Genomic DNA, 71652 nt, shown 5'->3' on the forward strand with positions numbered 1-71652 from the left:
CTTAACTTTCAATGAAAATTGGAATAAGCCCCTCTTCTAAACTTTGGTCCAACTTAGTCCCCTAACTTTAGACCAATGTGAATTTAGTCATTTTAACCTAATTTTGTTAAATTTATTTAATGTTTGAAATGCGTTTCAACTAGGGACTAAATTAGGTCAAAGTTTCGGAGAGGGACTATAAGTCATGAATAACAAAACATGGGTTAACATGTATATAAATAGTAAATTTGGTCTTAAATTTTAGAGAGAGACTATGAGACACAGTTGTACCACGTGTCAAAATGACACTCAATTTTGGTCCCTATATTTGTTTTTAGTTTCAATTTAGTTTCAATTTGTAAAAAGGAAGTAATATTGTCCCTCCTTAAATTACACTTAATTTACTTTTTTATAAATCTTATGGTGATATTCTTACTAAAATTAACGTTTTTATTAAATATTTCTATAAATATTTTAAATTAACTTTAAATTCTATACAAAACATTAGACTTTGGTTTTGTTTTGAACTTGAAATTTCGTTTATAAACTTATGAGTGACAAGTTATTTGATTTTTAATCTCCACTAAGTTTGTATAATAAGATACACTTGATGCCTTTATATATGATGACAAAATTGTTAATTTTTGAAATTAAGTTTGGGGTTTAACTTTGTTTAATAATAAAACTAAAAAAAAAATTTGTTTAAAAATATTTTTACAAATATTTAATAAAAAAGTCAATTTTATTAAGAATATCATCATAAGATTTATTAAAAAATTAAATTGAGTGTCAATTTAAGGCAGGACAATATTACTTCATTCTTTACAAAAATTGGAACTAAATTGAAACTAAAAACAAATACAAGATCAAATTGAGTCGTTTTGAGACGTGACACAACTATGGGATGACACGTATAAAAAAATTAAAAAAAATTAAAAAATTAAATCTATAACAACATATAAAGGGGATTCCTCTTTTTGTGTCCACATTTCAAAATATCAAGTTTATCCTTTAAATATAATAATTTATTAAAATTTTAAAAATTGACTGTTACTTTTACAAGTTTTTTATAAAATCTTCTGATTATTTTCCTTTATTTTTAATAAATATAAGTTTAGTTTATATATTAACTTAATAACATTACAATATTATCACCTACTAATATAATATCACACATATTTAAAAATGCATACATGCATACGCTTGTGTTTACACTAGTAACAAATAAAAAAAATTCATAAAAATCAAAAATTGGCATGGTGTTGACTTTAATACCGTTTGGTCAAAATTAACGGTAAAAACCAAATTAAATTATTTTTAAGAGAATGAAAACCATATTGAGACAAAGAACAAATTTGAAGACCAAACTGATATTGCTTGAACGGATCATGATAGTAATTTAACCTTAAAAAAAAAAAAACTATTCTTATAAAAAAAGAGACAACAAAAATATTACCTAACATTTTTGAAAGGTGAGAGTGTCGTTCATGACCATTGGGTTTAGCTAGCGGCGGTGTCACAGTTGTGGGTTACCTCCGCCACCGTGTTCATTCTTTGGTTGCCCCGTCTTGCTTCTTCCACTCTCACTCTTCCCTTCACCCAAACGCACCGTTTCAAACTTCCCCCTCGATCGCATCTCCCTCATCAGTTAACACCCACCCTAACCCTAATTCTTCGTTCCCACCAAAATGTGGTTCGCAACATCCTCCCCTTCCTTCGTTCTCTTCCTTCCAACCACTATCCCTTCTCTTCCCCATTCCCTCCGCCCCCTCTCCTCCCTCCATCGCCGCCCCCTCGCCGCCTCCCTCTCTTGGGCCCCTCCGTCCCCCGACCAGTCCGATGACTTCCGCGGTTGGGCCCTCCCGGAGGCCCCTGCTCAAACCGACAACAAAGGTAGGTTAAGTTACGTTAGGTTCTCTTTCTACGTTTCATGTGATGCGAACTTGTGTTGCGTGCAGTTGCAGTGTTTCCTTCTTATGCAGTTGTGGGCGTCGGTACTTCACTCGCTCTTCTACTCGCTGTTTTTGCTGTTTCCAGGAAAGGTAGCTTGCGCTCTCGTTTAACCTTCGGCTTCGGGATGTATCGTTTTTCGTCTCAGTTTTTTTTTTTTTCTGTTCCCCTTTTTACGAATGTGATGTGCGGTTAGGTTTTGATTTTCGACTCGCGAGGCCGTTGCAAGGGATGTGCGGTGACGTGGAGACTCGGCGTTGTCTAAACGACACCCCGGACTTTGATGTTTCTGGTGGGAGCAAGTCAACGGTGTCCGAGGCCCGCACGGAGGACGTGTCTGATACCCTTACGGAAACTGGTAAATATGGTAATGTTTGGTTTTCTATTTTGTGTTTAATCGTAGTGTTTAGGATTTTTGGTGATTTATGGTCCGAATTCGAATTAGTCTTTGAAATTATGAACTCCGATTTGGTTTTGAAATTACGAAAGTATCATACTAATTATGGAAATTATCAAACTATTAGAAACGGAATGATTAAAATGATCAACGGTAGGTAATTTGATAAACTTTTTTTTTGTGTGTAAATCGGGATATCTTGTTTTTAAGGTTGGAGTTTATGGGCATGGATTGATTTGTTTTTGAAATTACACAAACGTCACTGTAGTTTCTGAAATTACCAAACTAGTTACATCATTTTGGTCCTTGACATTACAACCATAATGACTATAACTGACAACGATTGATATCTCAGGACTAAAACTGAATGGTACATGCAGACTCAGGGACTAATTTGGTGTATTAGCTGAATGTTTCTATAACCATTTCCTTTTTTTTTTTTCTTGTCATATCAGTAGCTGTAGAAAAACCTGAACGAGTTGTGATCGCGGTTTCTGTGGATTCTACCCAAGAAGAAGCATTGTCAGTCTTAAAGTCACTGAAGGTTTGTTTTCAGAAGCAAGCAAGGTTTTCAAAAATGAATTAGAGACCAGTAGTATCTGCCCATGTGGTGTTAAACTGTTGATGGTCTGTAGAACTTTAATTTCAATATCACCTTTTCTTGGATCACTGTTAATGGGAAACCTAGATACATTTGACTTATGACGTTAGCTCTCTACCTTATTCAGTTCAATCTACTTAGCACTTAGGAAAAAATGCTCCATCATTTGCTTTAATTTTAAGTTTGTCTAACAGCATAAACCACAGATAAAGCTGTCAAGAACCTAGATCAAGTAACAGAGAAATGATAATGTGGATAAATGATTATGATGATAAAAGTTTATTTATTTTGCCTCTTGGAATTGGAAATTGTACATTTACTCTGTTACATTATGTTTTGGCGTACTTAATTTCTGCTGGTTTTGTGGAATTCATTCTTGTTTGGTGCCTAACATGTGTGTTCTGTTGTGTAATGCGGCACTGAAACAATGTGCTATTTTTTATGCTTTGGTTGAGTTTTATTAGGCTTGAATTTGTGTTTTTTTTTATGACATGTCTAGATAATTGAAGATGATGCGGAAGCCAATGAACTGTGTACCAGAAGAGAATTTGCTAGATGGCTAGTTAAATTGAATTCATCCTTGGAAAGGTTAGTAGTTCCTGATTCATCATGCATGCAAATTTGCAGTCAGAAATAATCTAAAATTTGTAGCTCTGCCTGGGTTCCATTCCATTGGAAACGGATTTCCCTGTCTTCCAGGAATCCTAAACACAGGATTGCTCCTATAGTATCACTTTCTGGGTCTGTAGTCACTGCATTTGATGATATTGGTGTTGATGACCAGGACTTTAGATCCATACAAGGTAAAATGTTGCAACTTTACTTCAACCCATAATGTTTCACTTATGTGCAGAAATTTGAATGTTTGCTTTTCCATTTGAGAAAAAAAAGTTTTAGCTGAAGCCGGTGTGATCCCCAGCAAATTATCTTGGAACAACAGTTTCAATTATAGTGGATCTGGCAGTCTTGAAAACATGCACTTTTTTCCTGATAGGTATATTTGTCCTCTATCCTTCAATGCTGCAGAATCAAATTTTGTTTTACTGAATTGAATATGTGCACTGCAGATTCATCTCACGACAAGATCTAATAGACTGGAGAGCTCAGTTGGAGTATGATCTTTTTACTGGGCTAACTGACCAGGTATGCTGTTTTCAAAAGTTTGGTATTTGGATAGTTTTGAATGAATGTTAATGATTAAAACTTCACCTTGTGGTAGCACTGATACCTTCTTTTTTACAGTCCAGATATCAATTAAAAAAGCAGGTTATATGGATGTGAAGCAGGTCACTTCTCCAGTAGTTTATGTGGACATGTTGGCAGGGGATAGGAGTATACTTAGAACAGTGTTTGGTATCACCTCTCGGGCTTTTCCACCATGCTTTGACATTTATTTTTGTTTTGTTGATCACATCGGGTTTCTTTACATGTTTCTAACTGCAATGTCTTGTTTTCAAGGACGTAAAACTTCTATAGTTTGAGATATGATAATGAGAAATATTTCATTTAATTAATTTAGGTAATGGGGTAGGGGAACAAATTAAAACAGGTTACGTTGGTTATTCTATGTTTAAATGATGAAGAAAAGCTGAGAAGCATAATGAAATTAGAAACAAAATCAGACTCTATATTCAGTACCTGCTACCTGTTTTATGCTTGCACCTTGACCAGTAGGCCAAATTAATGCATGAATAGTAAAGTTGTTATATATTTTATTTAAGTCTCAGATTATCACCATGTTTCTAAGAGTGCCATGATGAAGAATGATCATAGGAGGAATCTGCTGTGAACTTATTGTTAACAGGACAGAGCAAGCGATTTCAGCCAAACAAGCCTTCCACAATAGCACAAGCGGCAGTGGCTCTGACAAGTGGTAGGATGAAGGCAGCAATATCGGCTGAACTGTTGAGAATAGAAGCCGAACATTCTGCCAGGCAGGCTGAGGCAGAAGAAATCAGATCTGAGTTGCTCAGTCGAGGAAACATGCAGAGGTTTTGGGATGAGAAGCTTAATGATGAGAAAAACCGTGGTTTAGATGTAGAGAAGCTTTATCATATGGAAGTAAAGAATTTGGAAGAAGAGGAGATCAATCAAGATAAGTTATATACTGAGTATTTGAAAGAAAAGTCAGCTATGGATTGTCAGAAGCAGTTGCTTCTTAGCTTGAAGAAAGAAGTTGATGAGATATCAGAAAAAGTTGCATCTGAGAGAGTCATATATGTGGATGAAAGGCTTGTAGTACAAAATTTGCTCAAAGATTTAGAATTCAAGCTTGAAGAATTGCTTGACACCAAATCTACTCTGGAAGCTGAAAAAGAAGCTCTTCAGATTCTTAGGTAATTTCTGACTTAGACTTATAAGCGTCAAACACAGGTATCTATTTTTATTTATGACTTTCCAAATGACAATTTCAAAATTTGGAGGATTCTAAAACCAGGTTTGGGAGTTAAACATTCGGCATGTTAACCCATTTGTTTGATATCACTTGATTTAGTGTCAACACATGTATCCATTGTGATCTATGGCTTTCCAAATGACAGCTTCAAACTTTAGCGGCTTCTATAACCTGAAGAGGGGGAAGGTTTGGGAATAAGTTACTTGGTGTCAACACATTGCTGTGTGATAAACGCGTTCCTTGTAGCTCAATGGTTAGAATGTTTTCTTTTGTGAAAGTCAATGTGGAACCCAGTAATTTGAAGCTAAATATTTGAAAATTTAATTTACTATGTTTCTGTTTGAACCATATATTTTAAGATTTATTGATGGTTCTCAGTCACGATTTAGGAGGACATTTAGGTCTAAACTTATTCAATTTATGGGGTTGTGTATGACGTCTATACGTCCCTGCCTTGATCATATCTTAGGAATTCCACTTAAGTGACCCGTGATTTTCTTTTTAAGTCGGTAACCATAGATGGCATTGTGCCGCGTAGGTTAGCTACCCATGGGTCAATTCCATCATGTTCTTATGAGAGCCAAAAAGTGCTGTTTAATTATTTCTTTGGAAGTTTTATTTAATTCTACCTGCGCATCTCAATTGTTTGCTTTTGGTTCAATCATGTTCCTGGTGGGTATTTCTCTTAAGTAATTCTTGTCTTTGGTTCCATTTATATGCATTATCTAGCATAAAAGGTTCTGGAGTATTGCTAATGGCGAAGATTTTGAAGGGAACTAGTTATCTTTCTGGGAAAAAATTAGTCATCTAGTAGTACTTGGTTGGTCCTCTGGTGTTAGAAGCATGGCCTGCAGCGTTTAGAAAATAAATGATTTGACGCACAAACTAGTAAAATTACTTTCACCTGGTGAACCTGCTAGTAAAATTACAAACTAGTAAAATCTTGATTGTATTTGGAATGAGGTGAGTCTGATGAATAATTCAAATGTTGCAGATCTTGGGTGGAGGACGAGGCAAGGAGAAGCCAAGCTCGGGCAGCTGTTCTCGAGGAGGTAGGGCGAAGATGGAAATGGGGTGACCAAGCTTGATTGGGGACACGTCCTACAAAATGTAAATTAACATATCTACATATACACTAATAGCATAAATCCTTTAGGCTACCATGCTCTGTATGGTATTATGGTCTCTTGTGAGAGAGGAAAGGGTTAAGGTTGATGACGAGCTTCATTCTTCGGTGTTATGTACACATTCAAAAAGGAAAATTGTTGATGTGAGTTGTTTTAATTCCCGTGGTCCTGAAAGATTTTCCATCCCTCTCATGAGTCGGATTGGGAGGGAGGGGGATCACAGCCAGTCTTGTTATCTACTCAAAATTTTGTGTGGATCCTGATTAGCTAGCTATTTTTATGTTTTTGAAGCTTTAAGTGGAATAACTCCATAATGTCGGTCATCTATATAGGAGATACCATTCCAGTGGACTGAGTGTGCTTTCAATTTATGTTTTTGTCATAATAATGTGATGAAATAGACGAAACCATGATCTGTTCTATGGTTAACCTTAAATTAGAATGAGATATATATGACAACTTTTATACGTTTTATATTGTTGGAAGACTTCTATCAATTTGACTGTGCTTGGTTTTACTCAATTTTTGTGTATCTTATACGGAGATTGTGCCATAGGAAACAATACTAATCAAGATTCTAATTTTTAGTATATCATAGTAATTAGACTTGTATGAGATCTGCAGATAGTTAATTTTAAATCATTAATAAACCAATTCAGTTTGAAATCTTGTCTAATATGTGTTTTTCTAGTTTGATTATTATTCAGTATTAATAGTCAACTAAAAATGGATTGTTATTTTTATCATTGTGAGTGGTTATAGAAGTCTAAGATAACATGTTCCTTACAGTATGAATTACTTTCAATTCATTCAATTTCTCATTTTACATGATTTTTAATGCATACTATTTCCCATATTTTACATCATTTGTTTGGACGTTGCTCTTCAATGAACTTCTCTCAATTTGATGTAAAACATTGTGTTCTTAATACCTCAGTACAAAATCTTTTTACTGACCTTCACGTTTTACTTTCAGTAAGAATATTTGATGTCTAATGTTGATATTTTTGTAAAGTTATTCTTAGCTACATTGGTTTATGGTTTTGTTGATAACTTCTGTTAAATAAAAAAATTAACGAAAATACACGGGCTAACAATGTCACTGTGTAACAGAAAAGCGAAGAAAACGTACACACAGTTGACAGCATTGTAGCAGAAGTGATTGACGATCTGAAACTCAGTCTTTAGTGACATGAGGTCAAACTCTGGGTCTTACGAGATGAGTTGAAGACACCATTCCAGAATCCTCAAAAAAATATAATGATCATTTCAACCTAGTCTCTTCCATGCGTGTAGCTGAATCTCGTCCATCCCATGACAATCAATCCATAAACAAAGATGACTCAATGACCCTGCAATGCAAATCCAGCATAATGCAGAGCATTTGTATGTGATGATGATACTTCTATTCATTTTTACAATATTTTATTTTAGTTTTTTTAGTGTATTTGAGATTAAATCACTTTTTTAATAAGAATTTTATTTAATATAGATTATCTAAATTTCAACTAAAATCATTAATTAAAATAACTAATTAGTCTTAATAATATATTATACGCTCTTATGATAGTATATATGTTGAATTTTGATGATAATTGATTTATATGTTTGAACGTATATATGTCCTGTGAACGATCTAATATGTGTATCGTACTGTTAAAGAAAATTTGAAACTTTTATAGTGATAGATAATTTAGTGGACTTTTGAATGCACTTATCGTTTATTTGAATTGAATGATTTTATTTAAGAAATATGCAAAATTCAATTATGGGAAAGAATAATTTGATCAATTGTAATTTGTAATCATATATGTGATATAATTTGATTTGTTTCCTTTAGAAAAAAAAGATGAAATATGTTTTTTAATATAATATAAAAAATTTCATATAGTTGTTTAATGTCAAAAAGATGAAGATACATGTATGATGATGTGGATTATGCAAAATTAAATGTTAGGTGATTTAGAGGTGTAGAAATTATATTCAAAAGGGTCACATTAAGAGATATAATAACTTTAGAGACACACCACACTCTATAATCCCATTATTGTTTTTTCTATTTTCTTATTTGCAATTTTTGTTCTCTTCCTCATGAAAGATTAAACCTTTTTGGATTGATTCTTTAGTGATTTCATAGTCAAAGGCTTTATACAATTCAAGTTTATTCTTTATTTTCGATAATAGAGTGTCCCTATATTGTATGTCTTTTCGAGTTCTAGTTGATGATCTTGAGATTGTTTTTGATCACTTGTTAATGATTTAATCTTGTTCTTTAATGGGACTTTTCAATTTTCTTAATTCTAACATTGCGTTGATTAACTCTAATGATGTCATTTCAATGGACTTGAGGTTAAAACATCGGTGCTATATGTGAGGATGAGAAAAAGGTCAAAGATGGAATGAGAAAGTGATTTTAAAGATGATTCATCATTCCTTTAGCCCTCAATGGGGATGAATAAGAAAGTAGTTCCAAAGATGAACTTCATTTTCCTTAAATCTCAACTAAGGAACTTATTTCATTATGTTCAATGGTCTCATATAGCTTAAGTCAAAACCAAAGATAATTTAGAGACGTTTTTTCAACTTTATTCTTAGATGCACCATTTAAGGACAAAACCATAACATAATTAAGAGTTTTAAAGTAGCTAATACCTCATATACATAATTGATTCCCTAATCATGTTATATAAACCAATTTGAAGTCATAATAATAAAGTTTGTAAAAAAAATTGGTACACAAAAATGATGAAGAAAAGATTACTATAATTATAGTTGTTAATTTCGCTTAACCCACAGGTTTAGACCTTGAACCATGTTGGTTGGAGTCAAAAAAACCCACAATTACAAAAATTCCCAAATTAAAAAAAGCCCACAAAAGTCCTGTGGGTTAAGACCAATTCAAGAACTTCCTTTCTAAACATGAGAAATATATTATTAAGTCCTTTCTCGATAATCGACCTTGACCCATCCATCAAATCCCTTTATAGTAGTCAACCCTGCCCATGCCGACCTCACTCGACCGTCAACTTAGGTTGGCTTGTCTCGACCGATGATTAGCTATCGGCTCGGGTCAGCTTGTCTTAGTTGTCAGCTAAAGTCAGCCTATCTCAATCTTCAACCTGGGCCAACCAATTTCGATTGTGGGGGCATGCTTATCAATCTCGGTCGTCGACACGGGTAGGCACGTCTCGGTCGTTGGTGCAAGTTGACCGGTCTTGGTTGTCCGCCTGGCCCGACCCTTCTTAATTATGGGTCGAGCTAACCATTCTCGATTGTAGGCCCAGACCAACTTGTCTCTATCGTGGGCCAGAGCTGGCCTATCTTGACCGTTGGGCTAGGTCAATCCATCTCGGTTGTCGACCCTTCTCGGTCGACTGCCCGACCCGATCCTTATCGATCGTGGGCCCGAGCTGACATGTATCGACAATTGGCACGCATAGGTTCATATTGGCCGTTGGCACGGTCTTACCTGTCTCAACCGTCGAAGCGGGCCGACCCGTCTGGGTCATGTGCTTGGGTTGTCCCTTCTCAACTATGAGCCTAGGCTGGCTCGTCTCGGTCGTGGGCTAGGGCCAACCCGTCTTGGCTATCGGCTGGGGTTTGCCTGTCTCGATCGTCGGCCTCTGTTGGCCTGTCTCAATCATGGGCTCAGGTTGACCTGTCTCGACCATTAGCATGAGGCTGGCCTATATTGGTCATCGACCCGACCCGACCCGACCCGACCCTTCTCGACCGTGGGCTCGTGGAAGTCCGTATCGACCGTGGGTTTAAACAAATCTGTCTTGTCCGTGGGCCTAGGCTGACCTAACCCAGCTTGGTCGTCCAATCTTGACCTTCGATTTGGATCGATCCAAGATAACTCAACTTAATCTTTGACTCAAACTCAAAATATTGTTTTCAAGAATTAGTTAAAGTATTTTAGTTGGTTAAACCCATCTTGCCCTTGACCCTAACCCACTTGAGAGGAAGCTTTAGGGGTTGGGATTTTTTTTTGCCCCCTCGTTTGGGAGTCCCCTCTAAGGGAGGCTTAACAAATAGTTGTTAGGACTCACCCATGAACCATTAGCCAAATTAACACCTCTAACTATAATTACACTTAAAAGCAATTTGGATAAAGATCAACTATAAAGATTTTAGTGTAGATAAGAATTATAAAATGCAACAGAATATTAATAAATTTAAATGGATATAGAAACGTAAAAGCAAAAGAAGAAATTATTTTGAAAACATTAAAAACATGCATATGAAATATAAAAAAATTATCGTAGAGGAATAATAGTAATATCTTTTTGCCATTTCCCTTTTTCGCTTTTAAATACTATGAACACATGGTATTTTATCATATCTAAAAAGATTACATTTAATATTTATACAGACGACTTTCCATGATTTTTTTTTACGTAACACTTGCGCTATACTGTATTGAAGGTTTACTCTTCAACCATATAGAAAAAGACATATTCATTAGTTTGTAGCTTCTTTCACATGCCCTTTTCAATTAAGTTAATTGTATAAACAAACATATAACTTCTCCAAATTTACTAATAAATAACTTTTGGACATTCTTAATCATACATGGAAAATGATATTCTCATTCATCTTCAAATTTTCATTAGATTTTGGTATTGAAATAAATAAATAGTTAAATGCAGGATAAGTTATATAAATAAAATTATTAAAAGCTTTAGAATCTCAGGATTTATTATATAGAAACAAATCAATAATAACATTACACAACTCCTGAATAGAAAATATTAACCCGGAATAACAAACACTTTCCAATAGACATGTCATTTAATTAATTTAAAGCAGATTCCAACCTAAATTTTGTCTTTATTAAGAAGTAGATTTTAAAATTATTTCAACTTTCCAAAATCAACTTCTTAAAGTTTACACCCATTTTATTTTAATATTTTGTGTAGTTTTTAGAAATTAAATTCTTGTCTCTCTCTTTGGTGCATCAAGGCTTGTGGAACATAATATAAATTCTAAAGTGAAATTTCTAGTTTTGTAATCGATGCATCGTGTACGTAAGAATCTTTATACCAAAGGAACGAGGAACACAATGCAATCTTGTGGCCTATGTTTGGTTTTGGATGGTATTTTGGCCACAAATGGTTGTAGAACCAACCAAATTAATGTACACGATTATGACATTTTTCTTCCCTTCCATGTGTGCTTCTTCTATTGTATATTATGTATTGGTTCTCGTTCCATAAATTTCTTCTGTAAACATTTTCAGAGGATAAGAAAAATAAAACAAAATTGTTTTAATTTATGTATAAATATAGAATAAATTTTAATAAATGATATGAATTAGTTTATATATTTAATTTTATAAATTTTTTTATTTTTTCTTTTAAAATTAATTATGAAAAAACTTGTTACAACAGACTTATATTCTACATATACTACGCATTATTCTTTGTGAAGATCGTCTCTTATGATGGCAGCTATACGATCATTGCCTTATGTTTGTTATAGTTTTTATTTTTATTTTATGTATTGAATTTAAATTATTAAATTATGCTCTTTTTTATATTATTTTTAGTTAATTTGTTAATATTTTTACATAGTTATATATATTATTTGAGAATTTTCATCACTCATTAAAAAATATAGGGAAACATAGTTTAAATTAAAGAAAACACTAAGAGAATTATAAAAATTAAACTTCATACAATAATATTTTGAAAAAAATAATAGTAATAAGACCCACTTATATAAGGCCCACTATTTGTTTCTGCCCTAATTTCTAAAGGGTTGCCCTAAATCAGTTGGGCCTAACCCACTATTTGTTTATGCCCTAATTTCTAAAGGGCTGCCCCAAATCAGTTGGGCCTAGGGCTGGCTCATAGAGAGCCAAAGACCCTAATCTGCCCTAACACCCTTATTCCTCTCACTTTTAGAAAATCAGTCTCCCTCATTTCCTCCTAGAGCAGTTGCAACTCTTTGCTAGGGTTTTGGACCCCGTTTGTTCTCAAGTTCATTCAACCATTTTCTGCTCCACGTAAGTTGTCCCTTAACTCATACTCTTTCTTCTTCAGTTGGCCTTCGTAGTTCCTATTGGAGGTTCACAGTAATAACCTCGTTTCCATTCCGTGTCACTGTTCGCAGCTCTTAAAACTGCTCTCAAAGTTGTTGTACTCGTGGGCTTAAGTGTCGAAGTCCCTTATTAGCTTATTTCCAAGTAAGGGAAGTTAGGGTTCACTTGTTTAGTTCGTTTTCTGCTTGCTTTGCTGCTATAGTATGATTTTATGGTTTGTATGCTACTGTGAGTTGATGAAAATGCCTTTTGAGTCGTTGGGATTGCGTCTGTGTGACTGTTGCACGAGAGAACAATGGTGAGCATTGTTTTCTCGCCCAAGCGAGCGTGTCTCGCCTAGGTGAGATTAACAGAGGCTCGCCCAGGCCTTTTGCGCGAGTTGTCGCTCAAGCAACCAACCCTGGTTTTGAGCAAGGGAATGTCTCACTCAGGCGAGGGGGTCTCGAGGTATCTTATCTTAATATCCCCATGTGATCAAGAACTCACAATTATAATTAAATGATCTCACGTAAGAGAGTTACAATAACACTCATATAGTTCACTTCACATAATGAAGGATTTACAATGGTTTTGTTCAACCCAATATCACTCTCTAAAAAAAATGTATATGACGATATAAGTGCACAAACTATTCTCTCTTTCTCTTTTCTCTTTTCTCTTCAAGATTGGATTTGACAGAGTTTCAACATGTTTGATTCTTTTCTTTTTCTCTCTTGTGTCTTGTCTTCTTCATCTAGATCTTGATGTATAGTTATGCTTATGCCATTTGACCACTAATGCAAAATATCTTCATATATTCAAATATCTTTGTCGTTCTTTACTTTGGAAGTTCTTGATAATCAATTAGAGTGTATTTCTTCCTGTGAATTATCAATTCTTTCCTTTTTAGCCATTCAACAATTTGAATTTTAAATATTGTAATGTTATGGATGTAATCATCAAAATATACTCTTACAATCTTCAATTTGTAGAGTCTATTTCTTGTCTCGTGATTGATTAATATTCATATGACAATATTTAGAGTTATCCATCAGAGAGGAATTCAAAATATGTCCTTATATGAATAATTTAATATTCAATTCAGATTTCTGGATTTTTTCAAATATATCTTCAATTATTATTTGTTCCCATAATCAAATCTTCTGTTAGAATATCTTCAAATAATGTTGAGACTTGTTGTGCAATTCTCTTTCTCAACATGACCATCAATTCCAATGTTCAAATTCTTTTGATCAATTTGCAATTGATCTTCATCACCTTGTGATTGGATGGATTTCTTTTGCATCATTTTGAACTTGATTTGTTTGACCAATCTGATACTCATTTTATACTTTGACACTTTACTCGTCTAGTCATCTTTCAATTAGGTCGTCTAATGGAAGTACTCGTTTAATAGGTGTTTCAACATTTTACTTCATGAGTTGACTTTGACTCGTCTAATAGATACTTGTCTAGTATCTTTTGTGTGCTTTTATATTGACTTGTATGATGTTTCATATTGAATTGTTCTAGTACTTTTTGCCTGTCTAGAATGTTTCTTTTCTTTACTCGTCTAATATTTGCTTTAACTCATCATTTGTTTATAAATATTTATTATTGGGATACGCAATTTTTTTAAAACAAAAAATTTTCAAGGTTGTAAATGGTTGCATTAAGAAATAAAAAAATATCTATCTTCTTTTTATTTTTATATTGATTTAGTTATAAATAATTGTAAGTTAAAAGTTATCACTAATTTATGAATATTATAAAAAAGTTATTTGCAAGCTAAATTTTAAAACACTAATAATAAATATACATTATATATGTATATGTGTAAGATCCACTTTAATTTTGTCCTAAAATTTAAGGGCCTCTCTTAGTCAGTTGGGCCTAAGGCTGGCCCATAGGGCATCCCAAAACCCCTAAAACAGCCTAACCCTCTCATGTTCTACCCACTTTGCAAAATCAGCCATCTTACTCCTCTTTTCCCCTCAAATAGTGCTCTGTTAGGGCTCGAAGCTCATTCAGATTCAAGTCAGCTCAACCTCATTCCATGCTCCTGAAGTTGTTGGGTTCGTTGCCGTAGGTGCCTGTGCTTTCCACTAGCATCTGTCCAGGTGAGGGAAGCTAGGATATTTCATACTTTTATAAATAATGTGTCTTTTTGTTTCTGTTGGGTGCTCTTGATAATTTGATGTGCTTTTGATGGTGTGAAAATAATCAGTGTATTGTTTCTGGATGGGCTTTTGGCTTTGCATGCGTGAGAGCAGGTGAGATCTGCTATGCTCGCCTAAGCGAGCTGTTTCTTGCCCAAACGGGAAGCTCTCGCCTAAGCGAGAATGGTAGTAACTCGCCCCTTTTTAGTTTCGAGTGCTCGCCTGAGCGAAGGCCTCTCGCTTGAGCGAGATGAGCTAGCTTGAGCGAGAACTCGAAGTACTCTTTGTTTTCAATCTCGCTTAAGTGAAAGTTTTTTCGCTTGAGCGAGACACCCTGTTGCCTGAGCGAGAGCTCCTTAGCTTGAGCGAGATTGACAATTGTTAAATGCTTGTATGCTCCCATGATTGATTTGTTTACTCTTTTAAAGCATGAAATATGATGCCAACGTTTTATACAATGTGCTTGTGTTTTCTTAAATTTTTGCTGTTTGAGATTTCGTGTTTTTACATGTTGAAACCATTAAAAAGTTGTCAGTTTAGCTTAAGCGAGGGATTTTAGCTTAAGCGAGATCAGTCTCGCTTAAGCGAGAATTTCTAGCTTAAGCGAGATCAGTCTAACTTAAGCGACAATTGCTGCAAAATTTTAATTTCTTACTTTAACTTGAACTTGTGGATTGATTCAATTACTTTTAAAAACATGAATTGGAAGAATGGGTATGAGTAGAATGGTTTATGGTCTGTGATTGATAAGTTTAACATGACCTTGGCATGTGACTTGTATGAGATGGTTGGTAATCAAAGTGGCATGGTGTCGGTATGAATTACACTTCTATATTCATGAATTGGGAAGGATGATTTGGAATGGATTCAACATGGAACATGTATGAAGATGGATTATAAAGGTTGGCATGAGATTTATAAGCATGATAAATATTACTGTTTGTTTGAATATGTATAGTATGTGGTCAGTACGTAATTCCTTGGAATCTCTAGGTGAGATTTCATGGTCATGCTTCAGTGGTGGGACGTAATTCCCTGGCCCCTGTTAGTAGGTGTCCATGGTGGTGCCCCATCTATATAATTTAGTAAGGATTCAAGGTAAGGATTGCATCCTAAGACTCTAAGGAGTCAGTTAGTCTCACTTAGAGCGGACTGACTCTTGTGGTGAGAGTAGCAGGAGGCTTGAAACTCATTAAGGGCTAACCTTGTGTGTGGGGGATTGATTCATTGTAACACTTGTAACACATAGCTCGGGGGTGAGCAGAGGTATCCACCACAAGTGCAAGCATCCGCTGAATCCGACCAAATTATATATATCAAGATGAGTCGAATCGAGTCTTAGTGTATTGATTGTAAGGTCATAACATGCTTGGATGATGTATGTATATTGGACTGTGAAAGTATATCTGATTGCATGATAAAACTAATTTTGGCTCTAGCTTACCCTTGCTTGTTTGATTGCCTTGTATGTTGTCCTTCTACCTTTGCGATGATCATCAATTTATTGATGGGAGCAGATGCGAGAGGTACTCGAGATCAACAGGGAAGAGATGATTCCGCTGCATAGTCTAACACTGGACTTCATGTTTTATTTGGGCTTTTCTTTAGGGCTAAGGCTCGTGTATTGTATTACCCTTAAGGCTTTATTTCGAATACCGGCTATCTCTTACTCCTTTTGGGTTGTAGGCTTTGTAGTGAGCTTTAGTATTTCCTTTTAAGTACCTTGGATAACTGTAAGGAGTGACTTTATACTCTGCAACTTAGCTCTTTATATTATCCGGTGTAAGATTTCATTAAATTATGTTATTATTTAAATGGGATGTTACAATATGTATCATCTTAATTTGATTACGAATTTTATTTCATAAAATTTGGCCCCTTTTATTTAATGTAAATGCGGGAAGAACCCATGCGAAAGATGAAGAAGGAATAGTACATGAAATTTATAAATTAGTTAGCCAAATATAATAAAAAATTAGTATAAAGGTAAAATGCAGAAGGTGTCGAGACAAATATCAATTTCACGCGCTGAACGGAGAATAAAATTTAAAGAAGATAGATGTAGGAAATTCAATTAATGAATCCAATTTCGTTAAATAAATGGAAGAAATATAAAACAAGATCTCTCCATTCACTTAAAAAAATATAAACATAGTAGAATTGATTCCGTGTGAAGTTTTATTCCCTTTAAGAAACAACTAAGAGGGAGATAAAACATATACATAAAAGAAATTTGTAAGGCCCCCATTTTATTTCTGCCCTAAAGTTAGTGGGCTGCCCTTGTAAGTGGGCCTAAGGCCGGCCCAACGTATAAAGTCCTTAGGTCTGCCCTAAACCTAACGTACCTTACCATTTTCAGAAAAACTTTGTCCTTGCCTTGAGCTGCAGCCGTCACCCCCTCCGCTAGGGTTTCGTTCGACTGTCACGTAAGCTAAAGGGACTTCTACTCCATGTAAGTGTCTCTCCCAGCCGTGCCAATTCTCTTTCGCTATCTTGTTCGTATTTTCGGTTAAAAGCCTCCGTTGACTCAGTTTCCCTGGTTCTATTTCGTTGTCCTGCCAGTTCTGCGAGCCATCCTTGAGTTGTTGCACCCCGAGGTCCCGTGTCGAAGCTCCGTTAGCCCTCTTCCAGGTACGGGAAGTTAGGGTTTTTAGTTTTAAGTCATCCTTCGTGTATGAGTTGGGTGTTGATTTTATGGTGTGATATTTGGTTTTGATGCGTGAGAGTATATTGCATGAATTGTTTGGGTGGAGAACATGGCTGCTGCAGGTGAAACAATGGCGAGACCTGTTAATCTCGCTTAGGCGGGCCAGTCTCGCTTAGGCGAGATAAACAAGGGTTCGCCTAGACCAGCTTATGCGAGTGGTCGCCCAGGTGACCCGCTTTTTATTTTGAGCGACACGCCCTCCAGTTCAGGCACCCCATCAGCATCAGGGGAGAGACAGAGGCAACAGGCCTCAGGCGACGGAGTCTATGCCATGACCGGAGCTGAGGCTGCAGGTTTAGGTAACCTTGTTATGGGTTATTGTGTGCTTTCTGGGATGAGATGTTGTGTGCTATATGATTCTGGAGCGACACACTCTTTTGTGTCAAATGCATGTGTGGAACGGTTGGGTCTGTCGGTGCGCGAGTTGCAGTGTGAGCTTGCGGTGTCTACTCCGGCGTCGGGTTTGGTCAGGACATCGTCCTTATGTGCTAGGTGCCCAGTGGAGGTAGAGGGACGCAAGTACAGGGTGAACTTAATTTGCCTGCCTCTACAGGATCTGGAGGTGATCTTAGGGATGGATTGGCTCTCTGCCAATCGCATTCTGATAGATTGTCGGGAGAAGAAGTTGTTGTTTCCCGACTTAGAGGAACTTGAGTTGGTGTCCCCACAGGGAGTGGTGAGGGAGATTCAGAGTGGTGCGCAGTGCTTCATAATCTTCGCTCGTATGAAGGTAGGAGAGGGAGAGAGAACATGAGATATACCGATAGTGCATGAGTTTACAGACGTATTTCCGGATGAGGTACCTGGGTTGCCTCCCAGTAGAGAGGTGAAGTTCTCTATTGATCTAGTCCTAGGAACAGGCCCGATCTCGATGGCCCCGTATTGCATGGCTCCGGCAGAGTTGGTAGAGCTCAAGAAATAGATAGAAGATCTAATGGAGAAACAGTTCATCCGACCCAGCACTTCGCCTTGGGGAGCACCAGTGTTGTTGGTAAAGAAGAAGGACGTGAGTTCACGTCTGTGTGTGGACTACAGGCAACTGAACAAGATGACGATCAAGAATAAGTATCCGCTCCCGAGAATCGACGACTTAATGGATCAGCTACATGGGTCATCGATATTCTCGAAGATAGATCTGAGATCGGGTTACCACCAGATTTTAGTGAAGGTTGATGATGTGCAGAAGACGGCCTTCAGATCCAGATATGGCCACTATGAGTATGTGGTTATGCCGTTTGGCATGACCAACACTCCGGCGGTGTTCATGGACTACATGAACAGGATCTTCCGACCTTTCCTAGATAAGTTTGTCGTGGTCTTCATAGACGACATCCTTATCTACTCCAAGACGTAGGAGGAACATGCAGAACACCTGAGGTTGGTGCTTGGTGTTTTGAGAGAGAAGCAGCTGTATGCCAAGTTGTCTAAGTGCGAGTTCTGGATGGGTGAGGTTCAGTTTTTGGGGCATGTGATATCCGCCCAGGGGATTGCAGTGGACCCGGCAAAGGTCGAGGCAGTGGTTAAGTGGGAAAGTCCTAAGTCGACCACAAAGATCAGGAGCTTTGTGGGGTTAACGGGCTACTATAGGAGATTCATAGAGGAATTCTCCAAGATAGTGGTGCCTCTGACTTTACTTACCCGGAAAGACCAACCCTTCACTTGGACGGACAAGTGTGAGGAGAGCTTTCAAGAGCTAAAGAGGAGATTGACGAGTGCTCCTATATTGGTAATTTCGGATGTGGGGAAACCGTTTGAAGTCTACTGTGACGCGTCTCATCTCGGACTAGGTTGTGTCTTGATGCAAGAAAAGAAGGTAGTGGCATATGCTTCGAGACAACTTAAGGTACATGAGCGCAACTATCCCACTCATGACCTTGAGTTGGCAGCGATAGTATTTGCCTTAAAGATCTGGAGGCACTATCTTTATGGTGCTTAGTTCCGAGTGTTCAGCGATCATAAGAGCCTCAAGTACTTGTTTGACCAGAAGGAGCTTAACATGAGGCAGAGGAGGTGGATGGAATTCCTAAAGGACTATGACTTCGAGCTCCTATATCACCCAGGGAAGGCAAATGTGGTGGCAGATGCTCTGAGTAGGAAGATGGTGCATACGGCACATCTCATGATAAAAGAGGTAGAACTATTGGAGAAATTCCGAGACATGAGGATACAGGTGGAGTTGGGGTCCGAGTCCATTAGGTGTAGTACCCTTACTATATCTAGTGACTTCTTGGACTCGATCAGAGAGAGGCAGTTGTTGGATGCTGGTCTGAACAGAGTTAGAGAACAGCTTGGATCAGATGAGGCTAGAGACTTTGCTTTGGGTGATGATGGTATATTGTGATTTCAGGGTAGGGTATGCGTACCTGATGATGCAGAGGTGAGGAAGTTGATCCTTGAGGAAGGACACAAAAGTCGTCTTAGCCTGCATCCCGGCAAGACTAAGATGTACCAGGACCTCAAGGAAACTTTCTAGTGGCAGGGGATGAAGAAGGATGTGGCATAGTTCGTATCCGCCTGTCTGACTTGTCAGAAGGCGAAGGTGGAGCACCAGAGACCTAGTGGAATTCTACAGCCTTTGGAGATACCAGTGTGGAAATGGGATAGCATCTCCATGGACTTCGTGACTCATCTTCTGCGAACTTTTAGAGGACATGACACCATCTGGGTGATAGTGGATCGGTTGACCAAGAGTGCACACTTTTTGGCGATGAACTTAAGGATGTCCATGGCCAAGTTGGCCCAGCTGTACGTCAAGGAGATTGTAAGGTTGCATGGGGTACCCTCGAGCATAGTTTTCGACAGAGACCCGCGGTTCACATCCCGGTTTTGGCAGACGTTACAGAGTGCTATGGGTAGCAAGCTCACCATGAGTTCAGCTTATCACCCTCAGACCGATGGCCAGTCTGAGAGGACGATCCAGTCATTAGAGGATTTGTTGAGGACATGCATATTGGATCATCTAGGAGCTTGGGATGAGGTATTGCCTTTGATTGAGTTCACCTACAACAACAGTTTCCATGCGAGCATTGGCATGGCGCCGTACGAGGCTCTTTATGGCAGGAGGTGTAGGACTCCTCTCTATTGGTATCAGGATAGAGAGGCAGTGTTGGTTGGACCAGAGTTGTTAGAGCAGACCACCGAGAAGGTGAGGATGGTGAGAGATAGGATGTTGGCTTCTCAGAGTAGGCAGAAGGCTTATGCAGACCGTAGGAGGAGACCCTTGGAGTTTGCAGCTGGCGATCATGTATTCTTGAGGGTGACCCAAACCACGGGCGTGGGAAGGGCTCTCCGCTCAAGAAAGCTTTCGCCCAAATTCCTTGGCCTGTATCTGATCACGAGGAGGATTGGGCCAGTGGCTTATGAGATAGCTTTACCCCCACAGTTAGCAAACCTTCATCCAGTGTTTCATGTGTCACAGCTGAGGAAGTATGTATTTGATCCGGCCCACGTATTGGAAGCTGAGGATATACAGATCAGGGAGGATCTCACAGTGGAAGTACCACCCATAGCCCTTGAGGATAGCAAGGTTGACGAACGTCGTGGAAAGACCGTCAATCTTGTCAAAGTCATCTGGGATCGGAGGACGGGTGACTCGACTTGGGAATTAGAGGAGGACATGAGAAAATCACACCCACATCTGTTTACCTGGTGAGTCTTTATTTTCGAGGTCGAAAATTTTGTTGTTGGGGAGAATGTAAGGCCCCCATTTTATTTCTGCCCTAAAGTTAGTGGGTTGCTCTTGTAAGTGGGCCTAAGGCCGGCCCAACGTATAAAGTCCTTAGGTCTGCCCTAAACCTAACGTACCTTACCATTTTCAGAAAAACTTTGTCCTTGCCTTGAGCTGCAGCCGTCACCCCCTCCGCTAGGGTTTCGTTCGACTGTCACGTAAGCTAAAGGGACTTCTACTCCATGTAAGTGTCTTTCCCAGCCGTGCCAATTCTCTTTCGCTATCTTGTTTCGTATTTTCGGTTAAAAGCCTCCGTTGACTCAGTTTCCCTGGTTCTATTTTGCTGTCCTGCCAGTTCTGCGAGCCATCCTTGAGTTGTTGCACCCCGAGGTCCCGTGTCGAAGCTCCGTTAGCCCTCTTCTAGGTACGGGAAGTTAGGGTTTTTAGTTTTGAGTCATCCTTCTGAACCGTGTATGAGTTGGGTGTTGATTTTATGGTGTGATATTTCGTTTTGATGCGTGAGAGTATATTGCATGAATTGTTTGGGTGGAGAACAAGGCTGCTGCAAGTGAAACAGTGGCGAGACCTGTTAATCTCGCTCAGGCGGGCCAGTCTCGCCTAGGCAAGACAAACAGGGGCTCGCCTAGACCAGCTTACGCGAGTGGTCGCCCAGGCGACCCGCTTTTTATTTTGAGCGAGCGAGCATCTCGCCCAGGCGAGAGGGGTCTCGCCTAAGCGAGATCCTGCATTGCTTCCTGAAGCTCTTTTCAAGCCCTCGCCTAGGCGAAGGGGACTCGCTTGAGCGAGACTGTCTCGCCTGAGCGAGACCCTTCAGCATAAGCGAGGGATTGGGCGAGACAGTGTGGTGTGGGTTGTGTATTTACTCACTTATGATTGAAATTGTTTGGGTATGACTGCCATGATGAGATGCGTGTACAAGTGTATGGATATATGCCTAATGGTTTGCTATATATGCGTGACATGATTCATAAATGATGAATGATGGGTGTTGGGGGAAACTTGGCATGTGAAATGAATGCGTGGTTTGAAACTAAAGGAACATGGTATTGACATGAGATGAGACCCTAGACTCATGGGATGGTGATGATCAGATGTATGGATTCAAAATGTGATGCGTATGAGGAATAAATCTCATGGATGGGTATGGAATTGTAAACATGATTTTGATGTTCTCCTACTGCTGTTTTACGAATATTGGTCCGTGTCAGTGTGTAATTCCTTGGGGTCTCTATGTGAGACCTCCGGGGCTACGCTTCAGTGGTCGGGACGTAATCCCATGGCCCCTGTTAGTGGGTGTCCATGGTGGTGCCCCATCTGTATAACTAGGTAAGGATTCAAGGTAAGGTTGCATCCTAACACTCTGAGGAGCCAGTTAGTCTCACCTAGAGCGGACTGACTCCCGTGGTGAGGGTAGCAGGAGGCCTGAAATCCATTAAGGGCTAACCTTGTGGTGAGGGAAATTTGATTCATCGTAACACTTGTAACACATAGCTCAGGATCGAGCAGCTCAGGGTCGAGCAGAGGTATCCACCACAAGTGTAGGCATCCGCTGAATCCGACCAAGTTATACGTATCCGGATGAGTCGAGTCGAGTCGTAGTGTATTGAATGAAGAGTCATAACATGTTTGGTTGTTATAAGGATATGAGATGATGAAAATATATTTGACTGTATGATGAATATGTTGTTGGCTCTAGCTTACCTGTTTTGTTGCATGGTTGTGTTGTATGTGGCTGTTCTTTCTTGCGATGATCATCAACTTGGTTGATGGGAGCAGATGGGCGAGGTTCTCGTGGTCAACAAGGGAATGGCGATTCCGCTACTTAGCCATCTGGGCTAGATCTTATACTTCTTTCCTTCAGGCTTTCTTTAGGGCTATGACCCCTGTATTCGTGGTTATTAGATTGTAAACTTTTAGTTAAACCGTTATCCTGTTTTTGTTGGCATCGTGGTGTGCCTAGTTTTGTAGGGGTGATGTTGAGAACCCTAGGACTGCGTTGTTATACTATCTTACGTGTGGCGTTTCTTTTAATTGCGTTTATAAATTAAATGGGACGTTACAAAATTAAACTTCAGTATTTTATGAGTAATTTTAACAAAAAAAATACAAAATATTTGACAAATTTAATATTATTAATTAAATTAACTAAATTTCTTTGTATGACAAAAGGAATTTTATATATAAATTGTATTATTATCTTTTAATAAAATCATACTAAATATTAGTATTAGTTAAATTAATATATCATGACACATTTATCATTTATCATCACATAAAAATATTATTAATAAAAAATAAGGTTAAAATACTTTTTTGTTCCCAATTTTTGTCAACTTTTGTCAAATAGGTCCTAGTTTTGTTTTTGTGCTGAAATAGATTCCAAATTGTGTCAATTTGATTCAATTAGGTCCTAATTGGGTAATGCCATTTAAATTGGTAACGTTTCACTGTACAATTGACATTTTTGTGCTACGTGTTGTATTAGTAAACCTATGTGACACTGTTTTAAGTTTAATAAGATGTTTAATCAGTTTTTTTTTAAAATAAATGAAAAGGAAAATTAATAAAAATAGAATGTTTAAAATGTTTAAACCTACATGGTAGCGTTGCACTATACATGTTTAATTAGCATTGTTTTAAATTAAATGAACAGGAAATAAAAATAAAAAGTTTTAGGGTTTGTTCTTTATAAAAATCGAACAGGCCATGTTCTTGCTCGTGTTTGGAACGTTAAGTTTGAATGCAGTAAGCTATGTCTCAGACCTAATCTTCTTCTTCATATTGTAATAACTATGTTCAGCATAGTGCTACCTCGTCTGAAGGTGGGGGGCGTAGGGTTTTGGGGTTAAGACCCATTTGTGATTGTGGAGAAGTTGTAATTCTCAAGACAACAATAACTCTAAAAAATGTGGGTAGAAAGTTCTATGGTTGTGCTAACTACAAGGTAAGATTGATTTAATTGTTATTCTTCTATGTATGTCTGATTTAATGAATCTTCTAATTGTTGTTCGTTTTAATGTTTTTCTGTTCAATAAATAATGAATACTAAGAAAAATATTAATTAATAGCTTCTGTTGATCGGACATAAATGCACATGCCCCACAAACTTCAGGTCCACCGAGATCACCCACTAGGATTTCCAAAAACCACTTCCAAGTCTCTTTGTTCTCTACTTCCACAATGGCATATGCTAGAGGGAGCATTTGGTCGTTAACATCCCGCGCGACTGTAGTAAGCAACTCTCCCCATATTTCCCTTTTAGAAAGCAACCATCTAACCCAATAAAGGGGAGACAAACCACAAAAGAATCTTTGCATGCCTTGAAACATGTGTAAAACCTAATAAATACTGATCTGCCTTGCATATCATCCACTTTCACTTTGATTGGGCTACCAGGATTGCATCTCATAATTTCGTATGCATAGTCATGTATTCTTCTAAAATGTTCTTTAAATGACCCTTCCACTTGGTCTAAAGCTAATGACTTTGCCCTACGAGCCATCGTGACTGAGATACTTGTATTCCACTTCCTCAACCCCTTCTCCCGCATATCCTTAATCTTGAATTTAGGATTTTCCCTTAAAGATTTTTCTATGTTCTTACTAAGACATTTTGCGCTCATAATCTTTAGTTTGAACTCCCTAGAACAACTATGCCTATCAACCACTTTCCTTAACTGTCATGTCTTGCGTAAAGGGAAATATGCAGCATATGTGGACCATTCACATTTTCCTTCTGCCCCCACACATCTTACTCTTACTCTTTGTTTATCATTTTTAACCCATTTAATATTTCTACCAGAATGAAATACATAAGAAATTATAGCTTGTTACAAGTGTTCCTTATGTATGAAAATTATGCCTACATCCCACTTATAGTCAGCCATGGAATTTGGCATGACAACTGTCCCAAACGTACCATAATTGCCCCCCTTCATCCTTTGATATGTCATTACCACTTTCTTCAAGGTTAAACAGCTCATCTGACTGCCATTCATCTCCTGTTGTCTCCTTATCATAAGCTTTATAACTATGAACTTCCTCTTCCTCACTATCTTCCTCTTCCTCGCTTTCTTCCTCCCTCAGTCTGTTCCTCTTCCTCAGACTCTTGCTCATTTTGCACTTGACATTGCACCTCCACACTCCCTTCAAACAAATTTTGATCACCATTGTCAAAACTAATCTGGACATCAACAAGTCCCTCAACATCTACTTTTGCTGACCTTTCACATCCCCTAACAGATTTTGGATCAGGCAAATTATCATATTGGTGTACTTCATCCCCCACCTTATGCTTAACTTCATCTTGAACCCCTTCCTCATCTCTCACATCAGTTTGGTTAACTTCAGGCAAATGATTCCTCATGTGAGATTGCATTTCACATTCACTTAAACCATCACCTCCCCTCTCAACTTCAACCTCAGTCACGTAAAGCAACCTCAACCTCAACCTAAGATTCACGTCTATTATCCTCCACTTCACAAATCACATCACCTACATGACCATCTACCTCCTTATGAACCTTGTCCACCTCATCCTAAACCTTGTTGTCATTATCATTGATATGACTACTCTCTCCACTCTCTAAGTCATCCCCACACTCATCACCCACTTTAGCTTCCAAATTATTTTCCACAACTTCTGCTTCAAAGATACCATGCACAACAAACATGTGAACTTGACCAAAGTGCCTGGCAACGTGCATCATGTTTATTGCACCTTTGTCATTAACCAACATGTACATGGCATTGTCAATTGCATACCATAATTCCTTGACATTAACATAGCTCATTTCCCTTACTTCCCCTGTGACCTCAAAATAACTCCACCTATTTGGGTCACAGGCCTAAATAGTGGTTTCCCCTCCTATGTAATTAACTGGACCATGTTGTTTAAAACGTCCACCATGGTGGACCACAACTTCGAAACTTTCATCACACATCTCACACAACTATTCAAATACGTCACAAAACTATCTGGAAAATATGAAAAAAAAGTTAAGTTAAACCTGGGTCCACTCACAAATTCAATATCGCATAAAAAACACATAAGGACCACAACTTTGAAAGAAACAAAACCGATAACCAACAAAGCACGCACACAACCCCAATCCACTAACAAAGACTATCACTAAATTAGGGAAATGGAGTGGGACACACCAAGGCAAAGGAGAATGGCATACAATAATCGCACAATATCATCGCACCACAACTAATAACCAAAAAACAACACCACAAAAGCACAATCACACAATCACAAATTCAATCGAAAATAACACAAACACAATCGCAAATAAGAGACAAACATTCTCAAATAAGAGACACACATTCGCAAATCATAAAGTAAAGCTTACCTTTCTTTGTTGACTCGCTAATGATCCCAATAGCAATCACAAACCCCAATCGCAATTGCAAACCCCAAATTTTGATACCCAAGCGCGATCTCACATTTTCTTACTAAAACCCCAAATTCGAACAAACCTAAATCCCCAAATTTCTTACTAAAACCCCAACTTGTGTTTTTATTTTTATCTGCCTGTGTTTTTATTCTGCTTAATTTTCCTTTTCATTTATTTTAAAAAAAATATGTTTAAACATGTCATTAAACATCTCATTAAACTAAAAACACGTAGCACATAAATGCCAATTGTACAATGCAACGTTACCAATTTAAATGACGTTACCCAATTAGAACCTAATTGAATCAAATTGACAATAATTAGGACTCATTTGAGCATAAAAACAAAATTGGGACCTATTTAACAAAAGTACAAAAATTAGGACTAAAAGGTATTTAAACCAAAAAATAACAAAAACAAAAATATGAAATTCAAATTAAACCTCTGAAAAAAAAAGGTTAACCAATTACATCAAATTAATTATATTTATGTATCAAATTGAGGTTAACAATACGTGATTAGTACAATATTAAGAAAAATGACTTAATTGTATTATTTTTTTCTTAAAATAAGGATCAAATTAAAATAAATAAAAAAAAGATTAAATCAATATTTTTTTACGAAAATGGAGACGACAAAAAACATAATTTAACCAAAAATAAAACAAAACTTTCGTTAAAGACTAAACATAAACACTTGGATGTATTATAAAATAAATCAAATCCTATCTTAAATGGCATTGAAATATGGCAATATATAAACTATATTAATATTACTATTGGAAAATTTCCCCGTCAATATTTTTACTTTTCTTTGTAGTACTGACATGAGCCAAATTTAGCTTTGAACCTAGAGAAAAGAAAAAAAATCACGTGCCATGCAAGTAACCTTGCAGCAGAAAAATTCCTTGGAAGACACGAATCCTAATTATGTGTCATGCAATGCAACAAACCTTATCCTTAGCACAGAACACCCTCTTAGACAACAAGTTCTTATGAAGTGCCAAAAAGGTTAACAATTGTTGTGGGTCTCTACCCTAAACAGTCCAATAAACCTTTTCGCTATGTAGAGAGTAACTTCCATATGCTTCACTCCAGCAACTAAACTTCAACTATAACCCTTTACTTAATCAAACGTAGCATCTATGTTAACTTTCCTATCTTAATTTTTTCAAAAATCTTAATATTGATTGGACCCATTTGTCCATAAAACTTTTACTCGTATTAATGAGACAAATTGCAACCCTTCCTTGATCAAGCAATTTTCTTTGTGGGTCCTATCCTAGAATAAGAACCACTAAAGGTACCCTTTGAGAATTTTCTTTTGCAAAATCATGTTTTTATTTATTTTCCTCTACTTTTTCAAAAGAAAACTATTGGAAGCCTAAGGATAGATCTATACAAAGACAAATATTTGTTCAATTATAAAAAACTTAACATGACAAATAAAAATAATACAAAATCATAATTAAAGTATTCTGTCAATAAAACTTATAATAAGCTTTATTTACCTGTTTATTTATTATACGTAGATTGTCACTAAATCACAATTCATATTTACTAAATAACTATCACGGATACTTAAAAAAATTTAGATTTTCTCTTGATTTTTCTAATATTATTTATCTGCTGATACTTCAAAATATATTAGTTTTGATATATTAAAAGAAATTTTAATATATTTTAAAATTTCAAAATCAATATCTATTAATATATTTTGATGACAGAAAAAAAGAACAATACCAAAAATTCAAAAAAAAAAAATCCATATGGAGAAAAATATTATGGTCATCCCTTACTCTTTCAAAAAACATTTATTTTCCTACCTAACGTGGATACTTAAATGTGGCTCGAACATATAGGTAGATTTGGTTTCTGATATAAACGGTACCAACGTCTAACCACCTTAAATAAGAGACAATGTATTATTGAAGGACCAGAATAAGTAACCAAGTAAAGAAAGAACATAGACAGTGGGGAAACATGTCTTTGTTCCAATTTTACTACTGTCACTGGTCCTTGTCACTCTTGTTCCTCCTTTCTGGCTGGTTTTAACTGTTAATATTCTCTTGAGCGAAATTTGGTGACAAATTAATATATATTATACTACACAAAATGCGAACTTATCAATCTCTTCAGAAAATGGCTGGCCTCTAGTTATTGGTGGCTGCTGTTGTTTCTGACAGAAAGTTCCATAAACCTGATAAGATGATAAAGTCAATTGTGTGGGAAATACCAATGAATTTGCAGATATATTAAGTTTCCTGACATGTGTTTCTGACTTTATCTCTTCCAACTTCTGCCCCAGTTGGAGACCCTAATGGTCGGAGAAATCTGTTATGGCGATTTTAGGAAATGGGTAGAGGGTGGTTCTGGAAATTGCTGTCTGTGAAGAAATGCAAAGTTAGAAAATTTACATCACCTAAAGCTTCATGATAGTCAGGTTAGGACTCATAGTTGCTGCTTCGCTTGCAGCTTTTACTGTTAAGCAGCTGAATGTCAGAAGCTCAAATCCAGGTACTTGTAGATAAGTCTGTTTTTTACATTTTTATTTTCAAATTTTCAATCTGCTAATTCAATTTCCTCCTCATTTTGGCTCAGAACATAAAGATGAGGGCACAGAAGAGGAACATGTCACAAGATTTAATGATAAAGAAGTGAGTTCAGCAAGCTGAATTTTTGATAAAGTTTTAGTCTTGTTAGAGCTATGAGTATTTCTTTGGCAAATTTGTGTGTTTCTCATTTCGACATCATTTGTGTAAATGAAAGTTGTTTGGTGTGTTGCAGAGGGAGGAAGAAGAAGAGAAAGAGGAGGTTAAGTTAATTAGCAGCATAATAAATCGAGCCAATGACTTTGAAGATGATATTCTACCAGAATTTGAAGATCTTCTGTCTGGGGAGATTGAGTTTCCGTTACCACCAGATAAGGATGAGAAAGACAGAGTTTATGAAATTGAGATGGCAAACAATGAAAGTGAACTTGAGAGATTGCGACAACTTGTGAAGGAATTGGAGGAGAGGGAAGTGAAACTGGAAGGAGAATTGCTCGAGTACTATGGTCTGAAGGAGCAGGAATCAGACATTGTGGAGTTGCAGAGGCAACTGAAAATTAAGACTGTGGAAATAGACATGCTTAATATCACTATCAATTCCTTGCAGGCAGAGAGGAAGAAGCTCCAAGAAGAACTCACACAAGGAGCTTCAGCCAAGAGAGAACTTGAGGTGGCTAGAAACAAGATCAAGGAGTTACAGAGGCAGATACAGCTTGAGGCTAACCAAACAAAGGGCCAGTTGCTGTTGCTTAAACAACAAGTTTTGGGTCTGCAGGTCAAAGAAGAAGAGGCTGCCAGAAAAGATGCTGAACTTGAAAAGAAACTGAAAGCTGTGAATGACCTAGAGGTTGCAGTGGTGGAGCTTAAGAGAAGAAACAAAGAACTTCAACATGAAAAACGAGAGTTAACCGTTAAACTCGATGCTGCTGAATCTAAAGTGGCAGAGCTCTCCAATATGACAGAGGTTTGAATCCCTGAGTGGACCTCTTTTCTTCATCATTGAGTTTAACAGATTCATATAATTTCTTCTAACCAAAACAGCAGACTTTTGAAATTTTGAATCACCCAGAAGTGTAAATTTTGTAGTCAATTATTTGGCATCATGTTACCTATCAAATGAACATTTAAGTACCCTTGACTAAAAATGATTGTTGAAAGCATATAGCAACTTCAGTGACACCAAATAAAAACTGCCAAACGGAACATTAACCAATAAAGTATTTATCTAATTCAAGTACTCACTTAAAGTTTATAGTTTAATGTGAATATAACTTTCTTTTGCAAGCTACATCAATTGGCTTGAGTTCTATTTGACTACTGCTATGAAACATGGTTGTGATGCAGTCCTGATTCTCAATTGGGTTTTTTGGTACTGTACTTTTGTGGCATTAAAAATAATGATGTCGATACTTTAAAAATCTTTTTAACATATTTTAAAACATCAGAATCAGTATCCATTAGTTTATTTTGATGCACGGCAGAAGGCAGAAGAACAACACGGAAAACAGTAAAGAATATAAATTGGTTGTGATGTATTAGTGTTTAACAAGTGTGTATGTACAAGCACAAACAATGAGTGTGACTCATATCAAGAAGCTTTAACTGCAGACTGAAATGGTTGCGAAGGCAAAAGAGGAGGTGAGTAACCTGAGGCATGCAAATGAAGACCTGCTAAAGCAAGTGGAAGGGCTGCAGATGAACAGGTTCAGTGAGGTTGAAGAGCTTGTGTACCTTCGTTGGGTTAATGCATGTTTGAGATATGAGCTAAGAAATTACCAGACACCGCAAGGAAAAGTATCAGCCCGTGATCTCAGCAAGAGTCTTAGCCCGAAATCACAAGAGAAAGCTAAGCAATTGATGTTAGAATATGCTGGATCAGAACGTGGACAAGGGGACACAGATCTTGAGAGCAATTTCTCCCATCCTTCTTCACCAGGAAGTGAAGATTTTGACAATGCTTCCATTGATAGCTCTACTAGCAAATACAGTACTCTTAGCAAGAAAACTAGCCTAATCCAGAAGTTTAAGAAATGGGGTAAAAGCAAAGATGATTCTAGTGCTCTTTCATCACCTGCAAGATCCTTTTCAGGAGGTTCTCCAAGGAGAATGAGTATGAGTGTGAAACCGAGGGGTCCACTAGAATCCTTAATGATAAGAAATGCTGGAGATAGTGTATCCATCACCAGTTTTGGGCTCAGGGATCAGGAATCTATTGATTCTCCTGAAACTCCAACTGACATGAGAAGAGTTACATCCAGTGATTCCTTGAACTCAGTTGCTGCTTCATTCCAATTGATGTCTAAGTCAGTGGATGGATCCATGGATGAGAAGTACCCTGCGTATAAAGATCGCCACAAGTTGGCCTTGGCAAGGGAAAAACAGATTAAGGAAAAAGCAGAGAAAGCAAGAGTGCAGAAGTTTGGTGACAATTCAGGTTTGAATATGACTAAGGCTGAAAGAGGAAATCCTATATCTTTGCCATCAAAGCTTACTCAAATTAAGGAGAAACCAGTTGTTTCTGGCACACCAAATGATAAATCTGAAGATGGAAAGAATGTTGAAGATCAAACCATCAGCAAGATGAAGCTTGCTCACATTGAGAAAAGGCCTACTAGGGTGCCTAGGCCTCCTCCTAAGCCATCTGGTGCTGCTGCTGCTACCACAAATGCAAATCCTGCCAATGGAGTACCATCTGCTCCACCACTTCCTCCTCCTCCTCCAGGTGCTCCACGTCCACCGCCACCGCCAGGTGGACCACCTCCACCTCCTCCTCCCCCAGGAAGCCTATCAAGAGGGGGAATGGGTGGTGACAAAGTTCACAGAGCTCCAGAGCTAGTTGAATTTTATCAATCATTGATGAAGAGGGAGGCAAAGAAAGATACTTCAACACTTTTAGTTTCTTCAACAAGTAATGCATCTGATGCTAGGAGCAACATGATTGGGGAAATTGAGAATAGATCATCTTTCCTCCTAGCTGTATGTTGAATCTTCCGTCTACTTTGCTATTTTTTTTTTTTTCTCATTTTTCAGCTAAAGGCATAACTCAGTTTTGAAAAATATTTACAATCAGGTGAAAGCTGACGTAGAAACACAAGGTGATTTTGTCATGTCCTTGGCAGAGGAAGTTCGAGCAGCCTCCTTCTCAGATATCAATGATTTGGTGGCCTTTGTGAACTGGCTGGATGAGGAACTGTCCTTCCTGGTATTTGCATATTCCTAAGTGTAACTTTATGAGAAAGCATAGAAAAATTTAACCATTCCTTTCTGGGAAAACCTCTTTATTTTCTTTTCCTTAGAAAAATTATCATCTCATTTTATTCGTTATGCAAGGTTGATGAACGAGCCGTCCTCAAGCACTTTGACTGGCCTGAAGGGAAAGCAGATGCACTAAGGGAGGCAGCTTTTGAATATCAGGATTTGATGAAGTTGGAGAACCGAGTCTCCACCTTCATTGATGATCCCAATCTACCATGTGAAGCTGCTCTGAAGAAAATGTATTCATTGCTTGAAAAGTATGCATCTTTTTCTTCTATATATTCTCTTTCTCTTGAAAAGTCTTTTTAAATAGTTTTCATATATATCCATTAAGACGAAAAAATGTTGAACATGACCTTATTATGTCAGGTTTCTTGTAGTTCTCTACAGCTACACTATTACTTCTTTTCATCTACTCATTTCTTTATATCTGCTATGTTTATCTTTCCAGAGTGGAGCAAAGCGTATATGCACTCTTGCGTACGAGAGATATGGCTATTTCACGGTACAAAGAATTTGGAATCCCAGTAAACTGGCTATTGGATTCAGGAGTTGTAGGCAAGGTATGCTTCTAAAACTAATAAAACTGTGTTTCGGTTCACACTAGAGTTTGGTTCATTATAACGTTGCAAGGATGATGCAACTAACATGGTTACTTTGTTTTTTACACTCCCATTGCAGATCAAGCTTTCTTCTGTACAACTTGCAAGGAAGTACATGAAACGTGTTGCATCAGAACTTGATGCATTATCTGGTCCAGAAAAAGAACCGGCTAGAGAGTTTTTGATTCTGCAAGGCGTGCGTTTCGCTTTCCGTGTCCATCAGGTAAATTCTAGAGCCCTTGTTTCGTTTGCCGTAAACACATATAATAAGTATTTAAATTGCAAGGATAAAGAAACCAGAAATTGAGAATCGAATGCACTGATCCAGTTTAATTGAAAACAAGAAAAATACAGAAGGATAGGAATATCCAACTGCCCAGAGCCAAGCTCCTAAGAAGCAACCACAATGGTCCTGCTCCAAAAAAGACCATCCCCCCCCCCCCCCCCCCTTTTCTTCTCTCTCTTCTAACCAACTTATTCTTCCTAGTGTGCCACGTCATTCTTCCTAGACCGTTTCCTCTCATACACCCTGCCCCACCTATTCTTACCATTCTCTTCTTGGATCATGGGCTCTTTAAACCCAATTGTATTTGGGTCTGTATCAATACCCTCTTCTTGAAATAGAGCCTTGTCCTCAAGGCTGAATTCCGGAAATTGGTTGTGGATGGTAATCGTATCCTCCCAAGTCGCCTCCTCAACATCTTGCCCCTTCCAATGTACCAATACTTGTGTTTTGGTCTCCCCCCCTTTTGTGTTGTTCCTAGTCGCCAATATAGCCTCTGGTATCATTAATTCGACTCTGTCATCCTCCAGCCCTTTGGGAAGATCCTTCTCTACCTTGTATTTTCCTACTGCCTTTTTTAATAGGGATACATGAAACACGGGATGAATTTTCGAAGATGGTGGTAATTTCAAACGATATGCCACCTCCCCTATCTTCTCCACAACCTCAAAAGGTCCATAATATTTAGCATTCAGCTTTGACTGCACTCTATTCATGACAGAATGTTGTCTGTTCTGTTTCAACTTCAAAAAGACGAAATCCCCCACAACAAAATGTCTCTCCTTACGATGCTTATTTGCTTGATTTCTCATCCTGTCCTGAGCTCTGAGTAAATGAGATTTCAACTGCCTCAAAGCTTCATCTCTCTCTACAAGGTCTTTTTGGACAGCCTCCACTCTCACTTCCCCTTGAACCACTTGAACAATCTTGGGTGGTTGTCGACCATACACCGCTTCAAAAGGAGTCATTCCCGTAGATCCATGGTAAGTTGTGTTGAACCAAAACTCAGCCCAAGGCATCCAAATCACCCAAGTCTTAGGTTGATCAGTGATGAAACATTGTAAATACGTTTCAAGACACCTATTGGTTACTTCCGTTTGTCCATCCGTTTGAGGATGGTAGGCTGTGCTCATTTTCAGCTTGGTTCCCTGCATTTTAAAAAACTCTTTCCAAAATACACTCATAAATAAGGGGTCTCGATCACTCACAATAGAATTCGGAACTCCATGTAGCCGCACTACCTCCTTCACAAAAATTTCAGCAAGAGTCTTCGCGCTATAAGGATGTTTAAGAGGCACAAAATGACAGTACTTTGTCAATCGATCTACAACCACCAAGATTGCTTCAAACCCTTTTGATCTTGGTAATCCCGTGATGAAGTCAATACTAATGTCTTCCCAGACCCTCTCCGGAATTGGTAATGGCTGCAAAAGACCACTAGGGGCTGCTGTAATATATTTTTGTCTTTGGCACGTGTCACAAGCTTGAACATACTGTTGGACGTCTCTCTTCATTCCTTTCCAATACAAATTTGCTGCTATCCTTCTGTATGTACGATAGAACCCTGAATGACCACTTTGAGGAATAGCATGAAACTCTTCCAAAAATTTCGGAATCCAAACAGATTTCTCCGAAATGACTAGGCGATTTTTATAATAAAGTACTCCTTGTTTATAAACAAATCCCGCACAGAACTTCTCGCCACGTCCTTGCTGCACTTCTTCAATTATTTTTTGCAACCTTTTATCTGCATGTACTTCAGTATTGAGCTCTTGCCAATCCAACCATACTGGGAAATAAATCATATTGTTCAGCCCCATTTCATCTTTGCTACGAGACAAAGCATCAACTCCTCGATTCTCTTTCCCCGGCTTATAAACTATCTCAAAATTGTACCCCAAGAGTTTTGCCACCCAATTTTGCTGCCCTCCCGTTGTAATACGTTGTTGTAATAATTGTTTGAGACTTTTTTGATCAGAAAACACAGTGAATTTCCGCCCCAACAGGTAAGGTCTCCAATGCTGTACTGCAAGTGCCACCGCCATCAATTCTCGTTCATATGCTGACTTAGTTAAGTTACGGGGACTCAACGCTTTGCTGTAGTAAGCAACAGGTCTCTTGTGCTGCATTAAGATAGCCCCAATTCCTGTCTCGGAAGCATCACACTCCAAAAAAAATTCGTCATTAAAGTTTGGTAATTGCAACACAGGTGTTGTAGTAATCCTCCTTTTAAGCTCCTCAAAAGCTTCTTGGGCCTTTTCATTCCACTTGAATCCATCCTTTTTTGTCAACTCCGTGAGGGACCTTGCTACCTTACCATAATCTTTAATGAATTTACGGTAATATCCCGTAAGCCCCAAAAACCCGCGGACTCCCTTCACATTCGTAGGGATAGGCCAATCAATAACACTACTCACTTTATTTGGGTCAACCGCAACTCCTTGTATCGATATAATATGACCCAAGTATTCGATACTTTCTTGCCCAAACGTGCACTTTTCCTTGTTCGCAAATAACTTATTGGCCCTCAACGTACTCAACACCTTTTCCAGCAATTGCAAATGTTCTTCCCAGCCCTTACTATATATGAGTATATCATCAAAAAACACCAATACTCCTTTCCTTAGCCAATTGCGGAATACTTCATTCATAAGTGCTTGGAAAGTGGAAGGGGCATTCATAAGCCCAAACGGCATTACGAGATATTCGTAATGCCCCTCGTGTGTTCTAAAGGCTGTTTTCGGGATATCCTCCTTTCTCATCCGCACTTGATGGTAGCCCGAACAAAGATCCAATTTTGAGAAGAATTTGGCCCCATGTAATTCATCCAAAAGCTCTTCTATCACTGGAATAGGAAATTTGTCCGGTATCGTGGCCTTATTTAGTGCTCTATAATCCACACACATGCGCCACTTGTTGTTTTTCTTCTTTACTAAAATAACTGGGTTGGAATATGCACTTTGGCTATGCCTCACATGACCCACCTCCATTAATTCCCTCACTTGTTTCTCAATTTCATTTTTCTGGTGATAGGCATAACGGTACGGCCTCACGTTAATGGGACCTTGCCCTGGTTGAAGGTTGATACTATGTTCCTTCGCACGTACAGGTGGCAGCCCCTTGGGTTCATCAAACACCTCCGCAAAATTCTGCAACACATCATTTAGCACACGTCTCTGTTCTTGGCTCAACCCATCCTTTTTTATTTCCCTTTTTTCCTCCAACAAGCCAAACATTGACACCAACAACGAATCTTCACGAGGTGCTCCTTTTAACACTCTCTCTCCTTGATCCGTTTTGACTCTCATAATCTGCCTTTTCCAATCCACCGTAGTTTCCCCTAATGTGGTCAACCAAGACATACCCAATACCATATCCATGTCCTCCAAATCGAAGAGAAAAGCATCAAGTACAAATTCCCCTTCATCGAATGTCACCCTCATTCCGCGACATACACCTTGAGTTTCAGATTTATGCCCGTCTCCCATCAAAATTTTCATGTGTTGCGTCCTTTCCCATTCCCAACCCAAGGCTTCAACCAACTTCCGTGAGATAAAGTTGTGGGTTGCTCCACTGTCTACTAGAAACATCATTGGGATTTCACCCACCTTTCCTCGCAACTTCATCGTTCGTGGTTGTTCCTCCTTCCCTTTCGTCATAGAGTACAAACTCAATGCAGTACATGCCCCTTCGACATCGTTAACGTCATCTGCAGTATCTTCTATTATCTTCTCTTCATTTTCTTCGCATTCAACTCGTATCTCCTCATCAATCATTATGACCCGAAGTTGTTTAACGGGACACTGATGGAGCGGTCCAAATGAACCTCCACACTTAAAACATAAACCCTTTTTCTTTCTTTCCAACAACTCCTGATAAGAAAGGTGACGAGCCCCTCTATCCTTGGGCCCATTTTTGCTGTTCTCACCCCCATCATTTTGTGCACTTGGGCTTGACCCTTTTCCTCCCCAACTTCCATTATTCTGCCATGGGCCGGTTTTACCCAACACATGCGAAACGGGTCGAGTTCCAAGTTGGGTCTTTCCCTCTCCACGTGTCTCACCTCTTCCCTGCCACCCCCTGCTCCTACCATAGATTTCTACGTCAATAGCACGAGCTACATTCATCATTCGTCCCCTGGAAAGAGGATTCGCAACATGTATACTTCGCATCCTTGCCCGGAGTTCGTCCTTCAATCCATGTGTAAAGTACGAGAAGTATTGCTCATCTTGCATACTAGGCACCTGAGCAATCAGACATTCAAAGTTTCGAATGTAATCCTCCATAACCCCAGTTTGCTTCAACGAGGTCAATTGATCATAAACACTTCCTTCTCCCCTTCCACCATACCTCTCCAATAACTCTCTCTTCAAGTCCTCCCATGACAGATTTTCATACTCATTTAACAGAGATTGAAAAAAATGTATCGTACCCCCTTCCATACAAAGTTGAGCAAGACTCACTCGAACAGCTTCTCGTGTCTCTTGAACGTTGAAATAAATTTCAGCCCTAGCAATCCACCCTGCTGGATCTTCCCCATAAAACGATGGTAACTCAATTTTCTTCATCGATTGACGAAATTCCTCCAAATCATCTCCTTCGAGTTGTCTCAAACTTCGATTCCCACTGGACTTCACTGTTCCAGGACTCGACTTTCCTTTTGTTACTGATCCCTGGCCTTCACCTTTTTCCTCAATTTCCTTCGAAAATGTTGACATGAGATTGAGCAGCTTCATCTGATTTTCAGCGGCCTCCTTACGTAACGTTTCCATCTGATTCTGGTTCTGCAATGATTGTGCAACAAGCTCCTCAACTACGACTTTGAGCTTGGTGACTTCTCCTACTACAAGCTCTACTCTCGCATCTCCCGGCTCCTCAGTTGCTGGTTCTCCCTGAGCATTGTTTCTCTTCGGTGGCATTGTTTCTAGATAAAAGAATTATCCGGCAGGTCGGACCACTTAATTGAAAACAAGAAAAATACAGAAGGATAGGAATATCCAACTGCCCAGAGCCAAGCTCCTAAGAAGCAACCACAATGGTCCTGCTCCAAAAAAGACCATCCCCCCCTTTTCTTCTCTCTCTTCTAACCAACTTATTCTTCCTAGTGTGCCACGTCATTCTTCCTAGACCGTTTCCTCTCATACACCCTGCCCCACCTATTCTTACCATTCTCTTCTTGGATCATGGGCTCTTTAAACCCAATTGTATTTGGGTCTGTATCAACATACCATTCCATTGCATTTTATGTTACATCTTTAAAGTCATTGAAGATGCTTTTAAAATTTTCTGCCGAAAAAAAAAATGTCACTAGAAACATGCTAGTATCAAAGCAACTCCAGTAACATGTTTAGTAAATGAATTTGCATACGTTTACAACAGCTATTTAATATGTATGTGAAATTCGTAGGGTGAAAAATTCATAAAGAGCCCGAATAACACACTAATGAGAGTGTGGAACTCTTTTCAGTTTGCAGGAGGCTTCGATGCAGAGAGTATGAAGGCTTTTGAAGACCTGAGGAGCCGCATTCAAAACTCTCAGGCTAGCGAAGATAACAAATCAGAAATATAGAATATCCATAAGAAGTTTTTCTTTTTTTTTTTTCCTTTGTAGCTGTATCTCTCATATATATGTTGCCTTTTCAGCTGTATATTTCATTTTACTTCAATTTGCATAGCCTATACATATTGGATGCTACACAATGATGATACGAGAATCATATTGTAATTGACAATTTGAACCCCGACATGAGCCCTACCTACCTCTGCCTACTTTCATTTTTTCCGTACAATATGAAATTCAAATGAATAATATTCAATACTGTCATCAAATGCTTAGGTCTCGCAGCCACTCAAACTCCACGAGATTATTCTGGGTGGACAGTTCAAGGCCTATAACTACAAGAAGTAAATTGCAAAGCGGGAAAAAAGACACTTCCTACACCAGCATAAACAAGAATAAGCATTCTCCAAATATATGTGGTGTTGATGTATAACAAGCAATAATGTGCCATTCTTGTTCCATTGTATGACCACTGATGAAAGCAAGTCATGCAAAAAATGTCTAAGAATTGCCTCTGCTGTAATGGGGCTATCTCCCCCCATTTCACATCTTTTTTACATAAAAAAAAAAAAAAAAAAAAAAAAAAAAAAAAACCTCCTCCAAACACTGATAATTATCAGCATGCATAAAGGAGGAAATTAAAAAGAATAGTAAGGTCACAGCAATGTAATAACAACACTTCTGTCCTCAAATTTGGCTCCGCCAACCTTTCCTTGAATTTCTGGAGGCAAAGGAATGACACGTCTTTGGTCTCCTGCTTCTACCAACAGCTCAGATCCTCCCCTATACTGCATTCGGCATTTTTAAGGGAGAGACAGACAGACAGAAAAAACAATCAGCTTCTCAATTAAGTTATGCACCAACTTGCACCATAGTAAAGAGCAGCATTTGTGACAGAAAGAGAAGCGCACTATAACACTGTTTGACATTTGTCAAACATAAACATTCAATACAACCTTAAGATTCAAGCTATCCAGTTCAATCAAAAACATTAAAGTTAAAAAAATGATATTTTATATTTAATGAAATGTACACAATTCAAGTCGTAATTCCATCATCTGTTATACAAAAATTCATAATTATCTACCAGGAAGTTGGCCAAAACCTTGGTGAATGTAGAAGGTTAAAGGTTTAAAACAAATACTGCATGCATAATAAAGACAATTAAAAGCCTATTTACAGTAATAATCAATTTCCCAAATCGACACACATTACAATGTAAAATCTTTAGCTAAAATTAATTTAAACAAAGATGTCAATGATGTTCAACAACTCAAAATCAATTGTACTAAAAGCTAAAGCAAATAAACACTCAATTTTTATCTCTTAAATTCTTTCAAAGGGAGTGTCATCAATATCATGGTTTTAAGAAAATCACAAAAACAGAAGGACATTACATACTTGGTACAGCTTGATCTCTGATTTGTCAAAACCTGGCATAAAGAGAGTAACCGATCTTCTTTTTATATCAAATCTAACTGGAGATGGCATAACAACAACTTGACTTGTTAGCGAATTAAGAAGATGCCTAGCATCTTCATTGTCGGTATCCAGTAGAACTCTGCTCCAATCTATAGGATTATTCATCAACAATCTTGAAATGAAAGCAGATGGCAAAGGAGAAAACTCTTTCTTTGCTCTTTCCAATATTTCTAAATTTTCTTGCTGAGAGGTGATTCCGAGAGCACCAGAAATCTGAGCACCAGCCTGAATTGTACATCCCCAATATCGTAATGCAGAATTGATTGATGTCGGACTGTTCGGATCCATCACAAGGAAGCAAGCAAATTTCTGTGGGTTTAAGAATGCAGAAGATCCTCTCTGGGCAACACACAATCAACAAAGAAAATTACAGTTTTGTGTGAAAGGTATGATTATCTTAAAATGTTGTTTACTCTTACCTCCAGCATTTGATCCAAAGTGTCCCATATTTCCGAACTCATTTTCCCATTAAAGTAAGATCTGCTGCTACTTATTAGCATGGCCTCATCCACAAGTCTCAGTAGTGAAGGAGCAGCCAATCTCCCAAGTTCAGTTTTCTCAGCCAAGGTGCGGAGATATTTCAAGTACAATCTGAAAATCACAATATCAAACCAAAGATAATGATAAGAGAGTGCATGTGAGTTCAAGAATGTAGCAATTCTAATAACCTTGCTTTACTGCTTCCACCTATGATTCGCAGGGTTTCCTCACTGCTGATACCATCATATATTATTAAGTCAAATTTATCCTCTTGACTCTTTGATGCAGCAATCCCCAAAAACCCTACAAGTCTCTCAAGTGCAAGTACCAAAAGGATAGAGTCCATCCCAGGCAGGATGCCAAGCTCTTCTCCAACAATCTGATTATTTGACAGAAAAGGGAATATAACCCATCTATAAAAGCTGGATCAAGGGAATGCGTCCAATATGGATAATATATGATATTGAAAACATATTACGTACCCACCCCTCCAAGTGTGCCCTGAGTCATATTAAGTTGGGCATCTGCTTGCTTCAGAAGTTTTAAAGGTTCAAGAAGCATCTGCAGTTACAGATACACAGATTCCTTTAGACTCAAAGTAAAAGTATATAATGTGATTTATTGATAGGAAGGAAAAGAAAAAAGCAATACGCACTTTGGTTGTTTCCAACCTAACAGCAGAAAGGTTCTTGTTGCATGCCATATGGGAAGTTCCAATCTTACAGTTGAGAAGGTAGTCAGCAGTGGTGTCTTGGCCATGTATGACCAAACATGTATTCAGCCCAGCCAAAGCATAATGCTGAAATAAAGGCTCGTGAAATATAAAATAGAAAGTGTAGATTAATTACTTTTCAACTCATGAACTTGGATAACTACGACTTCTATCAGTATATATTTTGGAAAAACAAAGAATCTGGAGTTCTCTTCAACAAAAATACAAAAAGGAAGTAGGAGTCTCCTTAGTTTGAGATATACTTCTATCTTTCGTTTCCAGTTTGAACGAATAATTACAATAATGTCACCGAATTTTCCCTTTGCTTCCAATATTAAAAAGTCATACATGAAATATCGACGACATAATGTCTGTTTTTTAAACTGTTTTCTATACAAATCTCTGAAAATAGGAAACAGAAAAAACAAAAATGACATTTTCACAATTATTTGTGGAAAAAAGAAATGAACACAAAATATTTTCTCAAACTAAACAGACCTTAGGTTATGTGCTTCTCCGAGAAATAGGAAAATGTGAAGAAGAAGAGAAGGTGGAAAATTAACGAAGAAATTAGGTTCCCTGATAGAGTCCACAAGAAACTTCATTAATGACCATATTCCTGGATTGGAACGTGGAATAGACGTGTTATTTTTGAAACCACAAGTGCCATTTAGACACGCTTCCATGTTCCAACACACCTTAATTCATCTTTTCTTGTTCTTTTTTCTTCTCAATGTTCAGGCTCACAAACTCGCATAAACGAATGTGCAAAAACACATTCCCGCATTGCAAGCAAAAGAGCTGCAATGTACAACCTGAAGATGCGAACCGTTTTGATAAAGTAGAAAAATATAATTCTTCCTCTCTAGCTTGTTAACAAACACTCTACTTATGCACATGTAAGTTGTTGTTTTTTTTTTTAATTTCATCTCACTTTTTAGTAAAAAAGAAACAGAAAATGTAATTCTGTGACAGTAACAAGTTACATGAATAACGAATGTTGAAATGAATTTTATAAAAATATTATATTAACTTAAAGAAACCCAATTTTAAACATTTTAAGATGAAATTAAAAAAAAAAAAGTAATTAATCCATTTTTTTCCTTTTTTTTCTAAGTACATTGAGATGATAGGAAACAAAAATGTTCAGGAAAAGGTAGGAAATGTGAGACGAAAACTAATTTGTAAACGTAATTGAAGATGGACAATGTACCTGGGCGGCGAGAATAGCGGCGGTGGTTTTGCCTGAGCCACCTTTGCCGAGAAAAGTGAGCAATTTGGTGGCTGAGGAAGAGGCACCGCCCTCGGAAGCCGCAACGACGAGACGCGAATTTGAGGAACGGGAAATGGAGGTTCCGATAAGAGGTGGAAACGAGAAGGATGAAACAGTGCCCATAGATTAGGATTTTCTCAGTTCTTTCTCACGCTATGTACTCAAGCAACACACATGTATTCTTCACACCCAACACTGGTTACTTCTTACACGGGTCATAATGTTTTCCGTCCTAATTTGGGCCCTTTTCATTGGCCCAATCAGCCTGCATGAACAAATTCATAAGGCTTTTTCTTCCTCCAGGCTCCTTATTACTAAACCCACATCATATTAGTAGAAAAAAAGTAGAATACCTTCGCTTACTATATATCACCCCACCGCCGCTACACCTGTTCTTTGTAGATAGACATGTCAAAATGAGTCAACTTGGGTCACATGGGTTGGCTCACCATGAACCATACTAAAAATAAGTGAATCTAACCCTCATTTTGTAGTGAGTCAAAAATTTTGCAACCCAGCTCAACCCACCACGGGTTGGTGGGTTAAGTAGATTGGCTCACCATCCCACCTAAAAAAAATTAATTAGTTATTTTTAAGTATTAAAATTTAAATAATTTTTTAAGCAACCTATGAGATGAAAATCACAGGAAAATCAAGAACCAATGCCTTTATCATGCTCACCACCAATATATGATGAATTATTTGCAAGAAAGTATATTACACATTTGTTGTCACGCTATTCAACAAAATATAAATAAAAAAACTACACATTTTTATCTTGCTAATTTAGAAAAAATTGTTTATAAGATGGTTGTTTGAGCAATATTCTAACATTTCAAACTACGAAATTGTGAACTTATATAGTTATGAGTAATTAATAATTATTAAAAAAATAAAAAAATTGTAAAAAAAAAAATGTTGGTGGATTAAATGGCTCAACCCACCTTCAACCCGCATCGAATCCGTTTAACCCGTGGATTAAGTGAGTCGGGTTGAGTTCAACCTACTTTTAGAAAAAGTGAATTTTTCTCCATCCAACCCGGCTCGAACCCGTGGTGAGCCGGATTGACTCACAGGTTGAAACTAATTTTGACATCTATATTTGTAGAGGAAGAAGAGAGAGAAAAATAGTCTTTTAAAATGTTTGTTTAAGAAAATTTGTTTCAAAACATTTATTTTTGTACCACACCTAGCCGGCCTAGCCAAGTTATATTTGTACCACACCTAGCCGGCCAAACCAAGTTATATCTATAAAGCCCATCTACGTAACCACCAAGGACGCAAATAATAATCGCCATGTATGAACGAATGATAAGTACCCGGCCCAAACTGCCAAAGAAGTAACTGGCCTAAGCCGCTAACTAAGATTAATTAAACACGAACTTAGCAATAACTTAGCATATTCGGGACACTACCAGTAAGGCCTTTGACGCCCACGATAATCAAACTAAGGGGCCTAACCTAAGACCCAGGCCCACCTATGGCCCAAATAGGGGCCTAGCCCATGACGTGGCCAGACATAATTAATAATCTATAAGTACGCATGGACCCCAACAATTAAGGGTACGCATTCATTACTCTCCTAATTACAAGATTTGACTTTCTAAGAGATTTTGCTGACTTGAGCATCGGAGTCTCTTCTGCAGGTAACCCCCATCGGATCCAAACCAATTCACACCGAGATATCCACAAATGACATGTATCGGCCGGGAGGAAGCCAACTGAGGAGATTCATTTTTAGTTCCCCACCCTTACCACAAGTAAGCGGCCTGGGTCGAACACCCTTAACTTGATGATTAATTCATTTTTAGTTCCCCACCCTTACCACAAGTAAACAGCCTGGGTCGAACACCCTTAACTTGATGTTTAATTCGTTTTTAGTTCCCCACCCTTATCACAAGTAAGCGGCCTGGGTCGAACATCCTTAACTTGATGTTTAATTCATTTTTAGTTCCCCACCCTTACCACAAGTAAGCGGTCTGGGTCGAACACCCTTAACTTGATGTTTAATTTGTTTTTAGTTCCGCACCCTTACCACAAGTAAGCGGCCTGGGTCGAACACCCTTAACTTGATGATTAATTCGTTTTTAGTTCCCCACCCTTACCACAAGTAATCGGTCTGGGTCGAACACCCTGACTTAAAATACTTCCCAAATTAACACGGATGTTCACGATAACATCACTCCACACGCTACTATAACACATCATATCGGCATCGCACAACAACAAACATACCAAGAATGAACATCACATTAACAGTAAAGTAGATAATGTGCGTGTCAACACCCAATTTCGTCCGGATAAATAAATTTATTTTCAAAAAAAAATAAAAAATAAATAAAAAAAATGTGAAACATTATTTTCTTCAAAGATTTTTAAACTTTAATTTTAGAAAAAAAAAGATGAAAAAAAGAGAAAAAAAAGGAGGAATAAAGAGGGAAGAGCCCAATTTGTTATTAATTATTGCACTCCTTCTTATGAGCCCAACAACTCAACCTGCTTTCTACCCTTGTTCTTGGAGGAGAAATTAGTGATATGATTCTAATAATTAGAAGAAATATTTCTTCAAAATGGTTATAATCAATATTACTAATTGGGATTGATTTTGTACTATGATTTGTTAATGGTTAGAATCAACATTAATAATTTGAGATTGATTTTGTACTCTGATTTACTATGATTTAATGAGAGGTTGAGAATAACTTAAGGGAATTTCTTGATAAGCTTCAGACAAGGAATAATGCTTGCTCAAGTGATTGAGAGTACTTGGTTAGGTGGAGAGGACTTGGGTTCAAGCCTTGTGTGTGTCCTTTGTATGTTTATTTAATTGTGTTTTATTTTACAAATATATTGTGAATGCGGAGGTTGGACTTAACACGATATATATATATATATATATATATATATATATATATATATATATATATATATATATATGTGAATTAAAAATGAAATATATGATAGCTTGATGGTTGTGGTTATGCTTGAGGGGTGGGAGGATGTGAGTTCGAACCTTGGTTAGCATAAGTTATATTTTTATGTTTAATGTTTTTGCTAAAGAAGGAAAAGCCTAGAAACACTAGAGCTCCTCTGAGAAATCAGAAGGGCAGCGTAGAGGCAGTTGGGGAAGTAAAAGCACAAGTTAATGACCACTAACTTAATTTTTAATTAAGTTTTTGTTTTAGTATTGGAGGCTGGAAATTCAGAGGGAGAAGAGAGTGAGTGAGAAAGCAAAGAGTCATAGAGTGTGGCAGCAAGGAAAGGTAGAGAGAAATGAAATTTTCTATTTAAGGAGAAAAAAGGAGTGCTGGAAAGGAGTTTTAGAGTAGTAACAAGAGTTGGAGCTTTGGGGACAAGAAAGGATCATTGGGAGTGCACTAGAAGCAAGGAAATCGGGTAAGGAGACCTGTCCTTACTTGTATTGTCTCCCTTTAATTTTGTTCTGGATGATGATTGGTTTGAATGTTTGATTATTTTTCTAATTTGCGCGATTTTTCGTAAATTCTGGAATTCTGTCCAGAAATCGCCTAGTGGCTAAGAAGGTCCTGCTAGACGACACAACCATTTTCACGTGGTTTTTTGGGTTCTGTAATGAACCGCCTGGCGACAATGAAGAATCGCTAAGCGATATGCACTGAATCACATAGTTCGATGCGTTTTTGATGTTTCCGTGATGTGTTTGGCATTCTGCAATTGTATGATCTTGGTAACATGTTCCTTGGCATAATTGGATGATAATGTATGATGTTGGGGTGATTTGATAAATTGGGGTTTGTGGGCAAATACAGGATTAATATGGGTTTAGGTTTGATTGTAAATTTATAATGTGTAGAAGTTGGAAAATTGATAGTAGTAATGTTGGGTTGGATGAATCAAAATTTGAATGCATGATTGGATGTGTGAATATTGTGGTTTAATTGCATCTGGAATGTTGATTGCGAAAATTGGGTTTTTGGGTTTTCCAGTAGGTGTAAGGAAATTTGGAATATCCAGAATCTTGATGCACCGCCTGGCAGTAGATAAGTGCCGCCAAGCGATGAAGGTTGGCCAGCACTCAGTTTTGGGTTGGCTTAGTGGGAAAATGAATTTGGGGGTTATTGGGTATGTTGTTGATTCGAGTAATGCATGATTGTATGATGTATAGGTGTTCAATTGGTGGTATTGATGCAATGGGTTAAAGTTATATATTTAATATGGAACTTGTATTTGTTGAGTCATGGATCGGAAAAAAAGAGTAGAAGGAACATTGTTGATGGTGATAAACTGATTTCATATCTTAAGAGTCTAGAAAATGACAAATTGGAGGCTTTTCACTTATATATATATATATATATATATATATATATATATATATATATATATATATATATATATATATATATATGTGTGTGTGTGTGTGTGTGTGTGTGTGTGTGTGTGTGTGAACTACTAAATGAATAAAATAATTGTTGAGATAGTTATGTATGGGTGGGTTGTCTATAAGGCTATATGAATGGTGTAATGAGGTATGAGATATATGGATTCATGAGTAGTATTGATTTAGAGATGTGAGATGCGTGATTGATACGGGTGGGGAGGTCCGTATCTTTTGTACTCTTGTGTAGGGATACGAGCGAGGAGGTTCGTATGTTTTGTGCTCATATTTGAGGCTACTATGAGCGGGGAGGTTCATAGTAGGTGTTTATGCATGTTGGACTACGAGCAAGCAGGTTCGTAGAGTTGGACTACGGGCGGGGAGGTCCGTAGGGTTGGACCACAAGCGGGTAGGTTCGTGGGAGCATGATAATCCCTAATGACCGAGGTGATGAATGAGTCTATCTCATATAGGTTATGAGATTGGGCTAGAATGTTATTAAGAAGTCATTAAATAAAAATTAGCTAAGATAGGTTGGGTGATGGTCGATTCTTATTAAGTATTGATTGTATTATTTTTCTTTCTCAGCTCACACTTTCTACTTGTGTTTGGTGATGATCGTGTCACTTGTCACGTAGGAGCAGATGTGAATCCAGGTGAGCATGCTGATGCGTAGGGACTGAGCGGGGCAGATCATGGGATGATTTACTCTATGTTTTAATTTCAGACAGTTGTAATAAACTTTATGAGACTTTTCTCTACTATGAGCTTGTAATAATGATGTCACCGCGTAATATAACTACTGCGATAAAGTTTTAAATTTTCCCACGTTTGAGAACCTTATTTACTATCTTGAATTTCAATAAAATTATATTTTATCAAGTAATATCCACCCATGATATTACAACATAATTAAAATAAAACTCTATTCCTATTTTATTGAAAATCTCAATAAAAAATAGCTTTACAACCATAAACATTATTGAAAAGGAAAAACATATGATTAAAGGACTACCCTAACATCTCTCGACATTGAATACTCTATTTAGTGTTGTACATCTTTCTCAATACATGTACAATCATTTATATGCTCCCGTGATAAATCATGATCATTATAGTGAAAACTACAACCACAAAATAGAAGAGTGAGCTAACATCACCAATAAAAAACCTCAGTTTTGAAAATGAACTCATTTAATGTTTAAAAACCAAGAAATTTTAAAAAAATATATAACTTTTCATAGCAAACCCCGACAACGCTTTGGCTCATAGAGTTCTTAGTCCAAAGACATCAATCCTTTAACCTTGACATTCAATAGCCAAGTATCAAACATTAATCAATAGACCCTAGAGATATTTGTCCTCTGACTTCGACACTCCAAAACCCTCACTACCAAGCCTCAGTTCATTCAGTCTAGAGACATATGTCCTCTAACCTTGACACTCAAGAACCAAGTATCAAACACTAGTCAATAGAGTTCTTTACATAGAGACATTCGTCCTTTGGCTTCGACACTCTAATAACCCTTCACTCCATTGCGCTACCAACCAAGAGGGATTCTCTCAAGGTACCCACTCTAGGAGCTACCCTAAATAGAGTGTCGCAACTGAAATCCCGATTGGACAGTGAACAAAAAGTAAAATTTGAAAAAAAAAACATAGTGTGGAGTCGCTACCATAGTTTATTCTGGAAAACTACGGAAAAACCAAAAAGATAAGACAAGGTCTGCAAAAAACCAGATTTTGAGTCAGGGGGTTGGTTACGCGTGGGGAAGGTATTAGCACCCACAACTTTCGTCCCAAGATGGTACCTTTAATTAAATGTTTATTTTTCCCAAAAATAATAATAAAAAAATGTACAAAAGAAACAAAAATAAATTTTTTGGTTTTTTAGGCCTGACTAGGATTAATCCTCGCTCCTACATATCTCTATTCATGATGGAGAATTAGGGTTACATAGTTCTTTATGAATTTTTTTTGAAAACTTGTTGATTTGACTTTTTTTTTATAATTTTGAAAGCTTTTTTATGTTTTTTTTATATTTCTAATTATTTGGAGATGAGTGTCATGCGACGCTAGGGGTCGGACAAACATTAAAAAGTAAACAAAGAAAACATTTTTTATTTTAGTTTTTTATATATACATATATATTTTTATATTTTCTAAAGAAAAAAAGAATTTTGAAAATTAGTGTTGGGCAAATATTAAAGAAATGAGAAAAACTATTTTTTGTTATGATTTTTAGAATAAGAAAAAAAAGGCCAAAAGTAGGTGTAGAAATAAAAACATTTAACATTAAAACAAAATATAGTGAAAATTTAGGAACAAATAAATGAAAAAATTTGGCACTAACATACCTTTTAAACTTCCCGGTTCCTCTTATTCTTTATCAATCTCCTTCTTTTGTCCCCTATATTATAACTTCCTTGTCTCTCTTCTTCTTCTTATTCCTACCTCCTCTAATAAGAAATTTTCTCTTCTCCCAAAAAGATATTAAAGGGAGGTGTGACTGTGTGAGTGGTAATAAGAAAGATAGAAATGTAGAGAATATTTTCTTTTTTTTTTTCCTCCGATCCCCTTTTTCATATGAAAAATTGTGTATTTATATCCACATATTGCAATATCAATGTAATCCTAGCGTTAATTGCAACGAACAATATAAAGAAGAAATTGGTCATGATAGCAGCACATTACGGAAATCAAATCACAACAAATTATAGCATAATATCAATCATCATCAATAATATTGATTCTAATCATTAGAAGAGATATTGCTTCTAATTATTAGAATCATATCATTATTTTCTCTAGGAGGAACAAAGGTAGAAAATACATTGGGTTGTTAGGCTCATGAGAAGGAGTGTGATAATTAATAACAAATTGGGTTCTTCCTTCTTCTTTTTTTCCTTTTTTTTGCATCTCTTTTTTTTTCTAAACTTAAAGTTTGAAAATATTTGAAGAAAATTTTGTTTCACCTTTTTTTTTACCATTAACTAAAAAATATTTTTTATTTGATTTTGGAAAATAAATTTGTTCACCCAGAAGAAAATGGGTGTTGACACAGAGCCTCAAACAAGGCTCAAAAGATTCTAGCCCTAACAAACAGCTCATATTTAATTAGAGCTCACACAATGCTTAGAGGGAGCAAGTCATATGCATTCAATCAAATTCACAAATATACACAACCCACACAAATACATAACAAAACTTAACACAATTCCTTATCATCTACCCAAAACTTTTCAAAAACATATTTTTAACATCATATGAACACCAAAACAAATGACATGTAAACTTCCCTTACACATATCATCATCATCATCAAATCAAATAATCAAATTTACCATTTATCATACCACTCCTTCCAATACATAATATCCATAAAGGAGTCAGCTTCCCTTGTAATCATAATTTAACACAATACATATACAATCAATAAAATTAATTTCCATTAACCCAAGATACTCAGACACTCCTATACCCATGAAACTCATAAAATCATGAAAAAAAAATATTCTTTCATCATAAATACTCTTCCTAAAAAACACCCTTTGAAACCCTATCACCAAATTAATTGTCAATTTATCAAAATCTCAACATAATTCAAATAAAAACTCTATTAAACTTCCAAATATAATAATCACAATTTAACTCAACTCATCATACACATATAGAAGCAAGAAGGCACAAAGTAAGCAAGAATGTCAGCTTCCTATCTCTTACTATTCACTTTTTTGTTCTTCCCCTTCAAAACTCAACCTTTAAAACTTTTCCCCTTCATCCTTGAATTGCCCACATTTCTATTATGATTTTCCACCTAAACATTGTCCTCCCTTATATCAATATTCAATGGTAGAAGATATAAGGGGCAAGGGGAGCCTTGTCCCCCTCCAACATTTCTTTTATTAAGTACAACATTTAATGTTAATAAACAATAAAACATAAAATCAAATATAATAAAGAATTTTTTTTATTAAGATATTATTTATTTTTTCTCCAATTATGTTTTGAGTTTTTCACATATTGTACCCATCTCTCACACTAATATGTTTTCTTTTGTTATTGAAGACAAAAAGTTAGCACACTCATCATTTATGCCCTCATTTTTCATATATTCTCTTCCATTCTTAAAGAAAAAAAAAGATAACTCTCGTTTGTCTCACTTGATAGTAAAATATTTGTTTAATATTTAACACTATTTTTTATCTCATGACTCTTTTGTATATTCATTTTTTATGGATATAGAAGAAAAAATAATGTATTATATGGTTTATCATAGTTGGTTTTTAATTTTGACTTGATTATCATAGATTTTTTTTAGTAATATAAATTATTTTTTGATCTTAAATTTCTTTTTGAGATAGTTATGTTAATGAGAAACAAAAGAGAAACTATAAGTGAAGATGAAAACAAAACAATATGGTTGTTTATCGCATAACAATGAAATGAAAGCTTTTGAAGACTTTTGAATCAATATATGCACATCAATAAAATGAAAGATAAATATTTTGTAGATAATATGATTATTTACATTGAAAATAAAAAAATAGCTGAAAAACTTAGTTATGATTCAATATTGATGAGTTCAAGAATATTAAAAAACGATGAGTAATCCTTTAGATATATGTAATTTCTTTTTTAGTTATAACTATATTAAATTCTGTATATGTTTTGATTGAAGTAGGGTTAATAATTAAATATATAAATTTTGAGTATATTATTTTGACTCCCTCCAAAATTTTGATCAAAATTTGTCACTACCTATATTTATAAGCCTAATATCTCTAATACAATACTTTATTATCATTTATTAATGTCTAACAATAATATATAAACAATATATAAGAGTACCTCGCGATATCTAACTATATATAAAGCTTTCTGATCATTTCTAACAATATGTAATATATAATAGTATCCTAAAATATTTCATATAACAATATATAACAATATTCAAGAATATCTCCTAATATCTAATAATATATAGGAATATGTGATGTAACATCCCGTTTTAATAGTTTTTACGCTATCAAACAAAACATTATATTATGATAATTCAAAGCATATGATAGGAATAGGCTAGTATAAAGTATCAATACAGTCATCCAAAAATGACCATACATGTACTGCCTATAAACACAACCTACATTGAAAAAGGGTTACAAAACACCCAACAATCTAAGCAAAACAAGGAGTAAATGCTACTGCTGGAAACACTCAAGCCACAACTCAACTCCTATCCAGGAGGGGTGTGTCTTCACCTGCACTTTTATCTGCTCACGCCAAATTATAGGCGATTAAGACACAAAAAGAAAAAACATATGCAAGAAGGGTAAGCTAACTTAATTAAGAGAAATCATGCAGCTTATTAATTAGACATCAACCAAGGCTTATCACATTTATCAGAATTATTCAAACCACCTCAACCACAACACACATTCATAACTCTAGACTCGATATCCGGATTATGTAAGGGACATTGGAGCTCTTGGTGGCTTGCACCTGTAGCAGTTCCTAAACTCTGCAGAGTTTTGGGCATAAGGGGTTATCACCCAACCACTACCAGGGTAAGTTCCCTTCGTGTCTATGACGGATCAGGTCCATAGACTAGGACCTCCTGCTACTCCTCCCGACATAATCCATTATACTCTATATGAGTCTTAATGGTTATTGGAGTGTCAGGATACCACCAAAATGAGTCCTCATGTCCTTACATTCACTAAAACCTTCCTCTTTAGAATTCCCCTTGAAATCCTAATTCAATCACAGTCTCTAATGAACCACATTCACACAATTCCATCACGTACACTATCATTTATAAACTCAAGTACAGGATAGGCAAATATCACATAATTTCACTTAGTATAGCTTCATTTAATCTAAAACAAAGAAGTTATCAAATTTTGCAGTGAAACTCGCTCAAGCTAGAGGATCTCGCCTAAGCTAGAGAGTTGTCTTGCTTAGGCGAGTCACTCTCGCCTGGGCGAGACCCCAAACAGAGAGCAACCGCAAACTTTGAGCGAATTCTCACTCAGGCTATGCTGTTTCGCCTAGACGAGAGTGACTCTCGCTCAAGCGAAACCAACTCGCCTAGGCGAGACCTCGTGCAACAACAAAGGTGAATTTCTGATATTTCTGCGCAGGCGAGAGCTGCTCGCCTGAGCGAAACCATCAGAGTTTCAGTCTGTTTTCACATGTAAAACCACACAGTTCATGCCAATATCGCAATTTACCACACACAATTGTTTCCACTCATCAATCAAGCACCCAATCATGCAATCCTAGCTCTAATTAACGATTTTTATGCAAAAATTGAGTGAAAGGTTAGCTTCCCTTACCTCAATTGATCACCAACTAGCAAATATGACTTTTCACAGTGAGGCACCCCAATTCACAACCTAAGGGACTAGAATATAGGTTCACATAGTGAGAATAGGACCCAACTTTCAGTTTAGCCAGAAGGGAACTTCCAAAATTCGAAAATGAAAAGAATTGGAGTATTGGAATTGACTTACATGGAAGGGAAGGAGACTCAATTAGGGAAGGAAGTTCGGTATTGACTTCCAGACCTATTTGCTGCAACAGGGAGAAAAGGCAGATCAGAAAGGGTTCCAATTCTCTGGTTGAAGAGAGTGAGGAAGATCAGTGAAAGGAGAATGAGAGGAATGTTGAGCTGGTGGGTGTTTCGGTGCACGTGGAATGAGAAGAGAAGGAAATAATAAAAAGGGTATCATATATGATGTCATAATATCTAACAATGTCTAAAAATATATTATAATATCTAACAATATCTAATAATATATATTTAATTAATAATTTATTTACCAAATTCTCTCTTAGAATTTTTTTTAAATAAAACAAATCTTTTAAGTAATTAGTAAACTATTTTAAATATCTCCTAATATCTAATAATATATAGTAATATGTGATGTCATAATATATAAAAATGTCTAAAAATATATTATAATATCTAACAATATCTAATAATATATATTTAATTAATAGTTTATTTACCAAATTCTATCTCTTAGAAATTTTTTTAAATAAAACAAATCTTTTAAGTAATTAGTAAACCATTTTATCTTTTATAACAATAAAATATATCTTCTTAAATATATAATAAAGCACCTTAAATATATATTTTTTAATTATTAAAAGTTTTCAGATCTTATAGGCTTAATTGTAATTTTACTTTCTATATTTTGAAAAGTTCATAAATTCGGTTCTTATTTTTTTTTACTGTAGTTCCTCAATTGTAACTTTTCTTGTTAATTTTAGGCTTTGAATTTCCTTTTATGCAACTTTTATTTCTTTGAGTTTTAATTATTGTTAAGTTTTAGTTAAATTCTTTATAGTTTTTCCCTTTTGAAGATAACACGGTGAGACTAAGGAAAAAATACATTAGTCTCGTGATTATTTTACAGAATAAAAAATGGATAGGAATAATATAATTAAATAATGATTTAATAAATTTTTTGAACAGAGAATTGATTAAATAACATTACTTTCATTACACTATGAGTAAAATTAAGGAATCACAGTATACTCGCGATATATTGCATTATATTGAAAATAATAATAATTGTATGATTTATTATTATATTTAATTTAATATTGGCTTTTTTTTTAAATGATCAAAATTACTTATGATTAAATATTTAATAAAAAATTAGTCTAAAATTGTATATAATTAAAAAATAAGAAATTAAAATTGTTGAAAAAAATTAGGAAAAATTATAATTAGTCCTAAAAATAAACAATACTATTTTTTGTTTCCAAAGTACATTTGATTTTAATGAAAGAAAAGGATATAATTGGTCAAGTGACGCTATTGTGGAGTAGTTTTTGTGGCAGGAAAATAATTTTTAATCGGGTCAGGTTATCACATTACCGACCCGAAAGATTAGACCAATACTATTTATAAACAACTGCACCTTAGAATGACAAATTTTATTCCGATCGAAATTTTCTGATCAGTGAAGAATCTTAGATTCCGCGGGAAAAGCTTCATAATCTCTGAAGAAGATAATCAACAATGGTTCGATTTTTTTATTCTTATTTTTCTTTTACGTTTTATAGTTATACGATCACAATTAGGGTTTGTTCTATTACGTGCTTCATAATTTCTGGATTCAATTATGTATCTTCTGTTTGGATTAAGCCGTTTTATTTGTGTTCTTGTTTGTTGTGTTAAGAAACTTTAATTGCAGTAATTCAATCTGTACACTGAAAATCGTTCGTTTTCATGGTCAAATTTTGTAAAAGGGGAAACGAATAGGCATATTGATAATTGTAAGCTGATAGAACATGCTTGTGGCTAATATGTAGGTGTATAAATGTTTGATAGAACTGCTTTCCTTGAGAAAACTATGGATTCTGCTTTCGTAATACAATTGATTGGTTTGTGGCTTAATGGTTGTCTGTTTGAATTTTGTTTTTTAAGAGGGATTCTTGATGCTTCTTATGTATTGGTCAATTTGGTGTCTGTTAATTTCCTGGTATACTGAGTTTGCTCTGATTGGATTGTTACAGTCTTCGCTTGCGGCTGCTAGAGCAGACAACTTCTACTATCCTCCAGAATGGGAACCGAGTCAGGTATGTTTAAATAACAGGTTTCATTAAGCTCTCCTGTAACTCAACAGTTGTCTAGTATCAAGAGACTAATACACTTTCTACCTTTTCAGGGTTCTCTGAACAAGTTTCATGGTCAGCATGCCTTGCGGGAGAGGGCGAGAAAACTAGATCAGGGTATCCTGATTATAAGGTAATCAGAAGTAGCTGCAGAAACCATTTAGTCATATTAACTGTCTTCCATTGGTGAATAAGGGATCCCAATTATGTGTCCCACTACATTATCTTACTTGAAGTTCTATAGTCTGGAAAATGAAATGATAGATGAATGTGAATGACGAGCCTTTGTAGTATTTGGTATATATTCTTTTATTCAGCACATGGACAAAGTGTAAAAATAACAAAATTGAAAGTATTGATGCTATGAATTATGAGCATTTTCTAATGAAGCCTTTTGATTGAACTGAATCTGTATGAAATATTACATGCTTGAACATGTTCATACAGATTTAATTTTCTTGTTTGTGCAAGTGCTTGGTTTCAAAATAGTTTTCGACACAAAAATCAATGGTTATAAAATTGTGAGATCCCTCCTAGATCAGAAAGGGGACCAAGGATGGCTGGTGTAATTGTAACAAAGCTTGTGATATGCACTTCGCTATGATGGGATCCCAAAATCCCATAATGAATAGTATGGGATTGGCAGAGTATTTAAGTAGTTGCTTCTCTCCCCTTATTAAAGAAAATCCCAAGTGTTTGGGTTCCTATCAGTTTGTATGATAGATCCACGAGACCTAAACTGGTCTGGTGTATATGGAAGCTTGGAAAAATTGTTGTTACATGTCTCATTCATTTAACTGTTTCTAAATTGGTTTGCTTAAGATACCATGTTGATATTGTTTTTTTTCAATATTTAATTTGACTTCATCTGGCTAAACTACTTTCAGATTTGAGATGCCTTATAATATATGGTGTGGAGGATGCAATTCAATGATTGCAAAGGGTGTTCGGTTCAATGCAGAGAAAAAGCAAGTTGGGAACTATTACTCAACAAAGGTTTGTTAAGGTCGACTGCAAATGCATTTGAATTTAAATTATTTTTTCAGTGGATGTGATTAATTGTATCATTTTGGTATTTAAAGGGTGGACCTGATATAACTTACGAATAGTTATATTTTGTTTAGTTTGCCACTATTATGTGGGTGTTGATTGCCTTATACCTTTCTCTTTGCTTATACATTATTTTATCCCTCATCTAGTAATGTTCCACCTAAGTTTTCTTGTTAACTATCTAATAAATGTTTATTGGTCCTTCAGATATGGAGCTTCTCTATGAAGTCTGCTTGCTGCAAACATGAGATCGTCATTCAGACTGATCCTAAGAATTGTGAATATGTCATTATTAGTGGGGCCCAGAAGAAAACTGAAGATTTTGATATTGAAGATGCTGAAACTTTTGAATTGCCTGCCGATGAAGGTGTGTATTACAGTATAAGTGAAAACTTAGCAGTATATGTTTTCTTTAACTGAAGATTTTGATATTGAGGATGCCAAAACTTTTGAATTGACTGCCTGTAAAGGTGTGTATTACCGTATTAGTGAAAACTTTTTAGCAGTATGTGCTAGCCTGAATGTGTTAGTGCATGCAGTCACCAACTTTTTTTGAGAAGCAGAGAGAACATTCTGTCAGACCCCACTGGCCAATGGCTGTCTGAATGGATGAAATGTTTTCTTTTCTAAATCTAGTGCTATACCCTTATTTTCCTTTTGCCTTTGACCATGTTTAGCAAACTGAAATGTTGTCGTTAAAGTTAGCTAACTATCTTCATATTTAATTTTCCTTTCAGAAAGGGGTAAGCTTGCAGATCCATTTTACCGCCTTGAACACCAGGAAGAAGACTTGAAGAAGAAGAAGGAATCTGAACCAGTGCTCGTACGTCTCCAGAGGCAGTCTGATAACAGACATTCAGATGACTATGCTCTCAATAAGACTCTACGGGCCCGGCTTAGAGTATACTCCTTGGCTCATGATACTTATTGTAGTTTATTTGTCTATTGCTTTTCCATTTTAACCCTAGAGTATATTGGTCTTTTGTAAATAATATTTCCAGCCTGCTCTAAAGAAAAGAAATATTGGTTGACACTTGTACATTTTGTCAGAGTCAGAAGAAAAGAGTTGCTGAAGAAGAGAATGCTTCCAAGAAAATAGGCCTTGGCATAAGACTACTACCAGCTACTGAAGAAGATTCTGCCACAGCAAAAAGAGTGAAGTTTTCAACAAAGTTTGAAAAGAATAGGAAGGACAAGAGGGCACTGATCAATGCCGAATCAATTTTCTCTGGAGTGTCTAGCTATTCTATCTCTGATAAGAGAAAACAAGAGCTAGAATCAAAAAGAAGAAAAATTTGTGCAACTTCAGCCTCCAGTCTTATAGCTGGTGGCTTTAAGCCATCCTCATGGTCACATGCTGCTATGATATCAGGCAAGAAAAAGGGAGCTTCAATGACTGTAAGGCGCTAGAAAGCTAAAACACGTATGTGACACTGGACATGGCAATCGTCATTTGTACATAGCAGTTTCATGTATTAATTTTGAACTATGTTTTCCGTTTTAAACCATTTATGAATATGTTAACGGAAACACATATTTTTCATCATTCTCTCCCCTCAACAGACTAAGAAAGAATAGTGTGATATTTTATGTAATTTTGTTCGATTGAAAAAGAAAATAAATATTTTTGAAAGTTACATTTATTTTTTACCTTTAAGTAAAGGGAATTGTCTTAAGCCAAACGCTGAAGTATTAATAGTTTTTCTATTCATGATCAATTACACGACTTAAATATGGCTCTAACCGTTTCACAAAGTTAAGGGTGTGTCTTATACTCATCACTAAAATCTAATTAAGATAAATTCCTCGAATGTTCATACATGTATTTTCAATCAATCGTACATCAAATGATTAAGGTAATAATAAACTTAAGACAGTTAATACCATGTAAATTAAATACTATTATAATAACTGGAAGATAACTTAACTTTAAGATTAACTTTCATGTTCACATGAGGAGTTTAACTTTTCCACTTGACCTTCAAGCTTTCAAGAGTAATTTTGTGTCCATTAGAACTCCCTTATGCGCCACTCATGTGCAATCCACTTAATTCATCATTGTTTTTCACTTGTAGTTATTACATCTCCCTAATTTCAACCCTAATTTCAAGGAACTATCTATGTGCATTTCCTAATTTCAAGAGGTTAATATGTTTTAATCATGTTATTGGATTCAATTCTTGATTAACAAATTTTACTCCATTTTCTTATTCATTCTTCTCCCATAGGCTGAGCTACTCCGTTATAAATAGGAGTCTCTCCCATTTGTAAAAACACACCTTGAAAATTAAATGGAATCTCTTTTACGAGTTTATTCTTACTTTGGTTCTTATCTTTAGAAGCTTTCTTAAAAAAATATGATTGTTGAAAACACTTTTAAATTACTAATTTCACAAAATGAGCCAAATGAAGTTAAAATTCTTTTATAACAAAATGCAGATACAAACACCACTAGTTTATATAAGAATTCATGGTAACCATTGTTGATTTCATGTAACTAACATCAATTTAGTGTTGACAAGATCTAACATATGAGTTTTCCAGTATTCACTTTGACAATGCCAAAATCGCAAATTGTTCCTACAGAAAACAAATAAGATATGTTAAACACAAGCATTACCTTACTCTGGTCCGGCATCTCCTTGGTAGGCTTCCTCCCGGTTGATACATGTCGCTTATGGATATCTCGATGCAATCGGTTTGGACCCGAGAGGGGTTACTTGCAGAAGGGACTCCGAAGCTCAAGTCAGCAAAATCTCTAAGAAAGTCAAATCTGGTGATTAGGAAAGTAATGAATGTGTACCATTAATTCGTGGGATCCATGCATATTTATAGATTATTAATTATGTCTGGCCACGTCATGGGCTGTGCCCTTGTTTGGGCTGTAGGTGTAAGGCCCATTAAGATTATTCTTTATCTTCCTGCCCTAAACTAAAAGGCTGCACTTGTAAGTGGGCCTAAGGGCTGGCCCAGTAGATTAAATCATTCTTAGTTGTCCTAAGTCACATTTTCCATTCATTTCAGAGAACCTAAGACTGCAGCCGTCAACCCCTCCGCTAGGGTTTGCTTCCACTGTCACGTTGAGCTAAGAGAACTTGTGCTCCATGTAAGTATCTCTTCTAGCCGTGTTGGTTCCCTTTTACCATCTTTTCATAATTTCGGTTAAAAACCTTTGTTAACTTCATTTTTTGGTTCTATCCCACCCCTATTTAAGCCTATAGTTCATCCTTAGAGCTGCTGCGCTCGTGGTCGTGCCGTCGGGGTCTTAGCTAAACTTTTTCCAGGTACCGGGAAGTTAGAGTCTGAGTCTTGATTGTTTTATGACTGAGTTAGAGTTGGTTAGATGTTGTATGCACTATATGATTGTGTTGAATGCGTGAACTACCATGTACTGTCTTTTGGGTGCGAGCATGTGATTGTTGTAGGAGGAGCAGTGGCGGGATCTGTTAATCTCGCCCAGGCGAGAGTAACTCGCCCAGGCGAGACTTGCAGGAGTAAACTAAGGGTTCGCGAAACCTCGCCCAGGCGGAGGACTATGGTTTTGAGCAAGGCCTAGTCTCGCTCAGGCGAGAGCCACTCGCCTAAGCGAGGAGGAGTGAAGGCCTGGAATGCTACTGTGGTCTAGCCTAGGCGAGGGATGTCACTGTTGGGCGAGAGGTTGTCTCGCCCAGGCGATGCAGGACTCGCCTAAGCGAGCCTACGAGAAAGTTCCAACACTAGTCGCGATCTTGCCTAAGCGAGAGTCTATCGCCTAAGCGAGAGTACCCCTCTCGCCTGAGCGAGGGCTCTTGACTTGAGCGAGATGCGCTGCGGGTTGGGGGACTTTGCTAAATTGTAAATTGTATTATTGGTTTATGATGTGTTTGTGTGATGTATGAAATCTGTGAAATGAAAGGCATGGTATGTTCTGTATTATAAATTGGATAGATGTGATTGAAGAATCTTGGCATGTGAAATCAATGAATGGGTTGGAATTAAAGGGGCATGATATTGTTATGAGATGAGACCCTATACTCATGGGGTGGAAATGACCAGTGGTATGGATTCAACATGGGATTCGAATGAGGATTTATTTTCAAGGGTTGGTACAAAATTGTAAGCATGATTAATGTTCTCTCATTGTTGATGTATGATTTTTAGTCCGTGTCAATGTGTAATTCCTTAGAGTCTCTAGGTGAGACCTCCGGGGTTGCGCTTCAGTGGTAGGGACGTAATTCCATGACCCCTGTTAGTGGGTGTTCATGGTGGTGGCCCATCTGTATGGTCTAGTAAGGATTCAAGGTAAGGTTACATCCTGACACTCTAAGGATTCAATTAGTCTCACTTAGAGCGGACTGACTCCTGTGGTGAGAGTAGCAGGAGGCCCGAAATTCATTAAGGGCTAACCTTGTGGTAAGGGATTGATTCATTGTAACACTTGTGACACATAGCTCGGGGGTGAGAAGAGGTATTCACCATAAGTGCAAGCATCCGCTGAGACTATACGTATCCGGATGAGTCGAGTCAGGGTCTAGTGTATTGTCTGTGAAGTCATAACATGTTTGGGTGATATATATAAAATGTTGGATTATGCATTGATGTGTGGCTACTTGATGAACTGTTTTACTCTAGCTTACCATGTTTGTTGTCTGGTTATCTTGTATGTGGTTCTTCTTCTTGCGATGATCATCGATTAAATTGATGGGAGTAGATGGGCGAGGTCCTCGTGGTCAACAAGGGAATGGTGACTCCGCTGCTTAGCCATTTGGGCTGGATTTTCCTTTTGTTTTAAGCTTTCTTTTGGGGGCTACGACCCATGTATTTGGCTACCCACTAAACTTCTATTTCTGTTTGGTTTCTCGCATCTACTTAGTTAACGTCTTGGTATGCCTTGTTTCATCGTGAGGTGTTTTGTGGAAAACATATAAGACTGCGCTGCTATGCTATTATGTTGTGACATTTCCTTTAATTTCTGCTATTAATTAAATGGGGTGTTACAGTAGGTGGGCTTGGGCCCTAGCCCAGGCCCTTAGTTTGATTATTGTGGGCTTGATGAATCTTATGGAAATGTTCTGGTTTTCCCAAGTCCTTGGTTAGTTTCCTAGAGTTAACGGCCTAGGCCGGTTACTCATTAGCGACCTAGGCCGCTATTGTTGCTTTGGTTTATTTGATCAATATTGCTCCTTAGCGGCTTAGGCTGGGTACCTTAGCATGTGTATAGTAATTGTTATTACTTACATCCTTGGTAGTTACACGAACGAGTTTTCTAGTTATTATTCGGCTAGGCCGGCTAGGTGTGGTACACGAGTCCCCCAACCTTTGCCGATATAGTTATGACGGTAAAGGATGACAAGTATTTTTCGTTTTTGGCTAGGCCAGCTAGGTGTGTACACCAGTCCCCCAGCCTTTAAATGTGATGAACATTGTTAAGGCTAAAGACGTGAAAAGGTTTGTAGCAGGTGAAGGGGTGTCAGAGGTCTAATCAAAAAGGGTTTTTGCGTCGTTGTTTCTGGTGCTCACAACCTTTGGTGTGCCTTGTGACGATTGGTATGGGTTGTGACTTTTAGCGGGAAGAAGTTATGGCATTTGGAATTCATGCTTATAAATGCGGATTTCGCGAAGATTTTGCTTTTGTTGGCTCATTTGTGAGGATTTCAAAATCAGAGACTTACGTGCGTTAGAACTGTCCGACTAGTCCCTTGTTTCTGCCGACATCTTTCATAAAAGGTATGTCTGGTACTAGTGATACTGTGTCATTGTCTTTGTCAAGTAGTGGGAGTATGCAGTCTAGGGGGAATGTAGGTAGGCGTCTTGAGGAGGAAAGTATCAGTCCAGTAGCTGTGGTGGGGAGGTTCCCGATGGAGACAGTAACCGAGGTGAGGGAAGATCCTCTCGAAGAGATAGCAGAAAGTAGCTGGCCGGCTAAGGCTGGTTATGACTGGGTTGCGGCTGATGTTCGAAACCAGTCGTCATTGTTCCGGTGGTCTTGTCTGCTAAACTCGTCGCTGAACTGTAGCCCCATTATCACGAAGGGCGTGGACCGTGGTATCGTGTCATTGGAACGAGTGAGCACTATTGAGCGCGTCTGCCATGGCCAAGAAGGAGCTGCCGAAATTTTTTTTACATGTATATGTGTCACTTTTCTCAGTTACATGTCAGGTTGCCACTAGAGGATTTCACCATGGGGGTGCTCCGCCAGCTAAACGTGGTGCCTACTTAGCTACATCCGAATAGTTGGGCGTACCTGTAGGTCTTTTGTGTTCTGTGTCAGTCGTTGTACCTGCGGCCGTCTCCTCATGCGTTTTTATACTTCTATGACACAAGACCTCGACAACCGACTACATGGCTATCCTTGGTGAGCAGACCGAGTCTTAGCAGATTGGACGCATTTTCACAGTCATTCAAGCACTTTAAGGATGGGTATTTCAAAGTTATGGTAAAGGAGGGAGGAAAGTCGCATTTCCTTAATGTAGATGGCAGTACAAAGTTCCCTTTTAGTTGGACGGGTAACCCTTCTCGGTATAAGGATATGAGTACCGATGAGTTGTCGGCGGCGGATAGGGAGGTGGTGGAGGTGCTGATGAAGTTTACTAATAAACTGCCTACTAAGGGCTTAGTTAGGGTTTATAATTTAGTTATCCCGATTATTGATATTGAAGGTATCTGTTTGTGACTTAAACTGTCTCGATGTTTCTAAGTTAAGCTAACCGAACTTTGGTGTATTCGTGCAGGACATATGGCTCAAGCTGGAAAGAAGAACTTGACCCTTTTTCAAGCACTGAGGAAGGAGAAGGTCGTGAAGGCGAAAGCAATTGGGAATACTGAGGTCCCAAATTTACAAGAATCGTTGGTGGAGGTGCATGTTCATGGCGGCACCAAAAGGAAGGCCGAGTTGCCAGCTAGGCCTGGTAAGGGCAAGGATGTGAAGAAGGTAAGGGCCGCCTTGCTGGGGCAAGGGTCGTATGGTGGTGCTAAAGGACCGGAAGCCGGTCTGATAAAGTTGCCGGAGATGACCGTTAGAAAAGACATCGCGATTAACCTGCGGGAGATAGTGATTAGTTCTATCGATAATATGGAGCCGGACCACTTGGTGAGGACGATGGTGGAGTTTGGGAGCAAGGTGCTAATTTTGAGTCGCCAGGTTGGATCATTGTATCGTAGGGAGGTTAAGGAAGGGAACCGGGAAAGGTTGGAAGATCTACAAGAGAAAGTTGACAAGTTTGTAGAGGAAAGAGCTGCGTGGAAAAAGGAGAGAGAAGGGTGGGAGGAAGAAAAGAAGAGGTTGGGGACCTAGAAGGTTCGTTGTCTAGATTCAGAGACTAAGCTCAATGGGAGGATAGCGAACCTGGAGGCGGATTATGATGAGTTGAAGGAAAAATATGAAGGCGTGGAGGTGGAACTTGAAGATTTGAAAGGTTGCATTATTCAAGAGCACATTAGCGGGTTTCAGAAGGGGGTGAGGCAGACGGCCTTCTTCTGCCATGATATTGATGCGGCCGATCTAAGATTTGACGTGAACAAGGATGTGGTGGACGACCAGCTTATCAATGAGGTCGAGAGTAGCCCCGAGGAGGAGGCAAAAAAGACAACAGCGAACGAGGACATGAATGCGGGAGAGGCCGTTGAGGGTGATAACAACAAGGCGGCTTAGGATGCATATTTTTTATGATGTTCTATTGACAATGAATCCTAAGTCTTTAATAATTCGTACAATATTTTACCTTACTTTTAATGTGATGAATATTGTGGATATATTTATTGTGTGGTTGTTAACGATAGCGTATGTGATAGGAACGCGTTTGTTCGATAACGTGGTTATGTATGCGATATGTTATGTTAAGTGCGTATTTACCTGGAGGAGTACCATTGACGCTTGTATGTTAATGAGAGTACTCGACTAGGGCTGCTTACGCGTGGTGAAGGTGATGAACTAAAACGAATTAATATTGAGTTGAGGGTGTTCGACCCAGGCCGCTTACTTGTGGTAAGGGTGGGGAACTTAAACGAATTAACATTGAGTTAAGGGTGTTCAACCTAGGCCGCTTACTTGTGGTAAGGGTGGGGAACTAAAAGCGTGTTAAAAGTATGGTGAGGAGTAGTCGTGAGGTTAAGAACCCTTTGTTTATTCATGAAATTTGGGGTGCCTCGTTAAAACCTCCCTGGCCAAAACCCTCCTTAGGAAAAAAAAAACCAGGTGAGGGAAAAGAGTGCACCCAGGGTTACAAGTATGTGCTACAATACATGTCTTTAACTAAAGTAAAACTTGAGATGGGACAGATTCCATGTATTGGGTATTTCTTCCCCCGATAATTGCTCAAGGCTATACGCTCCTCCTTTAGCATCTTCACGTCCCAATTGGCGGAGAACTTGCCATCCTTCTTTCTTGCACTGCTGGCCATTCTCCAAACTAAGTCCCCCTTTACGAATCATCTTGGGCATAGGTTTGCATTATATTTTCTGGCTACTCGCTGTTTGGCAGCTAAGTTGCGTATCTGGGCTTTTTCTTAACTCGGGCAGGAGGTCGAGGTGGGTGCTCATGTTTTGATGATTTTGGACTGGGTTGTATAGTTTTCAGCGTAGAGATGGTTCACCAATTTCAACTAGTATCATGGCGTCTGCGCTGTATACTAGGCTGAATGGAGATTCGTTTGTTGTTGATTGAGGGGTACACTTGTAGGCTCATAGCACTTCCACTAATTCTTCTGGCCATCGGCCCTTGGCGTTGTCCAATCGTTTACGTAGTTCTACTAGTATAACCTTGTTTACTGCCTCGGCCTGTCCATTGGTCTGTGGGTGTTTAACAGAGCTGGTTACATGTTTGATGCCTAGGCCGGTATAGAATTTAGCAAGTTCTTTGTCTATAAACTGTCAGCCATTATCGGTGATGATTGTATGTAGGACGCGATACCGGCATATGATATCCTTCCACGCGAATTGTTGGACTTGTTAGGCTATAATGGTGGCTAATGGTTTGGCCTCTATCCACTTGGTGAAGTAGTCGACGACTACTATCAAGAACTTTACTTATCCTTTGTCGGGAGAGAAAGGGCCAAAGATGTCCATTCCCCACTTTGCGAAGGGCCACGGGGATAGTATAGAGTGAAGTTGCTCCTGTTTTTTGTGGATGAGGTTGTCATGTTTCTGGCATGGTATGCATTTTTTGACGAAGTCGTGGCAGTCTACTTCCATGGTTGGCTAGAAGTAACCGACACGAAGGATTCTGGTAGTCATGGTGCGTGCATCGGAATGATAGCCACATATGCCTTCATGTAACTCTTTAATGATGTACTGAGCTTGTTCTGCAATGATGCATTTGAGAAGTGGTTGGCAGTATCCGCGTTTGTACAAGTCATCGCCTATCATCGTGTACCTGGCGGCTTTAGTTATCCAGCTCCTGTCAGCGTCAAGTGGGGTGTTACCGGTTTGGAGGTATTGGATGTCGGGAGTTGTCCAATTGTCAGCTTGGTGTTGGGTTAGGGTATGGCAAGTATTTGTGATGGAGGGGGCGGATAACGTTTGTTGCAATAGTGATCGGTGGCGGATTTTTAACTTGGTGCTGGCTAGTTTGGACAATATGTCGGCTCTGACATTTTTTGATCTGGGATGTGTTGGATGCGGACTTGTTCGAAGGCGGACTGGACGTCTTTCCGGACCAAGTGATAGTATTGTAGGAGGGTAGGGTCTTTGATCTAGAACTTGTCATTTAAATGGCCTACGGTGAGCTTGGAATCGGTTTTGCATGTCAATGGCTTGACACCAACCTCGCGGGCCAGGGATAAGCCGACGAGGATGGCTTCGTACTCAGCTTGGTTATTAGACGTCTTGAAGGCGAAATGGAGGGATTTTTCGATGAGGATATCGCTGGGGCCTTCTAGTACGATGCCAGCACCTGCCCCTTTTGGGTTTGACGAACCATCAACATAAAGTGTCCATTGGTCCTCTTTAGGAGTTCGTTGGAGATCGTTGACAAAGTCTAGAAGGCATTGAGCTTTGATGGGGCCGTGAGGTTCGTAGCGGATGTTGTATTCGGATAACTCAACGACCCAGGACGACATCCGCCCCGCAAGGTCTGGTTTCTGCAATATCTTCTGGATTAGGTAGTCAGTTTTGACGATAATGTTATGATTTTGGAAATATGGGCGTAGGCGTCGGGCTGCGTGTACCAGGGATAGAGCTAATTTTTCCACCATCTGGTACCTGGTTTCGGGATCTTGCAAGGTTCTGCTGACGAAGTAAACATGATGTTGGGTGCCGCCGACATCTTGAACCAGCGCGACGCTTACGGTGTGATCTGTGGTGGTGATGTAGACCAATAAGGGTTGATCAGTATTCGGTTTATAGAGGATGGGTGGTGAGGTGAGGGTGGTTTTTAGCTTTTGAAATACTTGTTCACAATCATCATTCCACGTGAACTTGGCAGATTTTTTGAGCAGCTAAATGATAGGTTGGGTTTGTTCGACTAGTTTAGGAAGGAAGCGGGAGATGGTAGTGAGGCGACCTATGAGGCATTGTACTTCTTTGATATTGGCGGGGCTTCGCATTTTAATGATCGCGTTGCACTTTTCAGGGTTAGCCTATATGCCGCGCTAGGTGAGCATGAATCCAAGGAATTTACCGCGGTTGACGCTGAAAATGCATTTGTCGGGGTTGAGGCGGAGGTTGTACTGTCTTAACGCGGAGAAGACTGCTGATAGGTCCTGAGCGTGCTGGTGATGGCTTGGGGATTTGACAACCATGTCGTCAACATATACTTCGACACATTTGCCCATTAAATGGCTGAAGACTTTGTCCATCAATCGTTAGTAGGTTGCTCCTGCATTTTTGAGACCGAATGGCATGACCTTGTAGAAGTAGTTGGCGTCGTTTATGATGATGGCGGTTTTGTTCAGTCGGATGTGGCCATGGGAATTTGGTTATAATCGGAGTATGCATCAAGAAAACTGAGGACCTTGTTACGACAAGTCGGTCAATATTGGGTAAGGGGTAGGCATCCCTAGGACGGGCTTTGTTAAGATCCGTGTAATCAACACACATCCGCCATTTGCCATTGGCTTTCTTGACCAGAAACACGTTAGAGAGCCAAGTGGTGTAGTGGGCTTCTTCGATAAACCCCGTGTTTAGCAATTTGTCGGCCTCGGCCTTGGCCGCTAGGCATTGTTCTTCGCCAAGTTTGAGTTTTTTTTGGGAGACATACCGGGCCTCCTTGTAAATGGACAACTTGTGGGATGCCACCTGAGGGTCAAATCCAGGTAGGTCAGCAACTAACCAAGCAAAGAGGTTCGTGTTGCTGACAAGGGTGGGTGTTAGGATGTCACGTTGTTCAGGTTCTAACCCAGTACCGAGTTTGATGGGGCAGCCATTAGGGAGCTCCAAGGGGTGGTTTCTTCGACAGGTTCGAGGCGGACATCCCGGCCCACTCTGGGGTCTAGATTGTCATCAGATAAGGCCATCTCAGAGCCGGGCGGTCGCTCAATATGATTGGTTTGAAGGATGGGAAGCTGTGGGCGTAGGCTGGCCATGTAGCATTCGCGTGCAAGGCGTTGGTTGCCATGAATGGTGAGGATGTCGCCAGATGGGGAGAGGAACTTCATGGCCATATGAGGTGTGGAGACAACAGTGCCAAGAGTTCATCGTATGGGACCATGGCAGTGTCAGGGAGTTGGAGTTTCTGATTCGTAGCCCAATAGAGGATGTCGATGGAGCTGCCTTGGTCGACGAGGACTTTCTTGATTGCGTAGTATTCTATTTCGACGGTGATGACCATAAGGTCATCTTGTTGGTGATCAAGGCCTTGAAAATCGTCGTCCGTGAAGGTTATTGGGGGCATGCGACGTCTATGATGAGAATGGGTGATGTGGTTGATGGATTGGATATGGCAGAGGTGTCTCTTCCTGGCGGATGATGTGGATCCTCCACTAGCAAAACCACCAGAGATGGTGTTGATAGTGTCGCGTAGGGGAGGGTCGGCAAGGGTGACGTCGGTGCAAGCCGATTGGGGGTCATGGTTTGCGGGTTGGTTTGGGCGTTTATCGTGGCGAGAGTCGCGGGGAGGGCGTCGGTGGTCGGAACGAGGAGGGTGATGGGATCGGGAGGGGTGGTCATCTCTGCGGACAAAACGGCGAAAATGGCCAACACGAACCAGTTCTTCAATTTTATCCTGAAGTGCTTTACATTCCTCTGTGGTATGACCATGGTTTCGGTGATAGCGGCAGTATTTAGTCATGTTCGCGTTGGGGGGAGTGGTTGTCTTGCGTGGCGGTGGGATGAGGTCGGCCTTTAAGGCCTCATCAAGGAGGCGAGATCTGGGACATTTAGGGGGGCGTATCTGGTGAAGCGAGGTTGTCGGGGTTCTCGGGGTCTCGGATCAGGACGGGGAGGTTGTGGAGTGGGGGTGGCAGCAAAGGGTGCATAGTCATTGTAAAATTTTGTATGGAGAGTTTGCATTTCCTCCACGCGGAAGTAATCGACAACACGCAGTTTCAATTCATTCATGAAGGCGGGTGAGTGAAGGTAGACGTTGTTGGCGAAGGGGCCGGGTTTAAGAGTGAGGGCCATGCACTGAAGTATCATTTCTTGGTTTAGGTGTGGTGTGCGAAGGGCGACCTTATTGAATCGATCAATGAAGGCCCGAAGCGTCTCATCTTGTTCATGTCTGACGCCGAGGAGTGAGATTGTTGTAGTTTGATGCGGGCGGCTGCCGGCGAAGTGAGTGGTAAACATGTGGGAGAGGGTTTCGAAGCAGTCAATGAAGTATGGCGAGAGGGTGGTAAACCATTCGAGGGCAGGGCCTTTCAGGGTGGTAGGAAAGGCTTTGCAAAAAACGGCATCATGGGAAGTGTAAAGGGCGACGTGGGTGATGTAGACTTTGAGGTGTTCATCTGGGTCAGTTTTTCACCAGTGTAATGTTCTAGTGTGAAAGGTTCCCACTGGGTGAAGATGGGGGTGTTGGCAATGAAATCGGTGAAAGGGTGACGACGCCTGGGTTGGTGAGATGGTAGCGGGTGAGGAGGGATGGGATGGTGAACGAGGGTGGGAAAAGTGAAGGTGAAGTTGTGAGGAGGGATATGGGTAGTAGGGAGGTTGTGGGGGTTGTAGGGTGGGATATGAGTGGTGTGTAGTGTGGTGGGAATGTTGTAGGGCAGGATGTGTGTGGTGGGCAGGGTGGCAGCGGGGGTGGGAGCCGCAATATTTCCTGGGAGGGAGGAATGGAAATGAGTATGATGGGTTGAGAGGATGGGAGTTTGTTGGGTGGTGGTGAAGGTGTGCGGGGTAGGATTGTACTCGCTTTCTTCTTTAGTAGGTTGGAAAGCTGGGGACCCTGCGACATCAGATGTTTCCTTGGCCTTTCCCTTTTGAGTGGGATCAGCCTCAATCTTTCGCCTTAGGCGAGAGTTCTCCTGTTGTAGTGCCTCCATCTCATCAGCATTGCGCTTCTTCAAGTCAGCCAGCTCCTGTTGCATCTTGGCTTGACCGTTTAGGATGACGGCTAGATCCGAGGTGATGCTAGCAAGTCCTGAGGGGCCTGCTTCAACTTGTTTGTTAACTCCTGCTCTGCTGCGGGTAGAAACCATTTTCGGAAAAAGTGGGTGGTAAGGTATTATCTCGTGCCCCACGGTGGGCGCCAATTGTTCCTGCAGAGAACAAATAAGATATGTTAGACACAAGCATTACCTTACTCTGGTCCGCCATCTCCTCGGTAGGCTTCCTCCCGGTTGATACATGTCGCTTATTAGGGATGGCAAGTAGGGTCCGGCCCGCGGGCCCGAAGAAAAAACGTGGGTCGGGGAAGGGTAGTGAGCCCGCATAAAATTAAAAAAAAAACTTGCACTTGTTTATATTAATTACTTCTTTTATGGACTCTTGCATTAACGTTTCAAATTCTTGTATAACTGGAATAGACAAGTATTATGTAATTTTTAATGTGCTAAAATTTAAAGAATACATTGTGTATGTCATAGTATGAATATGATGAAAATGTTGAATTATAAATTTATCATATAATTCCCCAAAGTCTTTACTTAATTTTGTGAACTTCTTAAAGTTTCCCAACTTTTAAACATTGAAAGTTTTATCATAAAAATTTAAAAAAGAAGAAGGCTGGCCCGCGGGCCCGCGGGCCAAGGTGTTTGCGGGGCGGCCCAGTATTTTTAGCCCACATAAAGTATGCAGGGCGGGGCGAGCCAGCCCGTGTTGTGCGGGCCTTATGCGGGCTGGGCCGGCCCACATTGCCACCCCTATCGCTTATGGATATCTCGGTGCAATCGGTTTGGACCCGAGGGGGGTTACCTACAGAAGGGACTTCGAAGCTCAAGTCAGCAAAATCTCTAAGAAAGTCAAATCTGGTGATTAGGGAAGTAATGAATGCGTACCTTTAATACGTGGGGTCCATGCATATTTATAGATTATTAATTATGTTTGGCCACGTCATGGGCTGGGCCCTTTTTTGGGCTGTAGGTGGGCTTGGGCCCTAGCCTAGGCCCTTAGTTTGATTATTGTGGGCTTGATGAATCTTATGGAAATGTTCTGGTTTTGCCAAGTCCTTAGTTAGTTTCCTAGAGTTAACGGCCTAGGCCGGTTACTCTTTAGCGACCTAGGCCGCTATTGTTGCTTTGGTTTGTTTGATCAATATTGCTCCTTAACGGCTTAGGCCGGGTACCTTAGCATGTGTATGGTAATTGTTATTATTTACATCCTTGGTAGTTACACGGACGAGTTTTCTGGTTATTATTCGGCTAGGCCGGCTAGGTGTGGTACACAAATAATCTATAAAAAATAAATGTAAGTGAATAATGAAGAAAGATTTTCTTCATACCTCTGAAGATATGTAGATGATATTCAACTTTCAAAGGATGGTTGTGTAGGTTTCACTTTGCTGCATCTCCATTGTCATACTTTCTTGCATTTTGTTGGTAGATTTGATGAACTGTGCAGAAGGAGAGTTTCACTTTTGAAGAAGACTGTCAAATTGAAATTTGGGGATGGAAGAAAGAATTAGACATGTCAATACGGGTCAG

General features: G+C 38.3%; 4 protein-coding genes across 8 annotated transcripts; 3 read left to right on the forward strand and 1 right to left on the reverse strand.

The window, feature by feature from the left end:
• Positions 1 to 1431: 1431 nt before the first annotated feature.
• On the forward strand, positions 1432 to 6923 carry LOC114173733 (SLH domain protein). 5 transcript variants are annotated; one of them, XR_003602553.2, is made up of 12 exons: positions 1432 to 1872; positions 1938 to 2021; positions 2126 to 2296; positions 2782 to 2870; positions 3427 to 3515; positions 3627 to 3730; positions 3819 to 3921; positions 3995 to 4070; positions 4175 to 4280; positions 4732 to 5263; positions 5468 to 5575; positions 6317 to 6923. XR_003602553.2 is itself a non-coding variant. In XM_028058302.2 (11 exons), the coding sequence occupies exons 1-11, from the start codon at positions 1668 to 1670 to the stop codon at positions 6408 to 6410; spliced, it is 1653 nt and encodes a 550-aa protein (XP_027914103.1). In that variant the 5' UTR covers positions 1434 to 1667; the 3' UTR covers positions 6411 to 6923. The 5 variants fall into 5 exon arrangements, 4 of the variants coding, with proteins under 4 accessions (XP_027914103.1, XP_027914104.1, XP_027914105.1 ...); XM_028058302.2 differs by lacking the exon at positions 5468 to 5575 and having other exon boundaries at positions 1434 to 1872; XM_028058303.2 differs by lacking the exon at positions 5468 to 5575 and having other exon boundaries at positions 1434 to 1872; positions 2785 to 2870.
• Positions 6924 to 28565: 21642 nt separating this feature from the next.
• On the forward strand, positions 28566 to 38861 carry CHUP1 (Hydroxyproline-rich glycoprotein family protein). Its single transcript, XM_028054496.2, has 9 exons — positions 28566 to 28942; positions 29027 to 29082; positions 29213 to 29941; positions 30586 to 31953; positions 32048 to 32179; positions 32308 to 32489; positions 32684 to 32795; positions 32914 to 33057; positions 38585 to 38861. The coding sequence occupies exons 1-9, from the start codon at positions 28858 to 28860 to the stop codon at positions 38684 to 38686; spliced, it is 2910 nt and encodes a 969-aa protein (XP_027910297.1). The 5' UTR covers positions 28566 to 28857; the 3' UTR covers positions 38687 to 38861.
• LOC114169365 (P-loop containing nucleoside triphosphate hydrolases superfamily protein) lies at positions 38702 to 42817 on the reverse strand. Its single transcript, XM_028054503.2, has 7 exons — positions 42565 to 42817; positions 41295 to 41438; positions 41126 to 41200; positions 40828 to 41018; positions 40579 to 40750; positions 40079 to 40498; positions 38702 to 39465 (listed from the first exon to the last, which is right to left on the reverse strand). Exons 1-7 carry the CDS (start codon positions 42745 to 42747, stop codon positions 39334 to 39336), a joined length of 1317 nt encoding a protein of 438 aa, XP_027910304.1. The 5' UTR covers positions 42748 to 42817; the 3' UTR covers positions 38702 to 39333.
• A 12056-nt stretch (positions 42818 to 54873) lies between these two features.
• Positions 54874 to 58296, forward strand: LOC114168394 (uncharacterized). Its single transcript, XM_028053191.2, has 7 exons — positions 54874 to 55016; positions 55511 to 55573; positions 55663 to 55742; positions 56497 to 56605; positions 56867 to 57026; positions 57397 to 57560; positions 57710 to 58296. Exons 1-7 carry the CDS (start codon positions 55014 to 55016, stop codon positions 58067 to 58069), a joined length of 939 nt encoding a protein of 312 aa, XP_027908992.1. The 5' UTR covers positions 54874 to 55013; the 3' UTR covers positions 58070 to 58296.
• Positions 58297 to 71652: the final 13356 nt, after the last annotated feature.

The sequence above is a fragment of the Vigna unguiculata genome, chromosome 2 (assembly GCF_037176805.1).
Source record: "Vigna unguiculata cultivar grain cowpea cultivar isolate G323 ecotype 2 chromosome 2, ASM3717680v1, whole genome shotgun sequence".
Taxonomy (NCBI): domain Eukaryota; kingdom Viridiplantae; phylum Streptophyta; class Magnoliopsida; order Fabales; family Fabaceae; genus Vigna; species Vigna unguiculata.

Coding starts and splice junctions, on each gene's coding strand:
- LOC114173733 (XM_028058302.2), top strand. CDS start 1,668: ATGTGGTTCGCAACATCCTCCCCTTCCTTCGTTCTCTTCCTTCCAACC. Junction 2,022..2,125: donor TTTTGCTGTTTCCAGGAAAG/GTAGCTTGCGCT, acceptor ATGTGCGGTTAG/GTTTTGATTTTCGACTCGCG. Junction 4,071..4,174: donor TTACTGGGCTAACTGACCAG/GTATGCTGTTTT, acceptor TTTACAGTCCAG/ATATCAATTAAAAAAGCAGG.
- CHUP1 (XM_028054496.2), top strand. CDS start 28,858: ATGATAGTCAGGTTAGGACTCATAGTTGCTGCTTCGCTTGCAGCTTTT. Junction 29,942..30,585: donor AGCTCTCCAATATGACAGAG/GTTTGAATCCCT, acceptor CTTTAACTGCAG/ACTGAAATGGTTGCGAAGGC. Junction 32,490..32,683: donor ATGTATTCATTGCTTGAAAA/GTATGCATCTTT, acceptor TTATCTTTCCAG/AGTGGAGCAAAGCGTATATG.
- LOC114169365 (XM_028054503.2), bottom strand. CDS start 42,747: ATGGGCACTGTTTCATCCTTCTCGTTTCCACCTCTTATCGGAACCTCC. Junction 40,499..40,578: donor CTTTGGATCAAATGCTGGAG/GTAAGAGTAAAC, acceptor TGTGTTGCCCAG/AGAGGATCTTCTGCATTCTT. Junction 39,466..40,078: donor CAGAGATCAAGCTGTACCAA/GTATGTAATGTC, acceptor TGCCGAATGCAG/TATAGGGGAGGATCTGAGCT.
- LOC114168394 (XM_028053191.2), top strand. Junction 55,743..56,496: donor CAGGGTATCCTGATTATAAG/GTAATCAGAAGT, acceptor AACTACTTTCAG/ATTTGAGATGCCTTATAATA. Junction 57,027..57,396: donor TGAATTGCCTGCCGATGAAG/GTGTGTATTACA, acceptor TTTTCCTTTCAG/AAAGGGGTAAGCTTGCAGAT.